The following is a 60,948-nucleotide window of genomic DNA, read 5'->3' on the forward strand; positions in this document are numbered from 1 at the left end:
TGTGAAGTGAGTGAGACATGTTGACCCAAGGCTGGCAGAGAGGTGTGATGGCAGTGTCTAGTGAGCCATATTTCAGGTTGCGGCATGGAGGCGAATGTGACTACTGCAACCCTGGAAGCTGCCAGGGCTGCATCTAAGAGTGTTGGACATGCGCTGCTGGCTGACAGGAGACATTACGCTCAAGTGAGAAGCATGGAACGTGACCAGATGGTGAAGACAGCCGGGTTGCCAGGGGCCATGCCCAAAGGTACAAACTACATGTTGATTTGGAGGCGGACTCAAACGTATGCAGGTGGCGGGCGGACTCATATGCAGTGATGGCATAGTAACTTTGAAAAAGTAACTTTCATCGGATTACTGATTACTCCTTGAAATAGTAACTTAGATTACTGATGACTTGATTTGGAAAGTAACTGCATTACATTAAAAGTAACTTTTTTATTTACTTCCAGCAGCTGCTAACAACAACTCTCTGCCACCTGTGAAAATTACATTGATCTTTGCCAATACTTAATTTTTTTTATAATGATTACATCAACAATGTGTCTCCACTTATACGGTTGAACTGAAGGGGAGATTGTTTAATGGTTACAGCAGTACAAAAAAAACTTTAGTAAATTGTGAGTGTTTTTGTGTGTTCCACTATTGTCTGGAAAACTATAAATAGGATTTTAGTCTCTCTCCTGCCCCTGCCCCAGAGTCCAGGTTCTGAGTTTGATAAGTAACGGTAGTCTGACTACTGGATTTGAAATAGCAACCCGTTAGATTACTCGTTACTGAAAATAGTGGTCCGATGTCAGTAACGCCTTATGTAACTGCTCACATGGAAAGCAATGGTTTAATTGAAAAAAAATAAATAAAAAAATCTTTATAATCTTTATAACAGAAACTGAATACTCTGTGAGACTACACATCATCTCTTACCTGCCTTTCGATTTGGTATGAATATTTATTTGTCTTGCTAAATACCCTTATAACACTGGTTAAAGATAGGTAATAACTATCCAAATGCAAAATCCACCAAAACACTATGTGTTAGCAGTCTTTAATTTTTTTTTTTTACAATTTACTCAGTCTTCCCTCCAAATTTCATAAAATGTATTTTCTACTTGTTCTCAATTACTAATACATGTCAACCCATTATTCCTTGAGTTTACATATGAACAAAACAGCCAAAAAATATAGTTATTCTTTAAATATCTTCCTTGTATTGATTTGCAGATGAAGAACAGCCACTTCATTCAGTTGTACTCGGGTTTCCTAAAAGCTAATGTGTAACCATCATCTGAACAGACATAAAATAAAGCTTCTTTCAGCTTTGATTAAAGACGTTTTTTATTTGAAAAAAAAAATAAAAAAAATCCATGTCTATGAAACATTATCTGCATGCACTTCTATTTAATATGATAAAAGGCCAGATATGAGTGATTGTGTGTTTTGCAAAAATCTTAGAAAGGAAAAAAAAGCCCTAAAATCAATCAATCAAAGCTGTGTTTTCTCACCTATGCAAGTTACATAATCCATCACTCATTATCCTTCAAGCTATAGAGACTGATCGCTGGTGCTAGTGTCTGTGGAGCTGACATTTAATCACGAAAAGAATAATTACCAAAACGCCTACAAATAGGTGCACCTGTGCCTGAGATCAACTTGTGGCACTGCGTTGATAAGGCCTGACAAGCATGACAGTGCCTGACTGTGTCTTCCTTCAGAGACAGATTTACCCATAGCATGTTTAATGTATTTGGCTGCTGGGAGATTCTCACGCTGTGATAACCTTGAGTGAAAACACCACAGTTTATGGTTTTTACACATGCTATAGTCTTAATATTCTTATTTAAAACACAAAGTTAAGTTATTTACACCACTTACCAAAGCAGTATTAACAACTACTGCACAATTACTTGACTCTGATCAGTGAATTTTCCTCTGTGAACCCTGGGGGTCTACTGTTCTTATTTTTTCTTATTGGCATTGTGGCGTGACAGTTTTTGTGAAAAAATGAATAAATAAATAAAACCACTGCCAGATACTTGATTTGTTTTTTATGTATATTTGGGCAGAAAGTACTTCTAAAACTGCATTAGGGTTTAACAGACAGACCTTCTTATTTCCCCTTTTGGAGCGTGTGCATTTAAAATGAAAGCCAATAGTATATCATGTAGCATTGTGGCTTGGTACTTAAGTTTCCCAAGCTGCATTTTCTTTTAAATATTTTAGATATGTCGAAAAAAAATAATCAGTGAATAGCAGGATTTTGCAGGATGTTATTATATATAAAAAAGATGTTATGTAATTTCACTGTTAGAGGCCTAACTACACCTTGAAACCACTGTACAGCAGGACTAGTTTCCAAACCGAGCAGCCAGCTTTGTAGGTGTTCAGCTTGCAGCTTGCTGCTGTGGAGTACCTGGTATCACATCCTTACCAATGAAATGCCACGTGTGTCTGTACAGATCTCAATGACAATAACTCTTCTTCACCCACATCTCTGCCCCTCTTACCACAGCATCTTATCTGGCTCCAGCGCCTTGTCACTCACGTGCCTCAGCAGCAGTGTCACACTCTGACGAGTCCCATGTTTCAGAGGACCAATTCTCCACGCTTCTGGTCCAGAGCGGCAGCAGAGTGTGGGGGCGTCATCCAGCTTCTGAGGAAAAAGGAAGATGCCGCTCCTTATCAATCTGATGAGGCAGATTTAACGAGAAAAGAAGTGATGATGACGAGGATGTGCAAGAGGGAAGGAAATAGACCAGTATAACTTGGACATGAACACAAGTGTTACAGCAGTCAGTTTGATTTAGTATAAATTCTGATTAAATGATGCTGGTTTTTAAAAAAGATTTGTCCTTTGGGGATTACAGACAATTCAGACACATTTCTTTGTAAACTGTAAACTGCTGCTGTGCAGTTTATATGAGTTGTTTGTGCTTATTGATATTCTTATAATATATTTATTAGAATATGATTAAAAGGTAAATGTGCACCGACTTTATGACAATCAAAAGTACAGTGTGGAATTTCTGAGGTGAGACTCTGTTACATTGTTATGAGTAAGATGTATTATTAACACCTCCTGAACCTTTTCACATGTTGCGTGACTGACCAATGCAGAGTAGCGCATGATTGTGAAGTCGGATGAAGGGATGTATGGTTTTATGAACCAGATACAATAAAAATAGATTAAAGACAATTAGTAAGTATATACAACACTGAGAAGATCTTAAAACACACAGACAGGGGAAGACGTTGTGGAGACGTTTAAAGCAGGACTGAGTAATGAAACAAATTCCTAATCCTAGAATATTTTTAGTGAATTCTGTTCAGACCATTATTGGCAAACTGAGGTAGTTTGGTAAACTCCAAACCTGTCAAAATGTTTTATTCTGTATTCTTTTAAAAATGTATCTGGTACAGATATTCCTCAAAAGTTGCAGAAAAATGCTTGGTTCAGTGCATGGTTCCCATGCATTTGAATAAAATGCATGGGACAATGTTCAAGTTTTCATTTGTATGTATTTTTTTAAAATTTAATAATAAATACAAATGAATCCATCGTTGGATGGATTTCTTTTCCACTACAAATTCAAGTACAACTTTGAGTTGTGATGTGACATAAAACAGACATGTTCATGGACATCTTTGCCAGATTCTGTAGTGTAACTCACTCTGCTATTTTATTTTACATAAATACAAACTGGTTGATGTAGGCTAACTTTGATATCTTGATTTAGCTTTCCCACAAAAACATTCTTCCGCCCTGGGATGTCATCTATTTTGTGAAATGCGCCACTTCGTCCTGCAGACCAACCAGACCTCCAAGCATGATGCATCAACACCCCTTCTTCACATTTGGATTGTGAAGTAGGGGTGTTATTGTGCAAAATCTAATAAAATGGCAATCATGTCCAAACAGTTCAATTTGAATCTTTTGTTACTGTGGATTTTGAGATATTGAAATTATGTTTCTGATTGTACCTGACTTAAAACAAAAGGTTTAACCTAATTTAAAGTCAGACAGTGAGAAACAAAGATGTTGCTTTTAGATGGTTGCAAATAAAAATAATGATTATGTCACTGCTTATTTTGTGTTTTCTTTTGTGATTATAACATTTAAATCATTGCACATCTATTCATCTAATGTTTGCATCTCTACTTTTATTTAAATTGTTATTTATATAGGAATATAAATGACGATTTATTTATTCGTCGCCCTTTTCTTTCTTACAAAATAACTTCAACCGGAATTCAAGGTGGCTGTGTAGCTGTTCTAGTATTGAGAAAAGATCGGGGAGAAACAAAGCGGTCCACACAAGGAGTTGCGCTGTGTGCACGGAGGGGTGATGCCTGGAGAGCGAGGCATCACAGGATGACAAACTCCCCACTGCAGGGCGCAGCAGCTACTAGAACAGAGCAGCTGTGGCGTGAGACGCTTCCTGCAGCTTAGAGGTATACACTTTCTAATCCTGAGATTTACTTTAAACATGCTGGAAACCTTCTAACAATCTGAGACTCCAATACAATGTAGACGAGTGGAGGGGGAGAGGGGGAAGGGAGGCATCTCCAAGCCTGGAGAAATATCAGGATGTATATTATTTTTTCTTTTTTCCTTCATTTATTTATTAATACAGTTCTTGAGGCGCAAACGGGATTTGGATATGCGCGCTAAAAGTGTGGAGAAGTGAGTTTTTGGGGGCGCGCAGGATGGACACTGCGGAGGTAATTCTCTCCGTGCTGGTAGTTGTGATCATCATAGTGTCGCTGCTGTCCAACGTCCTAGTGCTGATCTGCTTTCTCTACAACCCGGAGATCCGTAGACAGGTGCCCGGTCTGTTCAACCTCAACCTCACCTTCTGCAACTTGTTGCTGACCGTGGCCAACATGCCGCTCACTCTGGTGGGACTCGTCAGCAGGGCTCAGCCGGGGGGAGACGGCTTCTGCCAGATCGCGGGGTTCCTGGAGACCTTCCTGTCCACCAACTCCATGCTGAGCATGGCCGCCCTGAGCATCGACAGGTGGATCGCGGTGGTGTTCCCCCTGAGGTACCACTCCAAGATGCGCCACAAGGACGCAGCGTTAGTTCTCGGCTACACGTGGGCGCACTCCATGTCCTTCTCCACCGTGGCCGCCTGTCTCTCGTGGGTGGGATATCACCGGCTGTACGCGTCCTGCACCCTGTCCAACGCCAGGGCAAGCAGCAGGACCCAGTTTGTTGTCTTCACCGTGTTTTTCCACTCCTTTACCTTCCTCCTGTCTTTTATAGTGTTATGTTTCACATACCTCAAAGTTCTTAAAGTGGCGCGGTTTCACTGCAAGAGGATCGATGTTATAACGATGCAAACTTTGGTGCTGCTTGTGGACATACACCCCAGGTGAGCTCCTATAGGATACACTTAACACGTTTTGCCCCTCTTCATCGTGGCCCCTCTGCTTTTGTCTGAATTTATGAATCGACTTTTATTTTATAGATATCAAGGTAAATGTACAAAATGTTCAATCTGCTTTTTTTTTGCCATCGTAAAATTGCTGGCCCTAAAGCTGCCCCAAGGTTATGAGGCTCTAACCAGAGTTTGATTTGACAACTACCGCCAGCTAAACCCACATCCAAGTTCAATCTTTTATAGATTCTACATTTCTCCATATTCTATGTTGTGTTCACAAGCAACTCTGGGGGAAAAAAGACAGTAGCATTCAATAAATTTGAATTTTATTGAAATATGAATTTATTTCAGTAGCTAAATATAACATATTAAAACATATATAACTTATTTTCCATTGCTGATTTTTTGCTTACGCCTCCACTTCAAAGTAAAGCCAGTTGTGTGACAGGAAGGATATTTGACATTTCCTGTTTTGTACAGGGAATCTGTTGATGTAAGGCAACCAGAATCATCATAGTGTCTGCTTAAGCAGGACAGGACCCCCCCCCCTATATAATCGTATATATATTTTATTTACCTTTGTGTGTAAAGTTGTGAATTTACATTGAATGTCACAAAGACAGAAGGATTGCAATTTTCCACAATATAAAGAAATGACCATAACAAACTTCAGTGTGTTGGATTTAGATGTTCTCTATGTGACAGATTGACATTGCATATTTATTTGTGAGGTGGTAGAAAAATTATACATGGTTTTCCATATTTATTTCACAAATAAAGATCTGAACAGTGTGGTGTACATTTCGGGGTATTTGATACCCATAGATTAAAATCCTTTGCAGCCAATTGCCTTCAGAACTTACCTAATTAGTCACAAAATCCTTTCATGTGCATCTTAATGGTATAAATGTAGTTGTTCTGTGAAGAAGATTGTTGGGGAACATTAGTGAAGAAACACATTCCTAAAGACTAAGCGATGCAGTCCATGGTAACTTGAGAGGTGTTTCAGAGAATCGTAGCTCAGATTTGACAATATAATATGGTAAATATTAGTAATTTCTGACTTATGTCGAGATATACACACTGTAGTTTGCTACAAGCCATGTATGGTGACAGAAAACATAATGAAGAACATGCTTTGCTCAGATGAGTCCAGAGAAGCAATAACTATTTGATCAATGTGCAAAAACAATATTTGCAGGACAAAGTATAACACTGCATATCGCCACAAAATTACCACGTTTACTGGGAAACATGGTGGTGGCAAAGTTTGGATCTATGTCTAATGGCGTGTGAATTTGTTGCAAATTTTGAAAGTTTCTCCTTCCAGTTTTTGCAGAGAAGAATGGAAAATATTGTCAGTCTGTTGATGGGAGAAGGTGGTAGAGTTCTCTGCCAAGAGACTTGCCCCCCTAGCTGCAGTGGAAGGTTGTTGTTCAGTGTGATGACTCAGGGAAACTGAAAACAAATGCAGGCCACACTTTTCAAATCTTTTTAGGAATGATATTGAAAAACATGTATCCGTTTCCACCATTTGTGGCCTCTTGTTTCATTCAAGTTTGCTTAAAGCAATTTGGCAACAAATTCAAACACAGCCTCACATTTTCACAAAGGATTCCAAAGCAGCTCCTAAAAATGTGAGCTTGTTTTAATAAAGCGGCTTAACTGCTTTCGGCTCCTTAGATTTAATAACTGCAATATACAGAAATCCAGAAGTAATCCCAGTAATCTCAGATTTTGCCCCAACTGGGAATAAACCGGCTGCCTTTCCTTTCCAGCGTCCGTCAGCGATGCCTGGAGGAGCAGAAGAGGCGACGACAGAGAGCAACGAGGAAGATCAGCACCTTCATCGGCACCTTCATGGTCTGCTTTGCTCCCTATGTGATCACGAGGTGAGTGTTTGCAGGTGGGAGAAACGGTGCTGTAATACACACAAAACGCTGCAGAGCCTTTTGGTTACCTCCCTCCAACACGACAGCCCTCCCACTCACACTTCCTGCCTGCTTCCTCTCCATGCGGGCTGAGTTTGGAAGATGAGAGTGGCTGACCTTGTGATAAGTAATACGCCTCTGTCCGGCTGTTGTTGCTGCTGCATTGGCACTTTTCTCCTCAAGTTCGTCTGGTGCATCCCCACTTTGTTGAATTCGCTGGCATCAATCACTGCTTAAAGAAGGGATGCCAGAGAAGGCCACAGGAGAGAGAAAGAGGACTTAAGTGATGCAGGTGAAAGGATGAGAATGTGGAAAACAAAATCTGTGTAATGGGAAATGCATCATTATTTATCCTACTTCTTTGGATAATAAAATTAATACAAAAAGAAACAAGAAAACAATATTGAAACCAAACAGTATTTCTAATCTATCAAAGTCTCCTTTCAAATGAGGCTCGTGTTTCTGTGTCAAGGAAAGAAATATTTCCTGGCATTATTTCTTGCTTGGAACATAACCAGATAAATTCTATCTGCGGTTTTGCGTCTGAAAATAAATTTGATTTGACTCCAAAGGTTGACTGTAATTTTCTGGAGGGCAAACATGAGTCATGGAGCCTGTTTTGCAAATCACCTATTGGGATATTTGGATTCCTACCAGACTCCAAGGTCTTACCCATGTGTATGCCTTTAAGCAAGTAGCGGTTATCAGCAACATGGTATAGCAAGGTTTTAAATAGTTATTGTTGCAGAACATCTAATATTTTCTTTCATATTGGTTTTATGAAAAATCTGTTTCCTCAGAGGTCACGGAGAGTGCCACAGTGATTGGAGTTTTCTCTTGCTGTATGGAGTCTGATGGCTCCGCCTCTTTTTTGCTGTGCACTGCTGGGCAGCTAACTGAAAGAAAGCAACTGCACTTTTCACCTGCTTTGATATTTGACAGCCTGTTTGGTACTATGTTACCAAAACAGACTTGTAGAATCAGACAAAATGAACCTGTCAATAAGTGGCAAATATTTAGTAGCAAGGTAACATTTTATTAATTTGACGGAGCCAAATTGATAAATTGTGATAAACTGAGTCAGAGCATCTGCAAAGCTACAGCTCTTCATGGGTGTTCCTAGCCTGAAATGAAAAGTGTGAATCAAATATGGTATATTCCAATGCATGTAAGCAGCAAAGTTGGACTTTGGGAAACACACAGTCTGTGACATTATTTGACACAGTCTTTACACAAGAAAAAAGACCAAAAATGAAAACAATCTCTGAAGATAAAACCACTTTTTGCACATTCAAAGTTTCCACACTGTGATAAATTTATTGACTACACAGACATTCAGAGGTAATCACAAATAGTAATATTTTAAATTATGGTAAACATTGGACTATTCTGAAGCTTTCTGAAGCTTAAAATTGAACTTACTGACCAACGTTTCAGAAAAACATTTTTATATTGAAGACTGGGTGCTTTTTTCAGGATGAGGTTGTTGTCACTAAACCTAAAAGTTCAACAAGGACATGTTGAAATGGGTAGGTGGCAAAATATTGTTATATCTGAAAGGTCAACTTGGATGTGTTTTTTCTACACCATCCAATGGTATTTTTATTCACTGTTTTGGGAGTAATCTTATCTCTGCCCATGCAGGCCATTGACAGTCAAAATGAATTTTGCACCTCAGTGTCCTGGTATCAGTAATAATTGAATTGAAATGCAATGGTAGAGGTGTGGTCCCCAACTTTGGTCATTAGAAGCAAGTGTCCAGCAAATTGAAAATGTTTTCCTGTTCCAGGAGCAGCTAGTTCAAACCTTTTTGGCATGCGTTCAAGTACCACAGACTGTCAATACCCCAGTGATTTCATTTAAATGTGCTGAAGCAGGGAAGGTTCTTTAAAAAAAAATTAGGACACCAAACCTTAAAAACCAATGTTGCTGCATTGCATTTGTGATCCATTTGAAAGTGAAAGTGCTAAATTTTATGGGTTTTGAACTCAGTGACCAGGAAACATGGAAGCTGATAGTGTATGTATGACTGAGAAAAGCTAAAATAAAAGCATTATGGCTGTGTCCATATGCATTAGGCATCCATGTTGGATTTGAAGGTCAGGGAGAAACCTCAAACTTATTTTAGTTGGAGTCTTGACTTTGGGGGGCGTTTCAGATTACTTTTATATCTTAGAACCTCGAAACTCCAGCTTCAGAGTTCAAATAGAACACATGATTATAAAGTCTGTTGCATGTCTTCCTTGAAGCGAGTAAAAAAATGAAAACTGAATGGACGTTTTTTTTTTTTCTCCAGGGAGTAGATGCACTTTCTTGTCTATATGTACCAAAAGAGTTTAATTTTTGATTTTAGCTATAACAGAATCAGAATAGAGTTTGTTCCAGGCAACTTTTGTTAGATGTGATTGTTTCTCTCTTTTGGTTTGATTGAAACTGCACCAGACAAATAAGCAACACCTTGGCCCAAAATGTTCACTGACAGATATATTATGTGTATACTTTCATGCAAATAATCTGAAGAATTGCATAAAAAAAAGGATTTATAACTGTTTAAATTTTATATTATATTGTTTTGTGATGTTTACAATGTGAAATCTGTAAGTTTGCCTATCTAAAGTTTTCTATTAACAAACCAAGAGTATCTATAAGTTTTAATAATGCTGCCGGCTTTCCTGATTGAAGCTTTCCTTCCCCAGATGTTTTTTTTTTAACCATAAGCAGATTTGCCTTTCCATCTCCAGAAGACATTGATCAGTATTATGTCAGTGTTATGTCAGATGTTCCCAGCTTGAGATGTTGTAAAAAAAAAAAAATAAAAAAAAATAAAATCTGAGTGTCACTCTTTTGGTCAAAGGTCCCTCTTTCCAGGAGGTCTGTGGGTATTCGCCCAGTTGTCCCAGACCAAAAAACCCCCAGGAAACTAAACTATTAATATTTATACTTATTTAAATCAAAACTCAACTAAGAACAACTTTGTGTTTCAGGGCATTAAAGCAAGAAGGCAGAATTCTTGCTCATGGGCTAAAAAAATAAATGGTATCAATTGTCTTCATGTAGTGTTTGACCATCAGTTGCCTCCAGTGCATTTCCATGCACTGGCATAGATTTCACAATTCTCTAGATCTCTAATACTTTTCTAAAACATGCTCCATGGCCCAAAGCATTTTGGTGATAGAGGAAGGAACACAAGCTCTTTGAAATTAAATTAGCTTGGCTTTGTTATTAAATTATTACAGGCTATTCATCAAGCTTTCCATCTGCTCAAACAACAAGAAAATTTGTTGTGTTATCGATACTCTGCCAGTAATAAAAAACACTGCCAGGCAGCACATGTTTTCTCTCAGAAAATGGCAGATTAGTATTTCAATGTAAATTTGACATGATGAAAATTAATTCCAGAGTAAGTTGGAGGGACTATATACCATTTTTAACCTAGAAAAGCCTTGTGAAATCCCTAAAACGAGCTGGGGAATGTCACAGAGGAGGCTGATGTCTGGGTTCCCCTCCCTCTCCCTCCTACATTTGGCACCCCTATGGGGTACAGATGGACTTCTGTGGAAGGATGGACGGATGATAGCTCATCAATTGCTTTTCTGATATGCATTTGATGTCATGCAGGGTCACCAAACCAACAGTTTTTGTTTGACCTGGCAGCTGATTTAAACTCCTCTGGGGGGAGAGTAAAGCAAACTGTATGTCAAATCTGCCTATAAGGCTAGCATTAATGTGCTGACACAGCTGTACTTTAAACACAGTAATCAACCAGAGTGCAGTCACTTAGAATCTGTCATTAAAAAAAAAATAAAAAAAAAATGTTTGAGCGAATGTGAAAGTCAGTAAAGTTGAAGCAAATTTTCATGCTTGCTTCCTGGAGAATAGTTGCCCCATTAATTGGTGAGTTGAACAACTTTCTGTCTTTTGTTTTTTTTGCTAATTGCTGATTTGAGGTAATGACATGGAAAAATCCCTAATATTATAATAGATTGATTAATGCTTACAAATTAAAGGATTGCTTGTATATTGAACCATAAATAGTTGATAGTCATTTTATTTTACCCAGACAGCTTTGCGATTGTATTTACAGTCAGATCCATGAATATTATTTTGCTATGTGAACAGATCAATTAGACTGTTGTTTCCAAGCTTTAATTTCTATTAGTTATTATGATTTCCTACAACAAATGAAAGCATTTAAGATTAAATTACATCAGATCAATAAAAATAAGTGTTAATACAAAAATGTAGTCTTAATAAAAACTTAAACTTAAAAGATATATATAGAACAAATGGCCAACATTTTGATAAAGTTTGCATATTTCTATTTCATCATGCAGGCACTGCTTTGTCTTTTGTTATAGTCTTAGCTAAGCCAAGGAAAAAGCCCTTGATTTAGCAATCTATATATGTACTACTCCTCCACACAGTCAGTTGAGGTCATTTGGAATCTGATTAGTCTTCCTCTTGGATGCCTCCTATTGGAGTTTTTTTCTGCACATCCTATTTAGAGGAGACCCTTTGGCTGACACAGAAAGCACTGGAGGGACGATGTTTGGATCTCTTTTACTCCTTGGGATCCTCCAGAATGGGCTAGAGAGTTTCACTGGGGAGATATATCTCAGACAAGTAGAAGAAAATGGATGGCACTACAAAGATATGTTATATCAATGATTATCCATCCTTCCATCGTCCATTATGCTTGAAGGGTCACAAGTGGTTGGTGTCTATCTCCAATAGTCATTAGGCGAGAGTCGGGGTGCATCCTGGATAAATCGACATTCCATAACAGAGCATTTATAGATTATTATTCAAATGAAAACAGAAATAAAATAAGTATTGTACAATAAGCTCTGTAGGTTGTGCATAAAAAAAGAAAAATTAAGTTAGATACATAAAAAAATAATCCTCTAGTAAACACTTAAATTAGTAGAGCTGCATTCGAAAAAATACCTTCTTAGTTTCCAGCTGTGTTTTGCCTACATGTCTCTGCATTGCAAGCTCTAGGCATGCATATCTTTTCCAGTATGTCGAATTGCCTTTCCACCTCTTGCTCTCACCACCCTCTCTGTCTGTCCACCCTCAGGATCGTGGAGTTATTTCCAGCAGTGCCAATCGACCCTCACTGGGGAATTGTCTCCAAGTGCTTGGCTTACAGCAAGGCAGCATGCGACCCCTTCGTGTACTCCCTGCTGAGGCACCAGTACAAGAAGACGTGCACGGACATCCTCAACAGGCTGCTAAAACGGAGCTCCCTAAATGCGTCTGGGCGGCGGCTGGAGCAGCAGGGGAACAGCATACCCACAGCTGAGTGATGGAGGTTACTTGGAAACACGAACACTTATTCATTGCTGATGAGGACGAAGATAAATATTGCTGTTTCTTGTCCGCGTCTGCTTAGATTAGCTCTGACATTACAAAAAAACCAAGGTAAAAAAACAATCACTACTGACAAGGGCAAACCTCTGTGCAGGAGTACCAACGGACTGCCCAGAGCTGCAGATCAGCGCAATGAACTCGCTGTGAGGACGAAAAACTGTAGATTATTTATCTACCTGGGGTGATAGATGTGGTCACACAGGAAATATGGTCACCGTGACAGCTTGTGTAGGATTCCTCTGAGATTTTGTTACATAATTACTTTGTTGCATATTTGCTTTAAAATATATCTTGTGTAAGGTGCTGCAGTGACTAGTTTATGCACTGTTTAAGTATGTAGCACTGAAGATAAGATTTTCCATAATAAATCTCAAAGTTTCTCAAATGTATTCCGGTTGAAAGCATACATCACGGCAAACACTGCTGCAGTACAATCAGACTCAGGAATCCAGGCTTAATTAAATCAGACTCCAAATTAAGCAGATAATCCAGACACTCATTTATTTCATATTCTTCAGAAGATTGTTGTCCAAATTTTCTCTTCTTTGTTTTTTTTTTTAGTTTTTTTATCTGTAAACACGTCTTGTAAATCTCTCAGTGACGTGGACAAACTGAAGTTTTGAAGGAAATATACCAGTTGCCGTTCCTGTAGTTGTCGTTGTTTAGCCAAGTTGATATGCATGCATTGGTATTCACACTTTTTGAGTACTAATTGAAAACATGAAAAAAAAAAAAATCTTGTAGGCTACAGTTAATTGTTTTGAAACACCAAACAGAAGTACTTAAACCAAAAACCAGAAATAAGTGAAGGCCAGAAAGCTTCCGGTCTTAAACATCGCGAAATACATTTCCCATCACCTACAGACTACATGTTTCCTTTCGTTTTATATATTAAGCTCTGAGTTGTAGGAGGAATGATTGAATCAAAACCTATTAAAGCTATCATTGCCTGTTTAGTTTTTAGACACACTGAGATATTTCGTCCACATACATAAGCTCACATTGGACTAACATTGACATGGTAGTAGCATGTTTTTGTTTTTGAGCTCCAAAGAAGAAAAGAAGTTAGAGTGTCTGAGACCCAAATCTGCTTGAGTATAACCTGAATCCCAATTTCATCGATCTCACATCAACCTTGACATCAAAATCCCTAATGGATGCCTCACGTATGAAAACCACAGAATGCTAATCTCTTCATTTGCATTAATGTTGATTTATATTTATGTGGATCAGTCACACACAGTACACATCTGTCATCACTGAACAAGGTAACAACAACTATTTATTGTTAATAATTGTTCGCTGGGTCACATAGAAGAAGAGTTAGCAAGTTGCACTTTTTTTTTATTAAGCTGAAACTGGACTCTATCTAACCTAAATACAAATCTTCTGATTATGCTTTTTGGTTTTGTTTTTTTTATTTGTAAGCACCTACTGTTAAGCTTTTAGTGATCTGACCAAATTTGAGGTTTTGAACAGAAACAAAAATGTTGTGCCTTTATTTGGACATGAATTCTTTCAGGCTCATCATCATCTAAAGGCTGCAATGAATACTGCCAAACTGACAAAAGATGTTTCAAAACAGTCAAATTTGAGCAGCTTTTACAAGTTCAGAATTGCATTATGTTAATGTAAATAAACGAATTTCCATCTGTCCAATTCAGCTGTATTACTAAAGCCAAAGTGGATCAGAATATTTCCAAAAAGCTACGTATTTCAGAAATGTTGCACATAGCAATCCATTTCATGCACAACTTTTGACCTCCAAGAAATGCACTGTGGTGTCTTTATCTGCACAGTCACCCAATCTCCCTGCATTTCGGCTCTATCTGCTTATTTTGCTGTGTTCAGGTTTTATGAGCAGAGGTTGTGTAAGTGTGATAACAACCACAAAGAATGACTTAATGATGATGTTTTAAGTAGCGTCAGCTTCAGCTGCTGATCTTGCTTGTTCTTTGTTTCTGTTTGACACGTTGACATTTTTTGTGCTTTAGAATTGTTTACAGCTTCTTTCTCTAAAATATATTTTTGTAAATTGGGTGACCTCAGTTTTGCTTTTGGATCAGTGTGAAAATGTAGACTGGAGTAATCTTTGAGAAATATCCTAGTTTGCTTTGTCTTAAATTACATAAAGCCAGCCTAAAAAACTTAGTTTCACTGAAAGAGACTGAAAACATTTAAAGATTCAAATTGTTTGATGGGACCTTACCGATGCAAATGTTTTAGTCGTCATGGAGTTTTTCAGACTTTGTTACATTATTGAATTGGGGAAAAAAAATATTTGCATAGCATTATTGACTCTTTTTAATGTAAATAGTGACATGTATTTGTTTTCAGCTCCCTTGAGCTAATATTTTGTTGGAGCTTTTGCTTCAGTTACAGCTGCACATCTATTAGGGCATCGTTCCACCAGCTTTGCACATGTAGATAGTGAAATGTTTGCCCATGTTTTGGGTTGATCTCAGCCAAGGCATTGGTTTCAATGCAGGGATTTTCTTTCTCCCAGGATTCCCCTGTTTTTAGTTCAGTTCAGGTTCCCTTCATCTCTTACCAGCTTCCCTGTCCTTGGTTTAGAAAATTAAGACCTACCCCACAACATGATGCTCCCACCACCATATTTTACTGTGAGAAAGACATGTTCAACATGATGTGCAGAATTATGTTTGTGCCACATATCATGCAGATCAGAAGGGTCAAATTTTGTTTACATCTAAATAGAACATCATCTTCTACATGTTTATTTAGTTCCCACTTGCATTGGGGCAAACTGGACTTTTTGTAACTGTCTTTTGGTAACTGTTTTGAAAGCGTTTTTGCTACTCTTTCAAAAAATGCCAGTTTTTGACAGATCAGTGAACATCTGATTGTTGACATATTCTCCTGCTTAGCTGTGGCTCTCTCCAGCTCCTTCAGAGTTTCCTTCCTTCCCCACTGGCTTGTGTATAAATTTATTTGTTTCAATCATGTTTTTTTTTATCAGTGATCACTTGATCAGCGCCTGCAGTTAAAAATCTTCAGAAATTAGCTTGACTTGGCGCTGATTACTTTTGTAAGGTATTGTAAAATTACATTTTCCTCAAATCCAGGCAGCTCAATAAGTGAAACCTCAACGCTTAATTTTTTGTAAATTTCCACTTACAACACCATGGAGGTGTGTTCACCTACGTAGTTTTAAAGCAGGCGGTTTTGCAAAAAGGCATTAGGTTTTATAATATTAAATTAATTATGAAATTTTATCCATTAAAAAGAAAACTGTTCCTGCTTCCATCCATTTAGTTAACTTAATGTATATTGCATCAATTCAGGGCAGACGTAATCTCAAAGAACTGTAAAGAAAAACCATTGAATCAAATTTTCATACAGAATATTTAATCAAATTTGTCTAACTCAATCTGATACAAATACATTCAGTTAGATTCACTCAAATTTCATCCTATTTTAAAATGATGCAGTCAAAATCCATTTATAGCAAAAGATGATAAAAATAATCATCTATTCGAGGGAGCCTAGCTGATTGCGTCATGCTATTGACTGCAGAAATCTTTCAGAGACAGGAGAGACAGAATAGTGAGTTAATTAATTCTGGAGTTGGCTAGTCGTTTCTGCTTATTTTCTTCTGTACAAATTAACTGGGAGATTGAGCCATAAAAAAAGGAATAATAAACATGTTTTTCAAATCTTATTTTTAATTGGTGTAATTCAGTTCACATGTTAAGCTGTTTAATCCCCCACATATTACTATATCCCCTAAAGATATCACAGTACTTGGTTGAGCAGATATAAGATCTTGCAGTCTGGTTTTGAGTGGCCCAGTGTTCAGATGTAAGATTTGATCTCGGTTTTTCCCTACAATATTTTTCAGAGAAGCAATTTTTTTGTACCTGAATATTCCTCTTGGTAGTTTATATATTTTCTCCTATCAAATGGCATTTAATGAAAGATTCCAGGTAACCATGGGTGTCTTCAGTATATTGTGTAGCTATAAAAGATGACAATATAAGCTTTTTAATCTCCACAAATAGATTCCATTTTGTGATTATTAAGTCCAATTTTTTCTGCTTCCTGGGTAGGTTATGGAGTCCTATATAAGCTTGTGAGTCCTCTTGACTTATTTGTTCCTCCTTAATGTTAATTATTTTTCTTTCTGTATCAGAAAATAAGCAGCTTATTATAGAGCTGGCATTACATTTTGTTTAATTCACCAAAGAAAACAGAATATTACATGTACAGTATTTAAAAAAAAATATTCCTATCATTTAAATTTTCTTACATTTTCTGAAATTTTAACAACAACTTCAACACATTTTAATGGAATTTCAATAAAAAGCAGAGCATACTTGTGAAGTGCATGGAAGACATTTTAGAAAAGACAGCTTTCCATATGTGGAGGGAAAGTGACAGTATTCATAACCCTGACCATACATGGTGGTAGCTGCATCATGCTGTGGACATATGTTCCTTTAGCTGTTATATAAAGATGTTCTGAGTTGATGGGAAGATGTTTGTATGCATGTGTGTGCGTGTGTGTATCAGTTGGAGGTGAATTTACAGTTGTATCTTAGCTGCAGATGTAAGTGCAGCTAAAGGTTGTTTGCCAAAGTTTTAATTCAGAGGAGCTGAACATGAATACATATCACATTTTCTACGTTCTTCCACTTCACGATTAAGCACTACTTTGTGTTGGTCTGCCACGTAAACCCTCCATGACTTAAATTTAAGTTTGTGGTTGTAATATGGGAAAATGTGGAAAAGCTTAAGGGATATCAGTGGTTTTGCAGGACATGTAATTATTTAGTAACTTTGCTTTTAGACCACTGTTGTATTTTGGACACATTTTTGTGAAAAAATGCAACGTTGGTAAAGTAATGATGAACCAGTGCCATAGTGACTGCTGTAAACCAGTGATTTAAGTATCACACATGTATTTAAGTTTCTAATTGCAGAAATTATTTTAAGCCTAATATTGTAATTTATCACTGATCTCTTCATTACATTGCAAGACAGGTGATGCCTTAACTTCGGTAATGTGGGGATTTTTCCATTTATGTTAGAATATGTGTATTTTTCTTGTACTATATACATAGAGAGTGAATAACTGCCTTATTTATTTCAGTCTATTTTGTTATATCTGCATCTATATTTCTCTGTACAAACATTCATTACTACTATCTTTATTGTAAAGGAGATAAATATAATAAATTGTGGACAGACTGAAATTTAGAACAGTATTTTTTGGCTCTTTTGATATATGTACTTGTAATTTATGTTGGCATTTTACAGAATGTGCTGCTTCAATGGTAAATGAGAGTTTAGTTCTTGCGTATTGGTGTAACATATTTCGTTTTATTTGTTGGTGACTGACTTGACTACTTTGAGTGTTCAATTTATTTATTAAACATCAGTTGGAAGCTGCTAAATAGGACAAATGGAAAGCAATGTGATTTTATTTGGAAATAAGGGATTTTGATATTGTGTTTGTTATTCTGATAACACTGACTTTTAGATTTTGGCCAAATTGTAGTAGATATGTTTTTTATGATGCTGCTCAGAATATATGCTTTTTATTGATCTTGATGAGAAACAATAAAAATTGAAAGATAATTTATGAAGCACATCAAATAAAACAAACGGTGTTTTGTGTATTTCCTTTAAATCTACATTTATTTAGAGATAACCAAAAGGAAAAAAAAAACAACAAAAAACTATTTCACTGTTTTTTTCTGCATTTAGATTTTCTTAGATCAAGGTTTAATACCAGACCAGTGTTTTTAAACAGGGTGTGGTTTAGATACACAACATATAATGACAGTAAAACTTTCTTTTTGCAAACAAAATGAAGTAATAAGACATGAGAAATTGTGATCTCAAGAGTCTATTTTTAATAGGGCATAACCTATCCCAAACTTTTAAAATAATTATCCAAACTACTGTAAAATCAGCCCAAAAAATCTTGAAATCTGAGTCTGTGTGCTTAAGAATTTGATATTTGAAAGAATTGTTGTACTCACCCCAAACCTTGAATTCTCACAGAGCTTATCTCAGAATTTTTTTGTTGTGGTCAAGTTTAACCAAAATGAGGAAACTATTTCAATTAATTTCCTCGTTTTCAAAACAGCAGATGAAAAGTGAGAAATTCTGAAATTATTTTAAATTAAGAGACACAATTTTGATTCAATGAAATTATTTGACAAATGTACTTCATTGAAATATTAAATAAAAAGTAACATTTTACACAATTTGATGAACCTAATTTAATGATGCTACTATAGTTTGATCATTCTACTAGTTACCACTATAAACAAATTATATTTTTAATACTTTGTAATTGGAAATTAACTTTGTCTGCTCGTAAACTCAACTAATTAAACTTCCTCCATCCTGCCTTATTTTTTACTAAGTCTGGATTAAAACTCAATATGGAGGATGTAAATGCAAAACAGTCATTCAGAGAAGTAACCCAACCCCTATAATGGTCTTACAGCTTAACATTCTTAAACAGTTTTTCTAAAGTGCTACATGACCATAAAATAATGTGTGAGGTCAGAACAGCTTTGCTAAACCACTTGTTGGCTCTATAAATACACTATGTCTGAAAAAGTGAAAAAAGTTATTGGTTGGCAAGTCATGGTTTAATCTTTTTTTTTTTTTTTCCATTATTATTATTTTCATTTATGGCTTCTGTGCTTGTTGATGAGAGTATCATTTGTTTAAACATCTTGCTAGAAGTTTTCCTTACTGTTTCACTCGATTTACCATTTAAAGTAAAGGCATTTTGAATCCTTCCACCTTCTCTGCAGCCTGTCTTTGATCATTTTTACGACCTTTTTTAGTGAAACCAGAAAGACCAGGAGGAGCTACCTAAAGCATCAACAGTAAGAGCAATTACTGCATGTGAGACTATGACAAGGACTCAGCAAAGATCCCAGTCCTTTTTGTCATACGACAAAATGGAAACAGAAATAATTCACCAGACACAAAATCAACCTTCCATGACCTTCATCCCAAAATCCAAGCCTTGTGGAAAGGCAGCATGTTAAGATGGAGACAGCATAAAGAATCCCAAGAGTTTGAGCAAACAAAGCTTCAACTTTGTGAGACGACTAATAACAGACAGATGTGTTTTTATCAAAACAAAATAAAGTTTGATGTAGTTGTTTTCACTTGTAAAGGTTGAACTTGGATCATACATGTAATTTTGTACTACTGCGGGAAGATGCATTTCAGACTTCTTCACAAGGGGCAATGGTGTAGGACTCTTTAGCACATGTGGCATACATTTCTCTGTCAATCTAACTTTCTGGAAGGCGTTAGAATCAGCACTTCCAAATATGTCTGCAGCCATCATTGTAAATCAGGCTTGGCGCCTTTTTCTTTTTCTGACCTTTTAACTTTCTGTACTTCTGAAAGGGTCACTGAGGTCGTGTGAGCAGATGCTTTTTGTGAAACAGAGAAGATCAGGCTTTCTATGACACCAAAACTTTTGAAAAATTGATGCTTTCTCTTTACATGATTACAGACTCGTAACACATTCAAAGCATCCTCATAAATTAATTAGTAATCAGGAGATAGTTTAGTGCTTTTAGTCAGATCAGTTGGAAAATGGACACATCTAATATATTACGTTGTTTTGTAAAAACAGCTTTTTGTAAGGTGTTTGTGTATGTAGAATTGGTTTGTCTTAATCTTAAAACTGCTCTAACTAACTATAATACAGAAACAAAATAAATAAAATCTATCGGATTCTGATGTCTTTCGAAATACACCAGAGTCGGGTCGAAAGAGCACAAATTGAAAGATTTGATAAGACTTATGTAACTTCTCTACACCTGCAGAGATTCCAGCTGCAATCAGTCCCAGTCACCGGGAGGCCACTTTTCTGTTCACACCGCAGCCTAGGTAGTAATGAAACAACATCAGCAGCTCGCTGAGAAAGCCCCGGCTTGAAATGGCTGAGGTTCTGTACACCGATTACCTCCCCGGGTATCAATGATTATCCTCAGATGGGTGGCGCTGACCCTCACATACAGCTTAATCATGGTTGGCTTCAACACGCTCGGACAACTGACCCCCCTGGGAGACAAATAAACTACAATGCGAATTGAAAAGTGGACACCTCTTACTGTAAAAGAAAGCAATAGATTCACAGAAGCACTTAATGCATTGAAACAATCCTCACGAGCACCATTAACAGTATGAAATAATTTACCGCTATGATGCAAGCACTATTTAAAAAATTATTTTTTTTTTATTCTTTCTGATGTGTCATGTCATGAGATGTTTATTGAATGCAAATTAAGTAAGTATATTTTCAACAATGCAATGTAAACCAAAAATGGCAGTAACTGTACAGCTTGCCCCCTCCCCCTAATATAAAACTGTTATAATTTTTCATTTTTTTCAGGTATAGATACAGTTATTCACAAATTTAAAACATCTAAACTCCAAGGACTCACCCTGACCTACATAAAGAATAAATCTGCAGGTGTTGCTTACTCTTGCACTTTTTTCTCAATGTGGTTTCTAAATTTTTAACACTTAAAGCCAAATCCAGATACTTAAAAGAACTACATAAAAAGATATGAAAATTCTATTATTTCATGCTGATATTAAAACAATTTTCTTAAGAAGTCTTATATGACTTTAGTATTTTGTTTGGTTTGTGTTCAACAGTTTGGCTATCCTTCCTCAAGCTTCTCATTTTACTCAAATTATTGCTTTCAGTAAGAGAAGAATCACAAAAATGCAGCAAGATCTATAGTACAAAGGTTTAGATCAAGGTATATTGTTTTGTGTTTGTATTTTTTAACATCTTTTTGACAATGTTTGACATTTTTATGCAACCAAAAGCCTAACTATTGACATGCATATTACATGCTTAGACCATATAAATATACAATATTTACTTTTAGTTTACACTGTCCTTGTTAGAATAATTATGTATTGTTATCATTCTTACATTAGTTGGTTTACTAGTTTGTTTTTCATTCATAGGTTTAGTATTCACACCCCAGAAAGGAAGAGTCTGTTAAACTGTGTGAAAGACAAAACTTGCTTTTTCCCTAGACCTTGAAGCTGCAGCTGCTCTCTAATCTAGGGATACTCCTTAAAGGGCCTGTGTGTTAGTTCCTATGTTACCTTTCTCTATCTTCTTTGAGTTATTACTTTTACATTCCATTCCTGCTCTGTTCTGTAATAAAAATACTTGTTCTGATGCAGAGAGTCAGAACGCATGGTGAACACCTTGGAGAAGTGGTTTGCTATGTTTTCTCCTTCTGCAGAAGCTTGGTTGAAAACTCATAAACGTTGTCTGTGGTTCTCTTTTTATGTAGGTTTAGAAAATACCTATCAGTCCTCATAGAAAAACTCACTCTTAGACAGTAGCCAGTAAAGAACGGGGCCAATAAAGATATATTAGAATGTCAAACATCCTGTCCATCATTTTAATATTTAACGTAAAACTGGATGAGATTTAATTGATGTGTCACTTTTTGAAATAAATATTTCTTCTTAGGTATTAATTAACCTTTGTGCAAAATTATGAAAGTTACCATTCAAAACAGGGGCTGGACTTTAGAAAATCTGAAACCTGATCTGATTAATTTTTTTTTCTAAAAGAATAAAAAACAAAACCCCCCAAAATAAAACAAAACAAAACTAATAATAATAATAATAATAATAATAATAATAATAATAATAATAATAATAATAATAATAATAATAATAATAATAATAATAATAATAATAATAATAATAATAATAATAAACATTATGATTACAATAGGCCTTCACAGAGCTTTCGCTGCTCGGGCCTAATTATCTCTATCTTTGCTAAAGCAGCTGTCCACTCTGACCCTGACATTTAAAAAGAGGAAGGTCAAGATGTATCTCAGCAGCTCTCCATGGCAACTCACCTTCCTGGTATCCAGGTCAGTGCTGGAAAATATCAAAGACTTGACCAACATCTAAAGAAGCATCTCTGCACATCTGCCTAATATCAGAGACCACATTACCTACACTGCACATTGTGCAAACTCTAAAACCCCACCTCCCCCGTCCCACCTCTACTGACACCAGCTTTACTCACAGCAATTGTCTGCAGCCCATATGGAAAAAGTCTGGACAGCAATTTGTCCAACAAGCTCTTATTACAGATGAAAATAGTTACTGTTTCAGCATATGTCTTGTTTTACACACATTCAGCACTGTAGCTTGCTTTTTTGGTGTATCTCTTATCACAGCAAGTTACTGTGAAATCTAAGGTGTTCAAGTTTTACAAAAAAAAACAGTCCAAATTTGACTATACAGGAATGTTCAATATTTTTGAGAGAAATTATATATTTACAAGGCAAATGATTCAGTTGCTGGTTTAGGAGGGTATTAGAAAACTAATAGAGCCAACCATAACAGTATGCATACTGCTGATGTTGTGTAACTGAATCATTATTGAAAGGAGGAAGTTCACAATAACACCAGTGAATAGTTCCATCAGTCATTCTGTCAGACAAGTGGTACTTGTTTAAGGATGAATTTACCAGATGTTGTGCATAATGGGAAACTGAATAAGGTTGGTAATCTAGGCCAATGGTCCCCAAACGTTTTATTACTGCGGACGGTTCAAGACTTGGTAATTTTGCTGCGGTCCGGAGGTTTAAGGGGAGAAACCGTCAGATAATGCTTCTGCATGTTGGTGTACCCGCTAAAGCCTTTTTGTTTGTTTGTTTGTTTGTTGTTTTTGCCCCGATTTTCCCTTTACGACTATCTTACAACGTCCTGTAGTGTGTGGTGTGTTACTTGGTGGTGTGTTGAATATGCCTGATCTAAAATCGGGCAGATTCAACATTGTCTTAGCTCGATTTTCGCAGCCTGTCGATTGTGACAGGTAGCCAATCAGAAAGCGCAGTGACGTAAGAATGGAGGAACATCCCAAACAGTTGACAGAGCCAATCGAACCTGTTGTACTTTTATCGGCTCGTGTCTTGTGTGGTCACAGAAGTTTGGAAAATCGGCCGACAATCCTAAAATCGTGCCGTGTGAACCAGACCTAAAACTCACAAGCTCTTCTCCTCTCATCTCGTCTCGACCACTGCCCTAACGCTCTCTGACTCGTGGTCACTATGCTAACGTTTACATATTTCTTCAAAATAAGATACAGATGCGCCACAAAAATGAACATTTTACTTTTGTGAAAAATTTAACTCAGGATAATGACTAATGGGAGCCCTGAGCTTGTTTCACTGCAACCAGATGTGGGGTCTCTCATCATCTCAGAGTGATGAGAGACCTCACATCATGCAGAGCGGGCTTGGAATGTAGGAATCACCTGCCGGGATAAATACATTCTCCTGTCTCTTCTTTGGGTCTTTTCCTCTTCGCAAAGAAACTTTCCAAAGACATTCGATCTGTTTCTTACTCATTTTGCTGCTTGTGGGCTCAATGTTGGCTCGCAAGACGTAACCGAGAGAATCCGGTTAAAATATTTTCAAAATGAAAGATCCTCCAGACTCAAATAATACATAAAACGGAAATATTAAATTATTTCTTGCACGGCCCAGTACCAATTGGTCCACGGACTGGTACCGGTCCGCGGCCAGGGGATTGAGGACCACCGATCTAGGCAACGTTCAGAAAAACAGGGTACTTGGATTAAAAACCTACAAGAAAAAAGAAATGGAAAAATAGTAGTCTGTTCAGCTGAAATGAAAATAAAAAGGCAAATACACAGATAATTATAAGGTCATGAGTGATCAAAGAAGCTCGGTTACTTTTGAGTGGTTGTGGAACCAATAGATTCTACAACCAGGAGCAAGAACTAAAAAGAACAATATTTAAATTCTACTGTATTAATAAAATATTTATGAAGAAATGATTTTATGAAAAAACAGCCTAAAGTTGGGGAACTGTTTCTTCCCGTCACTGAAAATCTACAAACAGTAGTAAAATGCTCCAGGTAATTGGATAGAGCTATCAAAAAGAGAGAAAAGATAGATAGATAGATAGATAGATAGATAGATAGATAGATAGATAGATAGATAGATAGATAGATAGATAGATAGATAGATAGATAGATAGATAGATAGATAGATAGATAGATAGATAGATAGATAGATAGATAGATAGATAGATAGATAGATAGATAGATAGATAGATAGATAAAACATAGATGTTAGTTAAACCTAAGATTACATTTTTGTCGGTTTTAAAATGACTAACATCAAAACCCTGGATGTTCTAAGGATGTCCCACTACTAAATGAATATTTAATGGTTTAAAGTAGCAGGGACTGCTCTATCTCTCTGACTTACACATGTATTTCTACTGTTTCACACCCAGTCTTTGATGCTGAGCTGCAGAGAGCATTGTAATATTAACACTTTCTGACAAGTCTCTCACAGTCCAGTGCTTTGAGATGATGACAGGTGTGTGAGACTTCGTTCAATAACTTTGGAGGAGATAAGAGAGGCTGGAGTCTTCCTCTAATTACATGGTGGCCAAAGAGAAGGAAGCCAGAGTTGTAAGAATAAGCCAGTGATCCGTAAAAGCCCTGGCAGAGCTCTGATAATTAGAGTCCTTCCATCCTGACACTCCCAAGATGCAATCTCACTTCTGCAGAAATCATAAATGATCTTTAAAATTACCCACAGTCATTGCAGCTGAGCTGTGGACAAGTAGCTGAGATTCTTTCCCATCAGAGATGTTCAGTCAAACAGGATATTTAAATAAAGCATTAATTAATGTCATTACCTGCAGTGATAATGTCTTTTACGACAAATATATTTACCTTAATTCATTTGGTGGCTTTCTTTGTAATGAGGGCTGCTCAAATCCTACCCAATGATTTGAGCATTTTAGTCCATGAATGTCTTCTTTAAGCTATCGGTTGTTAGTTTAATGCAACCTTTTCAATTCTCAATTCAGTTTACAACTTAATCCTTTCATTCAGAACCTACCAATCTTAGTTTCTTTCTCATTCAGTGGGTGTCTAAAAAAATATAATTTTTTATTCTAAACATTACATTTTAATATTTTACACTTCAAGTGGACAAAAACCTTAGGCATTTTGAAACAAACAAGCAATATAACATCAACATATTCAATAAGTTAGAATTTGAGTTTTGATGAGGCTCTGTGGTCAAACTAAAATACTTTCAGAAAGGAACTTGCTGATATGTCCAGAGTGTTTCACCCTTTAACATGTTAAGTCAGACCACCATTTTAAGTGTATCACATAGTTCTTTTGCTCTTCTGTCTTGGGGGTTGTCAACATGGATGAAGATGTCTGCCACAGTGATTATTTACAAGTATGTTCTTTTCTTTATTAAAGCTCCCCACATTCAGTGCTGATTTTAACAGAAAATTCAACATCCCAATTCTTCTTCAGTACATTTTTAAAGATTTTTTGGGAAAAAAAGCTGTAATGAGAATAGCAACACCTCTTTACGTATAAATGAATAAATGTATGAGGCATAAAGAACAATGAGTCATTAACTAGAGCTTCTTGTATTATCACTCTTTTTTTGTGATTTTAACACAATTTTAAAAATCCTGAAAATTAGTCATGTATGCACTGAATATCTTAACAATTTAACTTAGCAAGCTATATTAGGGATCTAAAAGATTTTTTTTATTTATTTTTGTTTCCATTTCATTTAATAAATTGCAAGTCTACGAAAAAACATGGGCATAAAAATAAAATGTGATACAATTATGGATAAAATAAATGGTTTCTAGAGTAATTTCCAGTGCTGAAATCCACACAAAAGGTCAGTAATTTTCAGTTGTGCAATGGTTTATATATATATATATATAAAAAAACAACAACAAACAAACAAACTAAAAACCAAAAGGTATTGTAGAAAAATACCAAAGTGCAGATGATAAAGCTTTTATGATGACTTACTATGGTGTTACATAAGTTAAGTAGTGGTGCATCGCAAAAAAATAGAATTTTACTGATAACAAAAAGTTTATTTAAGTAATTTCATTAAAAATATTTCAGTCGTTTTTTTACACGGGTTCAATTCACACAAAGTGATATATTCCAAATGTTTATTTTTGACTGTTGTGGCGAACAGCCATACCATACTTTCACATTACTCAAAACAATAAAAGTATTTTTTGTATTATAGAAGGAAAAAATGTGGTAAAGAAAAAGTGCACAAGCAACTGACAACTTTTTTTGTAGTTAGTGGTAGACAATAAATGTCAAAATCAACACAAAGTACAGCTTGAAATATAACTGCGTTTATTGGACCTACACAATCCAGGTTTCAATTTGAAACTGAATCACTAGAATAAACAAACTTTCTGATGATATTCTAATTTATTACACTGGACTTGCATGTACACAATGGCAATTTCAAATAGGCTATGCACTGATCATTCATATTTCATTCTCACTTAAAAAAATAAGCTCTGATGCAACTTTAGCTTAACTTTTTAGTGTTTGTCATAATAAAGAACATAAAAACTTTTATACTGCTTCAAAACACAAAAAATGACAGTAAATTGTGGATGTTAACCATAACTATAAAATGATTTGTCAATTGAAAACACAAGGATCAAATTCTGCACACAATTAGATTCATTCATAATTTGAGCGAAGAAATTTGTTGTCAGAAGAAATACAAATTCTTCTGACAACACTCTGAAAGAACCTAACAAATGTCCAAAACTGAGCATGGACTCCAATCCGGTCTCAACAGAGCAGATGCTTTCTTTCAATTCCTCCCCAGGCTTCCTCATGTTGTCATTATGTTCCCACGCGTCTCTCTCTGGGTCTTTGGGTCTGAAGCTGCCTAGCGGGCAACCTGATTGGCTGCTTGTTGTATTTTTCCATTATTTCTCTGATTCGGAACAAGTTACTCCGGCCAATGGTGAAGTCGCACCTGGTGGCCCCTATTGCGTAGCCAACCTCACACTTTTTAGTGGTGAGGCTGTAGCCATCAGCTCTGGCTGTTACTCTGTACTCTCCAGGGTTCAACAGGCGCCAGTAATCACCATCAGCAGCTGTGAAGAAACCCAAACAAAAAGCAGATTCAACTTTTTTATTTTAGGTTTCAGAAGTCAGTCTACAAGTTTAAATTTACATCCTTCTTTGGTTTAAAGCCTTCTCAGAGAGAAAAGGCGAGAGAGGGCTATACAGAGCATTGAATAATATGGTGCTACCCTTCCTTACATGCTATTGCAAACAGCTGGTGTCACACTTTTCCCTCACTTATACAAAAAAAAAAAAAAAATATTTGGAAATATTTTATGTTGCAAAACAACATGGACATAGAAACTAGGAGGGAAGGCCATCACACGTATTGGAAAAATGTTTTAAAACAACGTATATCACAAACAGTTTGTCAGTAAGCAGCCAACAGAAGGCTGGTTTCCAGGGCTGATTAATTAACCAATTGTTAGACACCCAGTATAACACTAAATACAGCATCACAAATGTAATAGGCACTCAAAAATTACTTCTAATTACAGAATCCTGTATATCTGCAAGCCTATTTTTTTAAAGAACAAAAAAGTCAACAGGAAAGATTGCCTTTCCTATTACAAAAATGCATTTTAATCTGATCAATAAAAAAAAAAAAAATCAGTATCAGGATTGGTAGCAATGCAGATGAAAAAGCAGAGGCTTCACAATATAAACTCTAAAATCCTTGTACATTTTCTTAGAGGACAGTAAAGTTTTCCTACAGGAAGCTGTGACCTACTCTGATTTGCTGGAATAATGATGCGTAATGTCCTTTTGAAAATTTGATTTCACGCTCGAAGTACGAAACCACTTTAGCTTTAAAGGGGAAATTTTTCCAGGCATCAGAAGAAATCACCATGAGGACGGCTAATCAATAGTTAAACTGAGAGTTGGAGGCCTTCACAACCTTGGTAAAGACCATAAATTGAGTCAGACTCCAATCCACAATTCTGATTAAGAGCATCATCTGGTTTTATTTATGGTATTTTATTCCTCTGCACACTAAAATATCATCAAGCAGGAGTAACCCCTTTCTGAGGAATTTTTTATGTTGATGTCAAGTAACAGAAAACGTAGGTTTTTTTCCAAAAATATCCCAAAACAACAAACCTGTGCGAACATCGTGACCAATGCCTTCTACAGATATAATGGCATTGGCTATTCCTCGTCCTTGTAGGTCCCTGACTACACCTTTGATCCCACGATGCACCTGTGTATGGAAAGCATCCTTATTATATTCTTTATATTTTATGATTCTGTGATCTTTAGTAAAGGAAGAACACAGCACTGTGCAGGGCTCAAAATGTACTTCCTGCGCTCACAGCATCAATATTTAAACACAAACTGTGTCATGGCAGGATTGCAGATCCTCTGAAGATTGTGTTTCCAGAGAGAATAATACATAATGAGTAAGTTTCTTTACAAAGTTCTTTGGGGTTTCTTTGGGTTCTAATGGAAATGCAATGCCTTTATGCCTAACTCACATCTTTAAAACTTCTATTTGATATATAGCAGTCTTTGAAAGAGAAACAACCTCATGCTTCTATGCTTTTTGGAGAGTAAAGAACTTTTAAGGCAAAGTAAGTAAATTTTGTTTAGTAAAACTTTCAGAAGGCAATAGGATAAGGATTCAAGTGTTTGACAACAAGAACTTTTAGAGCCCCTTTGCATTTTTCTTGTTGTTAAAAGGATATCTAAAGCTTTGAAAATCCAACAAAGCACTTTCAGTTCATCATCTGAAAAGAGTGAAAGGAGTGTGGTGTTACTGGGAGGAGATGTGAATATGCCTGTCCACATTAACTGACAGTATGGCCCATTAACACTTTATTGAGACATAGCCAAATGTCCCATGGTATCTCTGGATACCAATTTTCAGAGAAAATTCAAAAAATCTGAGGATTAATCTGCACATCCACTATAAAGTCAGTACCAACACTGTGCCCAAACAAAACAAATACAGGAAAAATGACCCAATTTCAACTACTTAATTATAAAACCCTAGAGGAAATTATAAGTCAATTAAGCTCCAGTTCCTGCTGTCTGGATGTCCTACCCACACATTTCTTTAAGAAAGTCCTGCCTGTTGTTGCTATTGATCTGATCCAAATAGTAAATTCATCGCTCTCCTTAGGCGTTTTCCCCCAGGCTTTGAAAACGGCAGTAATCAAACCACTGATAAAAAAGAACAATCTAGACAAATCACTACTGCAGAATTACAGGCCGATCTCCAACCTCCCATTCATCAGCAAAGTTATTGAAAAAGTTGTGTGTAAACAGTTAAATAGCTTCCTAACGATAACCAACCTCTTTGAATCCTTCCAATCTGGTTTCCGGTCTCACCACAGCACAGAAACTGCCCTCGTAAAAGTGTTCAATGACATCCATATAAATACGGACTGTGGGAGAACCACAGTGCTGGTTCTGTTGGACCTCAGTGCAGCTTTTGACACTGTGGACCATGACATACTACTGAATCGACTGGAGAGTTGGGTCGGACTCTCCGGTCCAGTGCTTAACTGGTTTGAATCGTACATCAAGAACAGTGATTTCTTTGTTTTAATTGGAAACTTCTCATCAAAGAGGTCAAAGGTCACATGTGGGGTACCCCAAGGTTCAATCCTAGGACCCCTCTTATTCAATATCTATATGCTCCCACTAGCTCAAGTTATAACAGGAAATAATATTAGCTACCATAACTATGCAGATGACACAGAGCTCTATATTACGATGTCACCAGGAGACTCAGAACCCATCCAATCACTGAACAGATCACTGAACATTAAAGATTTGCTGCTGTTGTATCAACCTTCCAGACCTCTCAGGTCTTCTGGTTCTGGTCTGTTCTGCATCCCCAGAACCAGAACCAAACGAGGAGAAGCAGCATTTAGCATCTATGCACCACAAATCTGGAACAAACTTCCAAAAAACTGTAAAACAGCTGAAACACTGACTTCCTTTAAATCTCAACTAAAAACCCACTTGTTTAGAGTTGTATTCGAAACGTAATCAATTGCAAATTTATTGACGGAATCTGACTTGATATTGTTTTTATTGTTGATTCTATGTTGCATTGTATTTTTGTGTTTGATTTGATGTAAAGCACTTTGAAATGCCTTGCTGCTGAAATGTGCTATACAAATAAAGTTTGATTGATTGATTGATTGATTGATGGAAGGGCTGCAGAGATTTACGATTCAGGTGGGGCAATGTGTCAACAAGACAAGCATAAGTTGTGAGGATACAGTGAAGAAAGGAGGTGCAGTGAACACCAATGAGGAAGTATTGCCACGGGAGGTTGAATAAAAGAATAAAAGCTTTTCAAATTGTATGAACACATTGGGAAGGCATTGTAATTAAGTTGTTCAATAAAAGGAATACAAGGAACAAACAGAATGTCAGAGAGACTGAACTGACTCTGTACCTGCTCCATGAAAACAAGAAGAGACTCCCGATTGTTCTCCCACTCTTCAGGCAGCTCACTTTCATGGGGGAATTTGTCACAACCCACATACATCGACAGCTCAAAGCAGTTGGTGTGCAGGTAGCTGAAATCATTCATACCTGCCAGCAAAGACAAACACATATCCGAATGCTCACATACGGGGCGAAACTGTGAGGATAATTAAGCAAGAAAAAATAATTTGAGATGCTTGTCTGAGGCCTAGATGACACTTGAGGCTAAAATCTAAAAATAGGGTTACAGTACTGCAGATGCTCTCATGTGTGCTCCACAAGAAATGGCTCAGAGGCTGCATGTGGAGCTGAAAAAAAACCCCCTTCACAGCACTGTTAGGATTAGTGACAAAACCCGCCGCTGGATATGGACACTAACTGCCGGCCGCAGTGTGCCAGGATGCCCCGTTGATGGTTCCATCCTCCTTGGCGAAGTCTTCTGTGTGACAGACCCGTCGGCTGGCATCAGTCATGAGGCGGTGGGTGGAAGCGTAAGAGAAGGCCAACCAGCGGAAGACATGGTCATCAGGGGTGGGGGTCTGCTCCCTAGTCACCCCCTGGGAGCGAGTTCTGTCATATGGGAAGGTCACCACCAGCTCGCCTCCCTGGAGATTCCCACCCAGCACAAAGGGCATTTTCTCCATCCATGCTATCAGCGCTCGTGTCTCCAAGGCAACCTACAACGGGCGCACACAAGAGGCATGGATAATGTAATTAGCACAATCATCTAAGCAGTGTGAGTGCTAATTTAACTCCCTCATGCTAAAATAATCTGTGCTCTCAATGAAGCCATCAGAAAGGCTGTTTACACAATTCACGCTGCATTAGCATGTCAAGAGTAATCATTCTAATAGGTAAATGTTTACACAGAATAAGCATTTGCATTCAACTGGGAGGAATTTCCCATGTTGTTGGGGCTCAAGTAATGAAACCGGCATTCCTATCTGCGAGCGCTGCCAGTCAGTGGGGTAAACAAGGATAGGATTCACAGCTCTATGTGCACAGATGGGAATCCCAGCTTTGCAGCTGCAGCAGCTATTCTGGAGGCTCAGTGTGACTCATCCATGGCTCCCGCTAACGTCAAAACACTCGTGAGGGTGAGCTTTTAATAGCCCACTCGGTATATTTCAGCTCACGGCCTCTTCGTCATATGCAGCAAACTCATCATCCGCTTCTCCCAAAATAGACAACTGCTGATGGGCCCTCGTGACTGCTTTACCCTTTTCAAATGGCTGATAATCTCCACTGGGAGATGTGTTTGTTTTTCTGGAGGAAAAAAGAAGCAGGAAAAGAGCACAATAGCACCCTAGGGTGAGCCCACCCTTTTGCCACACATGTATATGTATGTGTGTTACATACATATATTGTTTGACATTATGTGGGTTGGAGAACAGGTTCCGATGGCTAAATTGCTAGTCGTAAGATGGCAGAGAAAGTACCAAAGTGAATTGCTCATCCCCCACCTGTTGCTGTGCCACTCAACACCAAACATTCATTCTGTTGCCTAGCTCCAGTGGTCACGGGCCAAAAGGTAGGGTACATACAGAGAGGTCATCAGTCCAACACAGAGATACACGTGATGACCACACTCACACTTATGCCTAGGAGCAGTTTAGAGAGACCAGTTAACCTCTTTGGACAGTTGCAGGAAACTGGAGTAACCGGAGAGAACCAACACAGGCCCAGAGAGGACATGCAAACTCCAGAGGCCATGCAAGGATACAAACACAGGACATTCTTGCTGCATAGTGACAGTACTACCAACTTCACCACCATGACTTACCGAGGCATTGTTAGACAGGTACCACTCTGGCGTGGGGATGTGGTGGTTGAACATTATGCGAGGAATCCACTTCTTTGCCTCAGCCTCCCAGAGAATTGAGTTGAGATCAGGAAAGTTGTGGTGGATATCTATGCCAACATTGGTCCATCGACCAAGAGACCAGCCACTGAGCTCTGAACCCTGAGTCAAAGAGTAAGCATGAAGAAGATGGTGACTGAAATGTGTGGCATGAAGGTCATGCAAAACAGGTGAAGCAGGAGTATATTAGTGAAAATTACAAGAACTGTGCAGATCTCAGTGGGGAAGAGTACATTTCAGTTCTGCAGGGGTTGCTGTGATTATCTCAATAGGTTTTTACATAAAAGGTGTTGTCAGGGAACATCCCCTGTTTTGGCAAAGAAACAAGTTTATCATAAATTAATCCTTAATTTCTGAAGCTAATCTGCTTTCAAAAAGTTCCTACCAATTCCAGTCAGGTCAAAACTGCCCACTTTTCCACAATTTCTGTCACAGAAAGAACAGATGTGATGGTTGCCACTGGACTCCCTCCACCCATCAGCAAATGAACAGTCTTTGTTTGTTGCACTGATAGGCGGATATGCTGGTATTGCCCCCAGACTGCATGTTATGAATATGAAAAGTCACAACCAATTTCACAGCTTTTTCCCCACATAAAGCAACAGAACAGCATCTTTAACAGAAGTTCAGTGTGGTTTTGCAAGTTTTTAAAAAGTGCATTGAACTGGAAAACATTTACAAAAACAAGTCACAAGTCATAATTTAAAAGAGCATTAAATTTCTTTGATGAGAAATACTAAGAAATGACAAGCATCTAAAATAATATGCTTCGTTAGAGAAACCCCTCTATGCAAGGTACTGTTTTATGCTTTTAATAAATACATTACAATCTGACCAGAAAATTGTACTATGTCATTTCCAAATATAGTATTATGTGTTATATAGAAGAGAAAACACCAAAGACACAAAATAAACTATGAGTACAAATTAGTTGAGTACAGGTTGTTAGCTTACTGCTTACTCAGGTGTAAGATTCATCTGCTTCCTCACATACTTCACTGAATGAAATCTGCAGCTTTGACTTGTCCTTATTTAGTATTGTTGTTATGGTCTTTAATCTTGCCTTTCCACTAATATTACTAAAACGTGTTTCCATTTTAAATCATAGCAGAAACACAGGCCTGAAGTAGTTCTTGTTTACTTCACATATTCCATTTCATCATTTAAACTTGTTCTCATGTACCAAACGTTTACTCACAACAGACCCAAACATGTTCTCACTACAGACCATTTAACGAAATGAGGCCACTAATTTGTGTTTTGCAGACGTACCGCTTCAAAGGCTTTCTCGTACCCGTCAGGGTTGACGGATGGCACCAGGTGGATTCTGGTCTCGTCCACCAGGTGACGTATCCGCTGGTTGCCTGATAGATACTCCAGACACATGAACTGCATGAGCAGGAGGAGGAGCTCTCGGCCAAGCACCTCATTTCCGTGCGCACCTGCTGTATAGCGAAACTCCGGTTCACCTGGTCATCAGGTGGAAAGGAAAAGAAGAGAACAAAAGTAGTTGGACGTTGCCCACGACACATAATATGTGTACACATATTTCTTTTTCTAGTTTTCTCTAAAAAAACACATTATTAATTTCAATCATATTTTAGCATTAATAGCACTCACCAACTTCATGTTCACCAGGGTTGTCAGAGATCTCTATGGCATACAGTTTGAGGCCGTTTTGAGACTTTCCTATGTTATAGATCCGTGTGATGTTGGGGCACATCTCATTAACCACCTTCATTAGCTGTGGAGGGCAAATCATAAAGCATTAAACCCTGACAAAATATGAAAAATAATCTATCCAAGTACCTGACATTAATGAGATAAACCATTCTGCTTGAACTTAGACAGTGCACTGGCAAATGGCAGTTAATAAATCCAAGTCATTTATTTATTTTTTTATTAGAAATTACAAAAAAACATAATGCGACAACAGTGCTTTAAAAAGACTAAAAATATAACAGTGATGTCAAGTTAATAAAAATACAATAAGTTATTACAGAAATAACTAAATAACTAAATAAAAGCCCCAATGTCCTGCAGAAATTTTAAAAAGTAGTTGAAAAAAAAGCAGATGTGTTGGGTTAGCAGTGCTTTCCAATAACTGATGGGGTCATCAGGATATTTTGCTGTGGAATATCATCACTGTGGTCTGGATATTGAGCAATTGTCATTTTATGACAGTCACAAGACTGTCCTACCGTCTGAGGCCTCTTCTGATTTGTTGCAAGACTTACTAATACTCCAGGTTTTTCCAGCCCACAGCATCACCATTCACAAAAACTTTATAAAAATACTTACATAAAATGAATCACAAAAACATTTTATTTCACCTTGGGATAAATAAAGTATTTTTGAAATGAATTTGAAAATAAATTGAGTCTGAACAAACTGAGCAGCTCAAACTGACAAAGGTAGACTCTGATACACATTTGAGACCACCACCACCATCAAAAAGGCTTTTTCCAACTCTAAGATTTTGCATGGGAATAGAGTGGGAATGGGGTGCAACAGTAATAACCCAGCAGGAATCAGACATCCGCCTGTTTCTGTTTAAATACAAGCTACAGTTAGCAGTGCAGCTCAGCCATCTGCTACAGGAAGTTAGAAAAGTATCAGCTAAAAACTACTATTATTCAAAAAACCTATTGTGATGTTTGAAGGCATCATTTATACAGAGACTGCCTTTAGGTTTCAGAAAAGTGGTTCCTCTAAACCTGTAATTTTTGAGTCTATAAGGAAAATACATAACAAATACAAAGTTAACTGTACTATGGATGGTAAAATGGTAGAAAAAACACTGTTAAAAAATATTTATCTTGGTCTTTCCATTTATTTTTTACTACCAGCTTAAATAGTTGTACTTAAGCAAGACAAGCACCCCATTATTGAAATCTTCAAAGACAATATTTTCTAAGCTGTGTCACAGAGCTTATTTAGTTTCCTTGCAGCCAGCTCTGAAGAGGCAGCCAAGGCAATTATAAAGACAGGCTCATACAGGCACAGATTAAAATAGCAACAATTATCATTTACCCACATGGATGTCAGTGGTCACACAAAGTACCGCCGCAGTAAAAAAGACCAACCAGTTGTTAGATGAAGCTGCTGCATCCAAGGGCTCAGCTGCTGATGTAGTGGTTAGCCAGTCAGGTGTGACTGGGTTTTAATTAAGTGCAGGTTAAATCTTGACTTCACTGAGCAAGTAAATCGCTAAACAAATGTCAGGTTTTTCAATGGGACGAAGGATTACAAGACAAGGGTGAAAGTCCTGCTCTCATTCTAATAAAGCAGAGAATTCCCTGGATAAATATAAATGGACAGTATTGTTTACCAGGATCAATACAAAGCATTCTTGCTTTATTAAACAGGACTGTTTGTGTTTTTCCCCTCATACCGAAGTATAAAAATTGAGCATAGGAATTTTTTTTTAACTCTGCTTGTACATGCCACAGACTCCACTTGAAAGGTTCTTTTATGCACTGTGTGGATGATGTGAATTGATACAATATCTTCCACTTTGAAGAATATTAAAGAATTTATTTTTCCTTCTGTGTTATCCCCACTGTTAGTGTGGTTGTGGTCTAAGAAAAGGACAACTATTAAGCAGTATAAGAAATAGATTTAAGACTCTGTTACTCTCAGGGAGTTTGTACATTATGTGAGACTTTAAAAATTCTGTTACAAAACTAGTAAGACTGCTGTGCACTATACCGGGGAGAGTCGTGCTACCTAATTCCTGGGCAAAGAAAGAAAACGTCAAGGGTAAAAATGCTTATAAAAAGGACTTTCAAATATAGTCCTTTCTTTTCTTTTTATAGCCCAGCTTAGCCTGGACACAGAGTGGAACACATTAGCGGTAAAGGATAAAAACCAACAAAGCATAGAAACACAGTTCCTTAATTCACTTAGATATTTCTGAAGCAGGATTTAGGCAGTTGAATCGGACAAAAACATCACCTAATATCGAACAAATATTTCCTAGTGGAAAGAAAAAGAGCAGCCCAGGATGTTTCTTCTCTCAACTGCATTACAGGAGATTATCATTCACAGCGCTTGTACTATCACAGCCACTCAGGCGCACCTTGCACACTGACAAATACAGCTGTCCTCCTTCTTGGTACAAACAGGCGTCTGCTTGTGACAACTATATGAATAAGTAATGATACAACCCTGAAGATGCTTTATGCATTTTTATGCAGCTCCAAGTGCTTAGTGCATTTGTTCCGCTGCATTCTTTGCTCTCGTGAAGGACACGGCTTGGTTTGCTTCGACTCACAGTTTCCATGCGGTGTTTTATTGCTCTACGCTCTTGATCTCTGTTCTGAATGGGAAATAAGGTCTTGGCTCTTTTAACAAGGTAATGTCTGTTTACATGGCTTACCTGCCTCATCTCTTTGTAGCTGTGGTGCCTGAAGTCCAAATCGTCAGTCGTTATGACTTCATTGCGTCTATGATAGTAATTGTTAGGATCTGGAACAAGATTAAAAAAAGTTAAAGGCATTCAGAGATCTAAAGAAGTAGATTCATTCTTCTTATTAGGGATGCTACATTAGCACAGGAGGTGGAGAAATGTTCGGCTGCAGTAAAAGATTTGTGCGTCATTGCTGTTTTTTCTGAGTGTTGGTATGATGGAGGCGGGTATGGATTAGATGAACTGAGGTCTGATCTCTCATGGTGGCTTTGCCCTAGTCGGCACAAAAAGCTAAAACACTCAGTTTACAAGTCTGTCTATATTTGGCCCCTCCACTATTAGATCACAATAAGTACAAGATCCTATAAACAAATAATATGAGATTCTTCTTTAGGAAGACTGGACTCAGACTTGGAAATAAGTTGAGGAATTTCATCATCTGGGGGCAGCTTGAAGCAGCTTCTTCCTCTGCAATGAAAGGTGTCAGTTAGCATTTGATCAGGATTCCTCTTGGATCTCTCTCTTTGTAGATTTCCTGGCCAATGGGAGGAGAACCCAGGGTTCTAGCCCCAGAATCTCATGAAGGGACTATATTTTCATATGGATGGATCATTTGAGCAGCTGTTAATATCAGTTTAACTCACGCCACTGCTTCAGTAATGTTAGGATTCAAGATAAATCTCCAACCAGCATCTAGTCATATACTCAACTGAATTAACTTTTATATAACACAATGTGTCACCTCCGTGTTATCTTTGCTACCATTAAAAAGACAGATAAAGTCCATTTTGATTTTTTAAACTGAATGACCAACAAATGAATCACCTTTATATTCTATAGAGATGTTTCTACACAGTCCTTACTCTGAAAGACCAAAATTAACCAGAAAAATTCTCTCCCATCGTTTAAGAGTTATATATTAATAATAAATTATTTTCCAGAAATGGCATCCCAGTTTATAACAACACCAAACCTTCATCCAGACCAAACCCCGAATAAAAACACTTAATTATTTATTGATGGAGGCCAACTGTTTGAATTGTGCGTCTCCTTCATACAAACCCGTCACCTGGCAAAGGACAGCCAAGGATCTCTGCTCTCATACAGACGCTGCCACCGTAAAACCATGAGCGGGGGTTGACTCGAATGTACCGGGCGACCACAGGTAATGGAAAGATGTTCCGGACGGGGATTTCTTTTTCTCTGTTGGCACTGAATATCTACTAAGGCAAACACAAGGTGAATAAACAGTCAAGCCGTGAAGGACACAGGATAATGCTCTTCATTCAACAACGTTAAATGAGCAAGATTAGCTCAACATGGGTCAGAGCTATTTATTTTCCTCATAATCTTTTTAACCAATTAAAAGAGTTTGGATAAAGAATGAAACTTACAAAAGATTCCCTCCCTAGTTTTAGGTTGAATTCTTGAGCACACAATTATTGAACTTTAATACCCTGAGGACATCCACAGATGGAGCTCTTCTTGGTACGTATATAGTATTTTGAGAGGCCAATGTAGTAGAATGGCATTTGGCACAAAGGAAATGTGGGTGGGCAATGCTTGTAGCAGAGACGAAATTACTATTGGGGGTTTAATCACTGACACTGATTAAATCACAACCCACAGGAGCGCACAAAAAGAATCTAGTGACTAAGAGCTCTGATTATATTCAAAAAGCCCTGATTTGGTTAATCAGCAACAGAATTGACAGTAAAGGTCTAAGTGAATCTCTGCAGGCAAGGTGATATTCCAGTCCATTCAATTATATCGAGTCTCTCATTACTGAGTGAACAAAACAAGGATGAGTTCCCATCTGCTGGAGAAACATTACTATTTACTATCACCTCACAGCTCATTAAGCTTGGAAATAAGCAGGCATTTACATCTTCCCCTGTAATTACTTTCCAGCAAGAATTCATTTTTCTATTTGCGTCCAATCAGCCGGAGACATACTAAGCATGACTCAATATTTTGCTGGTTAACAGGGAAAAACAACAGCAATAATGCAAAGGTTTACAGTGTCCTTCAGTTTGTGAACATACAGAGGAATCATTCTTTTATGCTTTTATTATTACTCACCAAGTCTGCTGAGTCGTTCTTAAGGGTTATCCAGGTGTGACTGTCATTGCTAACCATGACCTTGTAGGAAGTCACCCAATCGCTTCTGTCAATATTGTAGGAAAATGAGAGTATTACATAAAAATGGTTTCCAGATTGAATTTAATGCATTCAGAAAGTGGAGATAACTGGAAAGATGTCTCTCACAATGAAAGCTCACAATCGTGTGTATGAATTATACAGTGAAAATCGGTTTTCTTTTGAGATCTTTAAGAAAATAAAAATAAGCAGAACTCTCTTACCAAGTCTATAGTTTTGAATTCAAGAGAAAATAAAGAAATTACAATTTTATTTCTGAATCTAAGCACATGGTTTGGATATGGATGGTTTGAAAATGACTGACATTACAATACTCAGATCAAAGTCCTGCTTTTCAGTTGTGCAGATGCTTAATTCTACAGTCTGATTTATTATGAAGACAATCCCAAGTGCTGTTTAAATTTTGAATTGATTAGTTCAACATTATCTGAAAATACAACGCTTTATTACCTGTCCATATCGTTATACCTGTCCTGTCTGCTGAGTTTCTTGATTTTAATGATGTCGTTTGCTCCTAATGTTATTTGATAAGCCTTTGAGGCCTTTACAGGACAGTTGTGTTTATGCAGTGGTTGGACTACAATCAGGTGGAATCTATTCACTCTGTGACTTTAATTCACTGCAAATTTCCTATTAGTAAAAATAGACATGACATTGTAATTATTCTGGTCTGTGTCAAGATGTGTTACTTAAAAATGACAGAGGAGAAAATGGATAACTTACTGTTAAAGATAATAAACGAAAGCATAAATCAGACAAACACCATAAGTATGCCTTTATGAATCATCTCATCCAAGGCAGTGCTCTTTCCAGAGTGTAGAGTATGTAGGTTGACAGCTATTCTCATGCTTCTGGGTGAGCACATCCTCACTGAGCTTGTCCAGTAGGAATTCCCTTTTCTGTTAATTAAAGCGTTAGTACAGACAGAAAGCCCCTTAGCTGTCACCATAGACAGCTACATGCCCTACAGAGCTAATTGCAGAAAAATTCAGTCCAAGGCTTTGGTGTTTTGTGCACCTTAAGAAAAGTCTTCCCCTTCAAGGGAAATCCCAAATATAGCTTATTAAACAATACTCCTTTAGTCTCAAACTTTGCTGGAGTTTCAGGCTCCCTCGCAATTACAGAGCTTGAAATCAAGGGTGTCCAAAGACAGTCCTCAAGGAACTGCGTCCTGCATATTTTAGTTCTCTCCTTGTGTCACCACATCCAGATCAAATGGTAGCTTGTGTGAAAAAGTGTCTAAAAAGTGATACGTTCAATGATACAAGTAAACAAATCTCTAATTCTACAAATGAGTTAAAAATCTATTAAACACTTGAGTTATTAATATCAGATTTGTTAAAATAATCTAAAAATATATATACTTGCTGTACTACTTTCCAACATTAAATATATTAACTAACACAGATCTCACTGATCAACCTGCTGCAAACCAATCGCCTTGTGTAGCAGTATTTGCCCCATCACAGTCAAATGTTTAAGGCTCTCAAATGAAGTAAAACATTTTCTTTTTACATTTGCTGGGCAAAAAACTACTTTTTTTTAATAGTTTAGACTGTTTTGATAACCCTCCATAAATACTGGTAAACTTGAGGATGATGTGCAAAGAACTTTAAAATACATGAATCTTCTATTCCAACCACAAAGGGGAGCTCTGAAAAATGTATTTAAATTGTCCACATTGAATTGAGTCCATTCATTTAAAGGCATATATTGTAACTATTTTTAACATAGTTATGACCAGTATAAAATAAATGTAATTTAACAGGAATGGAGCAACATGGCGGTTGTCATGGTACATTAGTAAAAAGATTAAAGCTTCACTGTATTTTGCTATTTACAAAAAAAAATTAAAATTTAAATTAAAAAAATAAAATAAATGGTAACATGTAAAACACGATCTTATTTCTTGTAGTTAAACAAGAAAGCAGTAATTATTCCTACTGCTACAAAATTAGGGTCAGAACATGGCACTAACAATATGATCTTGTTTAAACTTGGCAAAAACATACAAATAAAAACTGGTGAACTCTCCCAGAAAACACTGGAAAATTTTACTGGTTGTTTTGATAGAAAAAAAAAATACCACCAAATCTGTCTTTTTCCATGAACATCTCAGTTCCCAGAGCAAAGACTGGATAGACCACTGGGTGATCAGGATAGATTGTTCAAAGAAATGATCAAAGGTCCTTCTCTTTGTGTACTCTAACTCCCTTTTGTACTAAAAACAGAAGATTTTAGTAGACAACTTAGTTTTCTACTAAAACACTTTTGTTTCAGTAGAAAACAGAAGTGTTGTACTAATAGCAGGAGATTGTAAAAAAATATTGCTATGAGAGATGCCAACAACTGTGGTACACATCACTTCACAAAATTATAGTTATTTCCTAGCAAATATAACTTAAACTACATTGTCAGTATGCCTTTTGAGAAACCTCACATGCAAGAGAAAGAATGATAAATTCACACTTCTCAAATTACTTGGTATGAGCTCACCTATAAATAGTTCTCTTTAATGGATAATCAGTGATTTGTGAAGCAAAACCTAATGGTGTTATGAACGTAGAACGGATCGATTAATCAAATCTTGAACTCATGAATCATTTAGAAAGTATTCCTTGTTTAAAATGATATCCAAAACCATTACAGTACTATATTGTGAGAGACACTGCTAAAGCAAGCAGGATTTTTACAACAAGAAGTTTTCTTTTAACAAGAAGGTCTTTCAGTCTGGTCCAAGAACAGTCCACTTTGTTTATTACTGAGTGAACAAATTAAAGTATACTACTTTTCTGGTTTGGAGAGCTTTAAAGGTCATATACAGGAGCTCCTCAGTAAGTCACTATATTCACAAGAAGCTAATTTTATTTTTATTTCAAAAGTGAGACTCATATAAATTAATTTCACAAAGGGATCTACTTCAAATATTTATTTGTGTTCATTGTGAGGAACTAGAATTTTACACAAAACTAATAAGACAAGCAAACAAAAAACCCACAGAAACATTATATAGTGTTCGACACAATCATGATGGAGACTTCTGACAAGACAGGAGTCCAGCAAATAGCGACTGTCATCTTCCACAAGGAGTGTAAACCACAAAAGGTCAGTGCTTGCTTTTCCCATAGATTATTATGGTAAATCATAATAACTGTAACCTGAGTGGAAGAGAAAAAAAGTATGGTGGGGTAAATTTGAATCTATAGAGATATCTTATCTTAAGGATAAAATTGTAAGCAATTTTCTTTAGCTCTAATACAAGTTTTCAGATAAATGTAAATTATCCTTTTCATTGGAAAATCAAGGAGTAATAGTCTGGAGGGGAGGTGGCGAGACACAGAATACAAACGGCATAAGGTCCAGTGTAAAGTTTTCAAAGTCATTGTTGATTTATGTTGCCATGCCATCTGCTGGTGTTGGTCCACTGTGCTTTCTGATGTCCACGGTAACAATGAAGCCATTTAATATGGAATTCTAGAGATCGCTGTTAAATGGGTTTGTAAGCTTTCTGAAAATGATGATTTCATTTTACTGCAGAACTTGGTGAAGGCTGGTACTGCCAAAAGTACCACTACCTACTTTAACCACAATGGTTTTACGGAGCTTAATTGGCCAGTAAACTGGTCTGATAGAACGCCTACAGAGAATCTATGAAGAACTGTCCTGCAGAAGATTAGAAACCACCATTGGAGAAGAACAAAAGCCACTACTAAAGCAACCTGGGCTTCCTTTAGGACCAGTAGAGCTATAACCTGATTGCATTCATGCTACCAAAGCAGTAATACATGCAAAAAGATGCCTCAGCCAAGTTGTGAGTATGCACCGTACATTACATGGCATACTTTTAGTAGGCTTTGTAGGTAGACAAACATTGCATGTGACATTCTCATTTCTGATAAAATAGGTTTTGGTTTTTTCCTAAGCCATAAATAAAATCTTAAAAAATGTCCCGCTGCCTGTTATTAATTTATATAACTTTTACTTAGATTGAGTAAAATATATATTTACATATGAATAACTATTCTTTTTCATGAAGGACATCTCTAGGTGTGTGTGAATTGAGAGTGCTTGAAATTCCATACTTTTCCAGACAGAAAAGGAGCCCTGCTCTCTGTAAAAGCGTATAATGCACAACATGCTGAGAGAAAAACAGCTTAAGTTCAAAGAAAAAAAAACACCATAAGACTTGGAAAACCCCTCATCTGGACTACTTTAAGAGCTCACAAGAATGTCTGACTTTTAAAGCAAATTAAAAAATTTTATATAATATTTTTTTTAATATTAAAGATGTGTGAAACTTTGAAAAACCAGCAGATGTCACTCTAGAAGAGAGCCCTTGGTGTGTGATGTGCACCAGGTGACATCTCTGGCACCAGAAGGAAGTCTTGGACTGCAGCCTCAGTGACTTTAATAATGAATTTCCTGCAGTATTAGACAGCATTGAACAAAGGCATTTTTATTAGTAAAAGAATTTTTATTAGTAAAAGAATTTTTATGCGAATATATTATTGTAAGAGGAGGAAGGGAAAACTGCCTGTACTTGGGTTTTTATAAATACATAGGCTTATAATCTATAAAAAAAACTTCTATTGTCCCTCTAAACTCTCATGAAACTTTGAAGGCTTCAGAACCTCTTTTTTTCAGCACTATTTTAATAATGTAATGACCTTTTGAGAATTATGAAAAGAGAGTCTGCAGCCAAATCAATCAAATCTGTAACTCCTTAATTCTACAATGAGAAGATCAGAAAAGCCTTGTGAATAGGACACACACAAGCGAAGTTTCCACACCATGTGGGCAGGATTGAAAGCCTTTGCCTTATTTATTTGTGCTGTCAATTTTTCCACTAGGTTTAAAAGGAAACACAGTCATTTAGAGTTCTGCAGCAATAATTGCCAATTGTCTCCACCACTGGTGTTCATGCTTCAGTCACTGGGAAATTATGCTATGTAATTAGATATTTGGCGGCTCACCGTGTTTGGTTTTGTGTTAGACTTGTTATTGGCAACCACTAATTGCGATGACATTTGCTTTATTTGCCTTAGAGGGGTGAATAAACAAGTGAATAATCCCTTAGTCTGTAATAATGTAGGAAACCATGTTTTAGTTTATGTCTGCTTAACAAGTATGTATCACACTGTCTTGGTCTATCAGACACAATCAGAATTATACAATCATTGAATTTACTATTGTATGACAAAATGTGAAAATGTTAAAGGGGTATGAATACGTTTGAAAGGCACTGTCTCTAATTTTGCGACAATAAGCATAGATTTTTATTCATATTGCATTTTTCCAGCCTGTTTGTGTGTCTTAATGTTTTTTGTCACGTATAAAAGCAATCATTAAAATCCATTGCATTAAATGCACTGATTATTAAAATAAACCTAACAAGGACAAACACCACCTTGCTCATAATTAATAAGCTTCTATCATGATCTAACCACTAACAGTAACAACAAAGTTCATATTCTTACTGTGCAACAATTTGCTAATCTTTTTGCATGCCTACTCACGACCAGAGGGAGCTCCTGCCCTGGGTGACGACCCCCGTGAACTTTGTCAGTCTCCTGGCATCCACTTCCAACCACTGAAGTGGGTCATCTCTCCCTGCACACCAGGCCCCATCATACAGGTCATCTTCATAAAGGCCAGCCTGCAGATCATACAATCATACAAAATCCATAACAACCAACACGTCACTCTAAAAATTAAATATACCATTTAGCTATGGTGCAACCTGAAGTTACGATATTTGCAAAACTCCAAGTCATTCTAGCTCACGATTGTCTAATTTTATGCACATTCTGTTCCTTGACAGGAGCACAAATTTTGATTATGAATTTTAAAAAATTAGTAACGTCTAAAAAGGATTCAGTCTTATTCAGTTTTTCACACCCAATCAATCAAATTTATTTGTATAGCACATTTCACCAGAAAGGCAGTTGAAAGTGCTTTACGTTGTGAAAACATAAAAAAAAAACATCAGAAAAGCATCATATCGTCAGCAGTTATGAAAACCAATAACATGCATTACATCAATTTTGTCAAATCCTCAATACACATCAAATATGATGGTCAGTGTTCCACTTATTGTGGCTCAAAAGCAAATAGGTTGGTTTTTAGTATTGATATAAAGGAACTCAGTGTTCAGAGACAGAACAGAATGTCTGTATTGTCTCTGGTTCCTACCTATTTCTAAGTGGATTAAACTATTTCCTCATGTATATGAAATCGATTCCAAACACTGACAAAGCAAAACCAGTCTTTCTGAATGTAAAATCAAATCTCTTATCTTACTATGGTCAACGCTTTCATTTAGGACTAATGCTCATTTGGCAATGATAGCAGCCTTCAAAATGGTGGGTATTAGTGCCAAGTGTCATAAAACTCTACACTTTGGAAGTTTTTCCGATTTTTCTGGATGAAAACTGTTCAACTCTGAGACAACCGTCTTCAGCACACAACAGAGACTTTCTGGGTTCATGTTTAGAAACTACCAGGTGCTCCTTTTTACTTTCTTAAGACATTTCTGTGTTCTTCATTGTAAATACCTGCTACTCTTGACACTATCACCATTAGAAAAAACCAAATTGATTGAGGTAATTGAGGAACTCTTAGAGCTTGATTTTTATCTGGTTATAATACCCATTCACAGTATTGTGTATCAGCTTTGCATTTTATATGGCTCATGCTCCAGGATCATCTCCCTGCTTTTCATCTTCAGCCACACTCATTCCTTCCTGTAAACATTTTATTAGCACACTTGATAGAACACTCTGTGAACAGTTAGAGTCTTTCTCAATTACTGTTTTTCATATCATAACTTTGTGGAGTGTGTCGGGGGACATGTCCATATGGCATTTTCACCATGATTGTGTGGACCCTTTTACACTATTGAAAAGCCAGGTTTTGTTTATTACCCCCCCAAAAAAAAAAACCAAAAAAAAAAAAAAACAGTTTTCTTTTGTGAAATTATGTAACAATATTTCTGGAAAACTCAATTTTTGGTCATTACAGAAATTACCAGAAATATTACACTACGTGATAAAGATCCGTCTTTAGATGTGATAAGAAAGAAATACAAAGCACAGATTAAAATTGGATGCAGCACATGGCACAATGGATGAAAGCCCGGAGTTATTCTGTTTTTGACTTTATTTTCATTCTTATATTCTGGCTGTAGATCTTGTTTGTTGGGACAACAACATCAAGATGGATTCGTTCATTTTTTTCATCCATTCTCTTAAGGCTTTTTAACAGTTTCAAACTTTGTGTGTCTTAGTCATATCTTGATATGAAAATATTTATTACCGCCCTGTTGGTGTCTGGAATCCAAACAAACTGTTGTAGCTACATAAGTGAAAATAAACCAAACAGACTGAAAACTGGCCAAACTCGAACTAATCCTTTCAACATCTGCTCAATATGTGTTTCTTCTGGCACAATCTCTGTCCTCCTTTGAACTGTTCACTTTAGCACACAAATGTTCACATCCAACAGACAACAAGTCCATTGTTTTTCTGAATTAAGACCATATGTTAGTGTATTTCATCACTTGTGGAGCTGGATTTGGAGTAGTTCAACTTGGGAACCAAGAAGACTTCCTTTAAACAGCATCTCCTTGGTAGGTCTTGAGACATGCACTATGATTTTAAGGGCAATAATATCATCTATTGTTAACTTTTATAGCAGGGCTTTATAAACTACATGCTCAAAGATTGTAACGGGGAAAATTTGATTCTCGGTCTGGGGTCTTTCTGCATGGAGTTTGTATGTTCTCCCTGTGCATGTGTGGGTTCTCTCCAGGTTCTCCGGCTTCCTCCCACAGTCCAAAAACATGACTGTCAGGTTAATTGGTCTCTCTAAATTCTCCCTAGGTGTGAGTGTGTGTGTGAATGGTTGTGTGTCCTGTATGTCTCTGTGTTGCCCTGCGACAAACTGGCAACCTGTCCAGGGTGAACCCCGCCTCTCGCCCGGAACGCAGCTGGAGATTGGCGCCAGCAACCCTTCCGACCCCTCTAAGGGACAACGGTGAACAGAAAATGGATGGATAGATGATTTTGGTGTCTCAGATTTGAGGGTCGTAACTCAAGCAACATTTGACTGCCTTCTCTAATGCCTTGTGTTCACAAGTTTTTTCTGCAAGGTGTTTCTCAATTTTGGGCAAGAAACTTAATAAAACAAATGTGAGCTACAAGCCTTCACACAGTTCAACAGTTTCAATATGATGATTTATCCTCTTCAAAAGTTTTATAAACTGAAATAAGATGGCATTTATGAGATATGTCTTTCCAAGATGATTAAACATGACGTTGATCTGTCATGTTTACCTTTGAATTACTGAACTTTAAAAACATCAAGGAAATGAGACATCCTAGGTTGTCATGCAAGCCCCAACATATCCATTAAGCTTGGCTAAGATATAGCAGCACTTTACATTCTCATTTTACCTGAATGTTAAGACGACCTCTGTGTGCACCAAGACCGTAGCGTTTCGTAGACGAAGCGTGAAGCTGGAAGTCATCAATCTTCAGAGTCTCCAGTCCCATGGGAGGGCATTCTAGGCAAAGAGAAAAGACAAATTGGCTTGTGATGTTAATACTACGTGTAATAATATGCATTACTTTATACACTTCATATCTGCATATAGAGTGTACGACAGTCCCTGTCACAAGGAACCATGAAAGCTTATTTCACCAGTAATGACGATTTCACACTTTTGCACTGTGAGCTGGAGATGTGGGGAAAAAGCAGCAAGCAGCTGCACTCAGCACTCTGTCATAAGGCAGCTTCCCTCTAATGCTAATTTAGTGAAGGTTTCAGGCCAATAGAAGAGTATTATTCACTCATTGCAGTGCTTCTTCGGATGCCAAAAATATCCAACCTTATACCACAAAAAAATGGGGTCTGCAGAAAGAAAAGTGAAGCTTGTGGTGGTAATTTGATGATTAAACTCTTGCTTGCCCCAACACATATCAAGCATTCATGAAGATTATCAATTTAACACTATGAATATTTGGGAACCTGATAATTTTGGAACGCACATTTATTAAAGTTCATCAAGTCACAACCTGAATTAAATTGTTGAGCTGACTAAACTCTTGCTTGCCCCAACACATATCAAGCATTCATGAAGATTATCAATTTAACACTATGAATATTTGGGAACCTGATAATTTTGGAACGCACATTTATTAAAGTTCATCAAGTCACAACCTGAATTAAATTGTTGAGCTGACTAAATCAGCATTTTATGCCAAAAGCAAGTTACTATAGCTTGCTTTTGGAGCTTTAGTTTGTGCTGAAACAGAATCAGTAATGTAGGCAACACTCATAGAAGAAAAACAGAGTTGAGTCGAAACATGCAAAAGCAAAAACTCTGATACATGCTAAAAAATGAGAATTATCTAGCAGGAAGTGATACCTGAGGACTCAAATTGAGAAACAGTGGTTGTGCATAATTACAAAGTGAAAGGAAAATGATACACAATGACAAATGTTTTTCCTAAAGCAAATCTGAAAAGTGCGACATGCACATGATTAGTCTCTGTGACTCTGTGAACCCTAAAGTGCAGTGTAAGCAATTGACAATGGACCTAATTTGTAATCAGAGTCCTCAGAGACCACTGTATATCTCTATTCCAGAACACCGGATTCAAATGATCACATGCTATCAAAAACCGCAGAAGCCTATCAATCACCACTTATTCAAGTCAGGTGTGTGGCAGAATGTAATTATCTAAAACATGCAGGGAAGTGATACCTGAGGACTCAAATTGAGAAACAGTGGTTTAGATCAAAAATATATTCATGTGTTAAAATAGCTTAATAAAAGATGCCCAGATCATCAGAGGATGGGCATTGTTGTGATGTAACTCTGCTACATTACAACAATGCAATAAAACTCTATACAATCACACTCTGTTATGCAGCCATCTTTAAAGATATCCCAGCTAAGGTCAGCGTCAATGAGTAGCAGACACCGATCTAGTTTGTTTCCAAAATTTCTATGGCAAGTCTTTATTATGGAAAAACTTCTGCAAAACATCTCTTCTGAAGAAATTAAAATTGCACATGCCTGAAAAGGTTTTCCATTCATGCCGGAGGGAGTTGCAGTTTGTTTGAGCAAACTCCAGCATTTAAGTGACTGCAGAAACTGAGATGGTGCTGACTAAATGCAGCTCTTTGTGTAGGAATCTCTCATCTCTTTACACTACAGTGGATGTTAACCAATAGGGCCAAATGGGCAAATCAAAGCTGACGTGTGAAATCTCTGCGGGTCGGCAGCTCTTTTGCATTAGATCAAGCCAGAGCACAGAAATGGAACATCAGAGGAAGAATTTCCGATTCAACGCTGGTCTGTTTGTACATGCAGCACATGCCGCACATGTCGCTGTCACACGGCCAGGACTCCCTTCACAAATGAACTCCCTGTGGTTAAACATGAGGAGGATTTGGCTCTTGGGATGTCAGTCCACTCAGAGCTTATTTGGACTATTGAAATCAAGTGTTTTTCTCAACATCTGGTGGTTTTTTTGTGCTTTGCTTGTATTGATTACGTATTGTATGTTGTTTATTAAGTGGAAGGTTTAAGCTAACTCTAAACAAAGAGTTCTTGACAGATTTGAATGTTGTGGATTTCTGAGAACAGTAGAAGACACCAGGAAAAAAGCCTTACACGCAAAATGTATTATATTTTTATATAGTTTCATATATAAAAATGGTATTATATGAAACTAATTGGAAAGCTACTTGGAGTCATATAACCAATGTTCCTATCCTGAAAGCATGACGATTCACACCCCTTAAACGTTTTATTTTTTCATTTATACATATTTTAAGGGATTTTATGTAGCATAAAGTCATGCATAGTGCTGAAATGGAAGAAAAAGTATCCACAGCTTTTGAAATGTCACACGGCCAGGACTCCCTTCACAAATGAACTCCCTGTGGTTAAACATGAGGAGGATTTGGACTTGCTTTTTACAGATTTACAGAAAATCTGAAAAGTGTGGTGTGTCATTTCTGATGATTCTTTGCAGCATAGATCTAATTAAGACTATAATAATATTATCTGTAAACATATGTTTTGAAGTATTGGCTCATATTTTCAACTGGATTTAGCTATTGACTTTGACTAAGTAATCTTAACACATGTATATGTCTTGAATGTCTTGAACTAAACCATTATGTTAAATTGCTTAGCTAAAACCATTAAAATTAATTATTTAGTTTAAATTGTTTCATGATTGTTGACTTGCTGGAAAGTGAACCTCACTCCAGTCCCACATCTTTTCAAACCACTAAAAGGTTTCCCTCCAGGATTGTCTTTTATTTAGATTATCCCATAGCCCTATCAATTGAGAATATGTTCAGCATGATGCTACCGCCACCACTTCAGCCATACCTAGCACTGTGAAGGAAGACTAAAAAGTTCAGTGAGTTTTCTTTTGCAAGGTCTTAATTCTTGTAATGGAAGCATGAGTCAAAACAGTCCGATACCAAGTCAAGAGTTCCTGTCATCAGAATAAGAACATCAAGTTATCTCCTATTAGGAGGTTCATCTTGTTAAATTATAAATGCACCTTCCACTTAGTAACTACATATTACATCTAATATATAACATTTAATAGATACATATTAAGTGTACTTACATTTAATATGTAACTATACATTAAATGTAGTTACATATAACTATAACTAGTTAAATGTCATAAGTTATAACTTACAAAGTGATATTTCATATAGTCACTTTGAAACTATTAATTGTAGTTACAAAGTGGAAGGTGCATTTAGAATTTAACATGATGAACCTCATAAAAGGATAGGAATTAATCCTATTATATAGTCCTTAATCCTGTTAATCCTCATACCAGGAAAGCTATAAGTATTTAGCACCTGTGCTTTGCACTCTTAGTAAAGAAAGTTAAATTAACATCCAACATCCAAGCAAAGCTACAGCGGTATCTGGTCTCAGTGTAGCAAATTTATTGCAACCCATTTACTGCAAATTTATTGCAACTAAATACAACATCTTATAGCCAAAGAGGACATTAGGGCCTCTGTGGTTGAAATCCATGATGTTGAGCATCATTTATATAACCAGAACCTTCTTCAAAGTAAAAATAGTTCTTCCCAGAACATTACACCTTTCCAAAATATTTGTAATCTCTGAGAGAAGTACTGTTATCCCATCCTAACAGTTCCTGTGGAGGTGGAAATAGTTTCTAGCTCTTTGGAGGAAAGATAGATTTTATGAGTTCAATAAATTCCCTCAACAAGCAAGTAGCTCTGGTTTTTCACTCACCCTCTGTCATCGAGTTGAACTCTGCGACTCCTTCTGAGATGATGTTTGATTCTTTCAGGGTGCTCTTCTTGTTCTTCAATGTCTTTCTGTTGGGTGTTTTCACTGAGAAAATTAAAAAAAATAAATAAATAAAAATAGTACAGTTACCAACTTTTTTCATCTTTTATTATATCATATAAACTTGTATGAATCATCTAGTTACCAACTTTTTTCATCTTTTATTATATCATATAAACTTGTATGAATCATCTTCTAGGATTTTGTGAGAAGTGTGAGACCCTTTTCCTCGATACCCCTATTAAAATTGCATGTGACGCACAAGTCATGGAAGTGTATGGGCTCTTTGCATGTCAGCTTCCATGTTCGGGAATAAGAGGCTCGGTAGCTTCCGGTTTATTGAAAATGGCATTTTACACTAGATGCTTGCAGGGCTTGCCCAGGGTAAAAATTAATAGTCAATCTGAAGCCCCAACAAGTATGCTGGAGAAAGGTTTTAAGATGTACGCCTCGTTGTACATTCACATATACAAAGGTGAGTTCTACTTTCTTTAAACTTTGTGGCTAAAATTAACTTTAGCTTATGCTAGTAGACAATATTCTCAGACATTTTTCTTATAAAAATGTGCTATTTAAGTATATAAATATTTTAATCCATTCTAATGGACAATGGCTTTTATCTTATTTTGTACTTATTTTCAAGTGTGTTATGTATATTGTCGTTAACAGAGAGAGTCAAACAGAGACCAAGTAAAGGGGGAGATTACGGTTCGGGCTTTTTGCTTCCGAAGCATGAGAAAGCACAACAAGCCCCATGGCTTGACAGTAGAGCAGCTCTGGTGTCGCAGTTCTAGTTCAGCTGACTGTTCAGGTTCAAAGTTGTTGCTTTTAGAAAAATATGGCCATGTTTCTTAAAGTCTATTATTTTGTTTTATTACTTTTGCATGCTTCTTATTAAGAACTCAAATAGGATGGTGTTTACAGCAGTGTGTACATGCAGATCAGTTGCTCGGTTGTCTGACTGTGGTCCACTCGCTCTTCTCATACACTGGCTCTTTCAGAAATATTCACAACGTATGCCAAAATTGTTGCACTTTTTATAGATTTTGCCACATTAAAACCACTAACTGTATTCCATTTTATCAAAATTTTGTGTGATGGTCCAAACATAAAATTAAGCATAACTTTGGTGCAAAAATACAACTATGCATGATTTTTAAAATATTGTACCCATAAAAATCTGGAAACTATGGAAAGCCTTTGTATTGAGTTTCTTAATTGGAACCATAAACAAAAACAATGACACAACACTGCAGGATGGAGTGGCTGTAGCTTATACACTCACATTTTTAAACTCAGAAAATCAAGTTCTAGTTGAGCAAAAACCGTCAGAAACAAAATCACAAAATCTACAAAGTTACTTTGTAAGTTCTGTCATAACTTTAAGCACTTCAATGCCTAACAAAGACACATGAGTAGTAAATTTCACTCCTAGATTACATTCAACTTAAGAGCTAATTTTCTGATCAAATAAACACTCACCAGTTTGAGATAGTAGACATTGCATTGTTGAAGTGGATCTAGTAGTAAAGACTATAATTATATTTACAAAACAGTCTGAACCGTAAAAATATTAGTCTAATCTAATTTGATGCAGAGCTTTTCATTTAGAGGTAATGAAAACACTTCCTCTTTAATTGATGAAAGGTACATCAGGCAGTTTATCTTCCTGTATTTCATTACATTTGAGTAGAGAGATATGGATCAATGCCATTTTGGGTCAGAAAGGAATTTTGAAAAGAATTCTGTCTGTGCTCAAGTAACAAAACTGAACTTAATAACCTATTAGGTTCAGTTATGCGGTTTTTAAAAACCCTGAGGCAAAGCTTCATTAAGAGGCCAAGAAACTGCAGATACAATTAACTTCACATTATAGAAAAGTGATTACTTTATAAGATTTGACATACAATATTGGTTGTTTCCTGCCATTTAGATTTTTTTTAGCTTTAGCTAGACATTAGAAGCTAAAATTATGTTTAACTACAATTTTATAATTTATTGCAACTACATGAAGTTGTACTATTTTTTCCTACAAAGTGGCCTAAGATTGTTTTTGTTTTTATTATATGCACTTACTGTGTGCAAAGCTTTGTAAAATTCACATTTTTTCCACTTCTTGTATGTGTACACAGTGTCATCACATGTCCTTCAACTTCTTTCTATCACCATGTGTTCTCAGTCTTTTTTAAGTATTATTTTTCCTGTCCAACTCAATAATGAATCTAAAGTGAGGAGTCACTAAGAAATCCAACAAGTGAACTATTGACAACATCTGGGATTAGCCAATTTACACAAATAGAAGTTATTTTATGTTGCTGACAGTTAATAGAGCAGCATATCAACACTACAGTTATTTGTTGTATTAACACCAAAGAAAACATTGTTTTTATCAAAAAGGAAGGGAGCAGCAAGTTTTGCTTTAATCCTCCACCCACAGTTCCACCTGCAGGCAATTTCCCTGCTGAAACATGTAAAGTCACATGCCTGCTATATGAGGTCAGCATGACTTCATTCAAACACTATATACTCGCAAACAACAGATACCATCACACCCCTCACTGTCCTCCAATCACCTGCCAGTTTTTTTTTTTTTTTTTTCATATGCTGACATTTGTGGTGCACATTTCTGCTGTGTGAATATTACTTCTGCTTCAGCACCTTCTGCCTAGCATATAATTTATGACCCTGCTGGAAACAGAAACATTACTTTAACCTACACACATTTGGAGAAAGAGGATTATAAAGGAGGTAATTGATTTCTAAAGATAATGTAAATTCACATGTCACTCTGACTTTATCATCTGTAGTTAATTTCACATGAATATATCTAAGTTTTCATTTGTTTATTTTGTCCTTTTCACTTCATAGAAAAAACATTGCACTAATATTCTTACTGAAGTTTGGTTGGAAGCATATTTAACTTATGCGACGTAGTTACACTAGTATGCGTACTTTAACACTGGCCATTGACAATATGAAATGGTAATCCACTGTCATCTAGTGGCAGCATTGTCTCATAGAAGTTTACTGAGAAAGTTTCACCAGAACCTAAGTTTTCCATGCAGCACTATTTGAAGTTGTCTGCTTTTACCTGGTTTTGTAGGATCAGTGATTTTATCTGTCTTCTTGTCATTTCCCATCTCTCCCTTAGGCATTTTCCGTGCAGGCTTCTGTTTCGGTTCTTCTTGTGCATTGGCTGTCGAGGAAATGGATTTCTCTGGCATTCTAACCTGATTGTACCGTTCCCTTGTGAGCATCTCCTGCATGTAGTTATCCTCATCCTCTTCAACAGAGGCAAGACTGAGGTCTGCAAACCCTACAAAGAGCAGCAGAGCCAGAGGGGTCAAAAGGCTGAGGAGTTGCCCTGTCATGGCCCGAGGAGGGGGATTATCTCCGTTTGAAAGTCAAGATCTAGTCTCCAGATGAGCCTCCTGGTGCTGCCGGTGCTGCGTCCCATCAAGTGCTCGTCTTTCGCTTCCCCTCCCCTCCAAAGCAAAGAGTTCAGAAAGTTGTCAGAGCGCTCCAAGTCTGTAATGAAGGCAGCGGAGCCAGAGGGTCCATGGACGCCTCAGTCTGGGAAAAATACAGTGAGGGAGGGAGAGACAAAGACAGCAGCTGATGAGGGAGCAGGCAGGAAGGAGGCAGTGAGACAGGTGATTCACACAGAAACTTTTTTTTTCTCCAGTTCAAACCCACCCAGCTTGCAGACACATTACATTAGTAATGTAATTTTATTAGTCTGGGTAAAGGTGAAATAGGGACAGAAACTATCTTCTTCTGTTTTGTTTTGGACCTGAGCTTCTTTAACAAAAAGAAAAGTTTATTTTTTACACCAGGACAAATAATTTAGTCTTTTGATTACCTCACTTGGTTTTTATTCTAGCAAACAGTAGCAATCAAAAGTCACGCTTTGAGGTTAGTATCAATTCAAAAGCTCATATTCACCACAAGGCATTTTATAAGACAAACAGGTGAAATTGATATCAAAATATACTGAATTGCATTAAGTCCAATATATCCCACACATACAGTTCTATTCAGATCCATCCATCCATTTTCTAACACCTTGTCCCCTAGTACGGTCTTTAGGGCTGCTGGTGCCTATCTCCAGAAAGACCCTGGGCTGGGAATCGAACCCCGGACCTTCTTGCTGCAAGGCAACAGTGCTACCAACTGCACCACTGTGCAGCCCTGATCCAATTCACTCCAAATTAAGATGGAGTTTCAGTGGATATTTTTACACCACAATGTAAAAATTTTATTTATTTACAAAAGCCCATCCAACTTCATCACTTTGCAAGAATCCCCGAGCGTGATCAAGCAAGTAGCAACTACAGAAAGGAACCACTCCCTTTTCATCGGATGAAACTTATGACAACCATATTCAATATTAGTGGCAACCTGCCATGACCCGCTGGAGTGGAGAGAACAGGAAGGAGACAGGTCCTCACAGAACCACTCCATATATATGGAAATGAAAAACAGAGAGCTCACAATGTAAATGAGACCAAAAAGCATAGACAACAAAAGAGATGCAGCTAAACGTCCAAACACTGAAGCAGGGTGACTTTCTGTGAGAAAGAAACTAAAGGAGAATATAGAATCTTAATGGCAGCAACAGCTCCATCCAGGAGAAAAACGTAACCACAGCTTTTATTTTCCATTCAGAAGTGTTCCTGTAAAGTTACAGTTAGCTTAATTTTGAGAAGAGATCATAATGAAGTTGCATTTATTTTGTTATGAAATGACACGTCATTTAATACAGCATTCCTTTGGATAAAGATTCATTTGGTCATTACCACAAAGCTGCAGAAAAACAGATTATTGTGAATCATTGGTACAATCAACCAATTCTGTTGGCAAATAATCAAACACATTCACATACATACAGGCTTCCTTTTAATCGTCATACATGTTAAGATTAACATGACAACAGACAAAGAATTCAAGTCAAGTCTCAACTATTTGAAGGACAAATCTAAGTTAAGCCTGAAGTTTTATAATTTTTGCAAATTAAGTGCGACTTGAGTTACTATATTTGGAAGGGTCATAACAATGTAAAAAAATATATAACAGAAATATCGCTATCAAGGACTCCAATGAGGCGAAAAACAACTAAGCACTGAGACTGTGTTTCCCTCTAAAGAAAAACAAAGTAAAGTCAGCAATACGTTTATGAATGACTGTCTGTGAAAGAGACATAGTTGAACTAAGACGCAGTAAGCCAAGGATACTTTGGAGAAGAATAAATGTAGAGTATACACAGTTGTTGACAGTAGTAGTTCATCATACACCCCTCCCTCACAGCCCTCCCCCCCCACTCACACACTCACACTCAGTACATTTTATAGGAAAGAAGATCAGGAATTACAGAATATTAATGGCAGCAAAAGCTCCATTAATGACTGTCTAGGAAAGAGACACAGCTGGACACAAAATCACTGAGCTAGGAGTATTTGTCATGGTAAAAAAGAGTAAATGAGGAGTAGCAGGATTGGTATCTGTTGCAATACATCAACTAAACTTCTAAAAAATACAAATGAAGAACTTGTTGCTTTCGAGCACGCTGCTCTGCTTTTTGCAGTGTTTTGGCTGTTTCAGTCAACACATCAGAGGGCTGAGCAACACTTTGCACATTAACAAGCACTTGAAATTTTCCCAAACAAACTGCCTGTGGAGCCAGACATGTTTCTACACAGAGATGGCGCGCTGCCTCGTGTGTCACTGATCATTACATCCGCATTGTGTACTGCTCAGGAAGCTTTTACCTCCTAATTAATTATTCTCTACCTCAGTCTGACTCAAATAGAGCAGCTGGTGAAGCTTTGCTATCATTGGAATAAAACACGTAAAGCAAGCCTTAAGCTGTCACATGACCAAAGCAAGATTTCATTGACTTTTATTTATTTAGTAACATTAAAAAGAAACAAATCTTGTTTATTACTAAACTCAATGTTTGTTATGCATCTTATTTTAGTGGTCTTTTTGACAATACTGCGCAAAAGCATATAGGATCTTGATTTAAAGCTTTTGAAATTTTGCCAGGCAAACATGAAAATCCCTTAACCAGACTGGTTGCATGAATACCAGTTTAGATGATAACTGAAAAAAAGATGCTCAGAAAGGCCTGGAAAGATGGCTGGAAACCCAACTTATACCTGAAACTGAGGACGTGTCTGAACAGAAGCAAAAAGGGGGGCTTAGTCGGCAGTCGAGTTACAGAGGAGCAGGATCAGGAGTGGGTGGACAGCTCAAAGCTGCCAGCCTCTGTGTACTGCTGGCACAATGCTTTGCCAGCCACGCAGGCGCTCAGCATTCGCCCACTTCACATTGAGGCTACACCCAGCCTCAGCTGTCTGACGTGGGGAGGGAACGGAAGGAGGGATGAGAAAAGGCTGCCAGGAGGACTATAAGACTTTACAGCATGAAGAGGCCTGGGAGACACACAAAATCCTTCTTCTCTGCACAGCTTCAACTCAGCCAGTTGACATGCTAAATATTGTGGCACATGGCAGTGAAGGCAAGTTTGCAGAAAATCCACAAGACATTGATGTATAGCTGGGCAACTGTAGGAAAATTGTGCATTATTTGTCTTTGTCTCTGTGGTTATATTAAAGTTAAGTAAATCATCTTTCCACGATTTTGAAGTCAACAACTTTACAAACAGAGCCACTGAAAGTTAATAGAGAAGTTGAAAGCTGTCTGCTTCATATGTTCAGGTCTAAAAGTTACCATCCATTTTGATTTATGTTTTGTCTCTGAGCCTAATTGAATAAAAGCCTCCTCAGTTGTTGTTTTTTTTTTTTTTTTTGCACAGCCTCTTCAATTTTCTGTCCGGGTTTTCCTGGCTGCTGTAAATATTATTGCCTTGAATCTGTCTTCTCGTCTGCCATGAAGTCTACTGATAAATGTTTTTTCCTCTCTTTTACGTCTTAAAAGTATTTAAACTTTGAATTTGTGTGTGATGGATTTAATTAAGCAACATCTTTGAAAGTATTTTCTTGCTGTTCTTATTATGTGTCAACTATTTGGTATCAAGACACAAAAAAGATTCCGAAAAGATCTGGATATAGAAATTGTTCATCAGATTGGTTATACACAGATTAAAATTCTTTTTAAGATGCCACAGAAAATGTCAGTTACCAAAGTTTTCTTTGTGGAGCTCGGTTTAACACAGCATTGCTCCCTTTTAAATCTATAGTTGCACTCCGTCAGTAAGCTGGCTAACAGAAGGCTACTATGCTTTGCTTACAGGGGCAAATATGGCTGTTTATAAATGTCTGTGCTTATTCATGTACTAACCAAAAAGATATGGTGTGACAACTGACAGAGCATCACTCATCGCTTCTATTTAGGTAACATTGCTTTAAAACTTCAGTTAGCAAGCTACAAGTGGCATGCATTCTGTATTTCAATTAAAGGTGTAAAGTTATGGAATAAGTTACATGAAGATTTAAAACAAAGCAATAGTTTAACACAATTCAAAAGAAAGTACAAAGAGGTAATTTTCAATAGATACACACATGGGGACAGAAAGCAATAAGGTGTGTATTGAAGATAACAACTTGGTGTAAGGGTTTAGAAAGATAAACCAGCATAAAATGGGAAAATGTATAGGTAAATATTAGTAACTGTTACTTCTGACTGCCACTTTAATTTTGATTTTTTTTAACGACAGTAGGACTCTAAAGTCTCAAGTGTTTAGGGGTAGGAGTTTATAAGTTCTCACTTCTTCCTACCCCATTTTGAGAGTGATATGTTAACTGAAACAAAAAATCTGTATTTTCTCTTCTTTCTTATGCACTTCTTGTTACTGTGCACTATTTTGTTTTTATATTTGTATCATGTTCGAATAAATTTCATTTAATTTCAAATTTCATTTCATTTCATTTTTAGCTAGGTGAAGGCTAGCCAGCCAGATAGCCTCACTATACAGAGCTAACATCAATTTGTTAAATTTGGGTCACTTCCTAAAAGGCGTGGACTTCAGAAAGGCTATATATTCTGTTCGTTGAGTGCTTAAAAACTACTGTTTAGTCTAGCAGATGTTTCTGTTGTTAACTTATCCTGTTCCTATTTTAATTTGGTTATCTGATTCATTTTGTTTATTATTCTATTTACTATTTACCTTCTTTTGTTCACAGGTGTTTTGTCTTTTCCCAGCACAGTTCTTGCCCAAAGGCACATGTGGTAGAAGGAACCTAAAAAATGAACCCACAACTTTTGCAAGGATCAAGGCTTTCTTTCAAGTTTGTAAAGTGAACTTGATGAATATTTCTCGAAGGTTTCTGAAGGAGTAGTAAAGTTTTATTTTTATGTGAACTTTTCACTTATTTTATTTCCACTTTTAAGGAAAGTGTAAAGAAAATAGCTTTGGAAGTCCATCATAGGACATAATATTTCAGTGTTGGACCAATGCGATAACTAACACGATGGCTCACAGTCCCCCAAGCCAACAATAATCTACAACTGCATCCAAAACTTGAAAGGGTGCTGCTTTTAGCTGGTACCAGATATACTGGTAAGCCTGACGACTACATACTATGCCTCCTCTTGGAATCCTAAGGAACCATAAGTCAATCCGGAAACAATGTTCTTTTGGAACTATAAAGTAAGATTGAATTGTGTATAATTCTTGAAATTAGAGTAACTCAGTTTTGGATAAGTATACGTTTTGCAAGCATCAAAAGCAGGTTTTTCTGCAAAGGTTAAAGGTCAGAATGTCCCTAGTCATTTAACCAAGTGATATGGATTATGTCATGGTTCAGCTTTACCTGTTTTAAGTTAGAATTTGTGCTGCAAATGAACGGAAAATCATTAGCTCCTAAATTATATCCATAAATTCCATCACTGTTCTCTAACAATCCTGTGTGATTTGTTAGGTTATAAAACTCTAGGCACTGCTCAGTTCATCATTCAATTATTGAAATAATATGGAACTACAAAATTATCAAAACATTGTAGTCAACTTAAACTGAGAGGCTGGCCAGAGACAGTTAATCAGAGAAGCAGCCATGAGACATCCTAAAGAGTTAAAGAGTTT

General features: G+C 37.0%; 2 protein-coding genes across 2 annotated transcripts; one reads left to right on the forward strand and one right to left on the reverse strand.

The window, feature by feature from the left end:
* The first annotated feature begins 4,405 nt into the window (after positions 1-4,405).
* Positions 4,406-18,279, forward strand: LOC122823778 (G-protein coupled receptor 26-like). The gene is made up of 3 exons (XM_044103754.1): positions 4,406-5,372; positions 7,160-7,273; positions 12,393-18,279. Exons 1-3 carry the CDS (start codon positions 4,705-4,707, stop codon positions 12,619-12,621), a joined length of 1,011 nt encoding a protein of 336 aa, XP_043959689.1. The 5' UTR covers positions 4,406-4,704; the 3' UTR covers positions 12,622-18,279.
* Positions 18,280-26,653: 8,374 nt separating this feature from the next.
* Positions 26,654-60,080, reverse strand: cpxm2 (carboxypeptidase X (M14 family), member 2). The gene is made up of 15 exons (XM_044103756.1): positions 60,034-60,080; positions 54,997-55,478; positions 51,849-51,950; positions 47,992-48,101; positions 45,055-45,194; positions 39,461-39,545; positions 38,448-38,598; positions 37,349-37,437; positions 34,588-34,711; positions 34,240-34,436; positions 32,890-33,069; positions 31,486-31,783; positions 31,075-31,214; positions 28,764-28,863; positions 26,654-27,691 (listed from the first exon to the last, which is right to left on the reverse strand). Exons 2-15 carry the CDS (start codon positions 55,274-55,276, stop codon positions 27,435-27,437), a joined length of 2,253 nt encoding a protein of 750 aa, XP_043959691.1. The 5' UTR covers positions 55,277-55,478; positions 60,034-60,080; the 3' UTR covers positions 26,654-27,434.
* Positions 60,081-60,948: the final 868 nt, after the last annotated feature.

This window comes from Gambusia affinis, linkage group LG20, assembly GCF_019740435.1.
Source record: "Gambusia affinis linkage group LG20, SWU_Gaff_1.0, whole genome shotgun sequence".
Classification (NCBI taxonomy): domain Eukaryota; kingdom Metazoa; phylum Chordata; class Actinopteri; order Cyprinodontiformes; family Poeciliidae; genus Gambusia; species Gambusia affinis.

Bases quoted from the DNA above. Each gene is read 5' to 3' on its own strand.
- cpxm2 (XM_044103756.1), bottom strand. From the start codon at position 55,276: ATGACAGGGCAACTCCTCAGCCTTTTGACCCCTCTGGCTCTGCTGCTC. The intron at 31,215-31,485 runs GTTAGTGTCCAT...CTTTGCTGGCAG, and splicing joins CTGGCACACTGCGGCCGGCA to GTATGAATGATTTCAGCTAC. The intron at 28,864-31,074 runs GTACAGAGTCAG...TTCCATACACAG, and splicing joins TTCTTGTTTTCATGGAGCAG to GTGCATCGTGGGATCAAAGG.
- LOC122823778 (XM_044103754.1), top strand. From the start codon at position 4,705: ATGGACACTGCGGAGGTAATTCTCTCCGTGCTGGTAGTTGTGATCATC. The intron at 5,373-7,159 runs GTGAGCTCCTAT...TTTCCTTTCCAG, and splicing joins CTTGTGGACATACACCCCAG to CGTCCGTCAGCGATGCCTGG. The intron at 7,274-12,392 runs GTGAGTGTTTGC...GTCCACCCTCAG, and splicing joins GCTCCCTATGTGATCACGAG to GATCGTGGAGTTATTTCCAG.